We start from the raw sequence: 71,744 nt of genomic DNA, 5'->3' as shown, positions 1-71,744 counted from the left end.
AATGACTTTTTCACATTTTTTTTTTCTACACGTCTCTGTGCTCACTAACAAACTCAAAAGCTTACTAAAAAGCTTCAGTTGATGCGGATGATAATATAGATTTATACTTCAAACTGCGATTTGTGAATACAACTCCTCTCTGCTATTTCGCACATCATTTATTTGAAAATGAGCTTATGTCGCTTAAAGAATGCCATTTAAAAAAAAAAAATACAAAATCTGATATGTATTTACTGAAAAGATCTTAGGTGAGATAAACTTCCATTACACTCGAGTGCAGCACTAAAGAAGAAAATTAGATTGTGTAGATTAGATTTCCACCGAACCATTCAGTTAACACCTCCCAGACCAACACACTCCACAGATCACACTATTGACCCCTTTTTTTTTTTTCTTTTTTTTTTTGCACCTTATTCCAAATGAATTTCAATTATGAATGACGGAGGGTGTTTTTCCTACCATTGCTGCATGAGTGTGATGATCTGAATCCTTTAATCAGGTAGCTGCTGATTAAAACTCGGGTTTGCTTCCATGAACCAAAGGTTGACTGCTATAAAGCTCTGCACTTTCTCTCCTGTCTAATTACACGCATTTAGCAACCTTATTATACATAAATAAAAAATAAAATAAACTATAGTGGTTCATCTTTGGGCTCATGGAACCAGGTGTGCACCTGGAGCTCCATCTGCCTTTAACTTTCCTTCCATACTTTCCTCTTCGGTGGCCCGGAGTGTCCCGAGAGCCAAGAGAAGGGCACCATACTGACCTGGACTTGTGGAATTTCATAACTTCCTGTGTGGACAGGAAGTGCTGTGGACTGTATGTCGTATTGAAGGGCTGCGTAACGTTTATGGCCAGTCTTGCAGATGAAGGGAATGAGGACTGGAGGCTCTGTGACTCAGAATGTTTGCGTGTGTGTTCGTGTGTGTTCGTGTGTGTTCGTGTGTGTTCGTGTGTGTTCGTGTGTGTGCGTGTGTGTGCGTGTGTGTGCGCGTGCATTTGAAGGTCAGAATTTGCCTGAGAGATACCCTTGCATGTCCTCATCCCTTTCCTAAATCCACATCATTCCGCTTTTGAGCCAAAACGAGCAGCTTTCTCTCTCAGCCAGCAGGAACCGGCTCACTCGAGCAGCTCTGTAAATTAGATACCAGGATAAACTCGAATAAACTTGAACGCAGCACATTTGAGCGCATCCTCACTGCATTGCTGTCCCCTGATTTAACCGTTTCCATTTACTGAACCGCTATGTAGTAATGTTTTATGCTATAAGACCACAAAATTAATGGCGCTTGAACTCCAACACCTATTAAATCCGGACGTAAACCTTGTAGGTGGTCAGTAACTCCAGAACATACCTAATGGTTTATGAGAGCCCTTTCTCTCTGATTCAGGTTTGAAATGACTCGGGAGAGCTGTTCTTCTCACAGACACGCGAAGTTCAAAATGGCCACCACTCTCGTCTCTCCCGTCTTTCGGATGAGACGTTAAACCGAGATCCTGACTCTCTGTGGTCATTAAAAATCCCAGGACACTTCTCGTAAAGAGTAGGGGTATAACACTGGTGTCCTGGCAAAATTCCCCCATTGGCCCTTATCTATCATGTCCCCCTAATAATCTCCATCCCTGAATTGGCTACATCACCTTCTCCTCTCCACTAATAGCTGGTGTGTGGTGGGCGTTCTGGCACGCTATGGCTGCCGTCGCATCATCCAGGTGGATGCTACACACTGGTGGTGGGTGAAGGGATCCCACCCCCCATACAGTGTAAAGCACTATATAAATCTAAAGTATTATTATTATTATTATTAATAATAATAATAATAATAAACAGGATTAAAGGGATGTTAAGAAGACAAGAAAAAAAATCAAACGTACACAACTTATGACAAATATAGTCAATCATAAGCAAACCTCTGAGATGTTTGCCGTCCAAAATTTGCTTGTTTCGTTTTGCTCTAGAGCAGCGAGGCTAATGTAGCTAACGTGATGTCACTCAGACTTGCCGATGTGGTTTAGGACACAGAATTAGAGTTAGACTGTACTCGATCAAAATTAATAGAATAAAACTCTATAGCGACAGCCATGTTGGATGACCAGAATCATCTTTTTTCCCATGGTGCAATTTGCTGTTGTTTTACTACAAGCTATAACTATTATTTGCATCACTCAAGTACCAAGACATTTACTGTAAATTGGAAATTTTCTCTTATTCTAATTCAAATGTCTGGTGTTGGAGTAGAAGGTGACAGCCCAATTTTATGGCACATTAGATCAGGAAACCCGATTAGTCTCCCCTGTCCAAGAAGCTTCCACAATTGTCCTGTTTTTTTTTTTTTGTTGTTGCAGTGTGGTGATGTTGGCGACCACTACTGGCACTTCCCGTAATTACAGCTCAGGGTTTCTGCAAACCAATCTCTCTGAAATTGCTCCATCTGGGCCAGTCCACCCTCTATTTCCCCCAAGCTCTCTCTGATCTGTGTCATCAAATTCACACACACACACTAATTAGAACATTTGGAGCAAATCTCTTCTCAAAAATCAATCCCCGAACTCGCCTTCAAAACAAAAACACAAAATGTGTAGATGTGTTCCAGCCCTTCAACAGCCCTCCCCCCCCACCCCCCCAAAGTGGTGTAAAGGCCACTTAAGCAGCCAAGTGCCTGGCAAACGCTAGCACATAACTCAAAGTGCATTACAGCCCCCTGCTCGCTTTTCTGCTTTCCATGCCCTTGAGGATGAAAGGGGACTGCACTTGCTTTAGTTATGATAAGGAGCTCAGAGGAAGTGTAATTAAATGGAAGATTTGAATAATTAATGGAAGCTGTATAGATCAGGTTGAGTGGGTTGGTTTAGCAAAGAAAAAAAAAAAACAAGCTACGTATAAGCTACCTAAAAGGTTTTGTAGAAATTAATTCATTGTTTTTTGGGGGTTTTTTATTTGTTTTTTTTTTTTGGTGCCAGATTCAAGGGTCGTATTGATCAGATGTCTCAGTTTTTGCCTCGGATAATCCTACACCTGCAGTGTGATCACTGTGAAGGCAGAATCTGTGTTCTAGGGCTTGGACCAAAACTACACGGCATTCACTATGGGTCGACCGATTTTACCGATACCGAAAAAAACAATTACGGAAAACTAAGTCAGGCAATGCCTGCCCATAACAGATTAATCAACATAGCACTCAAAGTAAAATATTGCTGAACTTTGTTACAAAAATAAACAATACTGACTGCACCATGAAAATGTACTGTACTTTTTTTTTTTATTATTAAATAAATATATAAATAATAATATATATTAACTCTTAATAAATATAAAAGGAACTAAAAGATATTCATCCAAACCAAAACGTAACACTCCAAATAACAAAGAACAGTAGAGACATCCAAAATGAATCAAAAAACACTTCAAATAACACGACAAATTTTGTCAGTGATGGTTTTTTATTTCACCTCTAGAGGCCACTCTTGTACAGCATAATGACTCTTCTCAGCCGCTCACACAACGGACGCAACCGAGAAAAACTATCAGTGTGGATTTTTGCCGACAACCGATAGCTCCAGCAATCAGTTATCGGTGCCGATCGGTCGACCTCTACTATGAAGTGCACTGTTTTAATATTTAATGGGCGAACACTATCTAGAGCATTCATGAGCTGAATTTAGCTGTAGTTCGGAATTAGGTGTAACACTAACTGTTAATCTAACTAATCTGTTTAGAGCTCCAAATAGTCATATCTATACCTGTATTCAGGTTTAACTTCGAAGTGGGCGTGGCCTAAACCGTAAACACTGGGGGCGGGACCCAGAGGTAGAAATGTCAGCACTGTCAGCATGGTGTGTGAATTCTGACTCTGACAGTTCTCCATCACTCAACTACAGAGTTTTAAATCTCGCCCACACAGTTTTTACTATTTAAAAAATAAATAAATTTCATTGCTTCTAGTTCCCATAATATAAACTTGTAACCTACTTTAAGCTTCCCTGAGCACCCCAGTCACCCTGATCCCGTGACAGCACCTTTCTAGAAAACAGTCAAATAGTGCACCTCCTATTCGTATCTGTCTTCGTACGTGGTTAGGGTGCATTACCTAAACTAATATCTCTAATAGGAACAGATACTGATTGAAAGATTTAAAGGGGACACCAGACCTATGTAGTGAATGAGATGCGGTTTGGGACAAAGTGAATTAGTCATGAAAACAGCAAGAGATTTTTAATTTTTTTTTCTTTCTCACGCACCATTTTTCAGCACCGTTCACCATCATATTAGTAAGAAATGAAACTTGGAAGTAGTGGAGACGTTTGTGCAAGCATTGGGCTCCAAGTCTTAGAATGCAATGCAGCTGTACAACACAAGTGTGCTCTACGAGATGACTAGCACGAGTGCATCGATGGCAGGATTAGCGTGAAAGTTGACGCTTCGGAAGCTGATCTGATAGAGCAGCAGGTACAGGTGAGGAAGTGAGAGAGCTTGGCAGACTAAAGGACTAAAGCGGGGGGAGACTAAAGGACTAAAACCTTACATTGTGGGTAATTTAGAAAACCAAACATCTCAACGAAATACGTTTAGACTCGAAAGATCCGTTCAGAATTTCATTCTAAAATAAATCTTCTACGCCTCTGGAGATTGCTTGTTAATTCAGAATTGATTTTTCATTTAAGGTGTGTGTGGGGGGTGAAAATAAACAAACCGGTTGGTGGAGGTATTTTTATTTATTTATTTATTTTCGGTGGTCATCTTATCACCTGCCCTCGTTGACCATGATCACGAATACTACAGGACAGTCCCCAGGCCGCCTCCCAGATTAGGGTTTATGGGTAAGATCCGCTGCAGTGGATTCAAAATTGGACACTTGCATGCTCTCAGGCCGCCATGCTCCGCCCCCTTCCTCCCTGCAAGCCTTGCATCTTCCTTCCATTTCCTCCTGTGCATGTCCCTGGACTGCTTCTGCCTTCAGATTAATGTACATGCCTTGCCAGTGGACATCCTAAAGACTGTGAAAGTAATTTTCTTTTAACCTGATCACTGACCACTTGCCTGTATTGGGCTCAGATTAAGAAGTGTTAAAATGGAGCAACGGAAGCTGAATGACCAAGCGAACTCTCTAGTGGACCTCGCAAAGGTAAGAGTGACCACAAACCCCGCCTTCCCTTCCTGCCACACCTTTCTCCAATGATTCAGTTGATGTGAGATGATCTATGAGTGGGTGTTTCTCCTGCATGCTGTAGAGACTTTTTAGCTTGATAACGAAAGATGTGTGAGTCTACAGGTGTCAAATGAACAGCTCTTTATGTCTTGAGTCTCGCTCTTGGTGTGTTTAGTGTTTTAGTGTCTTGTTGGAGGTTTCTACGTCCTTTCTCTCTTGTTTTGTTCAGTCGCGTACCTTTTCATTGTTTTGTCTCTCCGTTGTCCGATACGTGATTCTAACACAGCTAGGAAGTGGGTTTTTTTTTTTTTGTTCGTTTTTTTTGTTGTTGTTTTTTAGCAAAAAGATGTGACACAACTCGCGGAGTAGCAGGCACGCTGCCCGCCTGACTCGGCAGAAATCACACGGCAAACTGGGAAAGCAGACGCTCGGAGAGCTGATGAATCAGCTCAAACACAGACCCCCTCCTTCTCGCGCTCTCCCTCATTCTCTCTGAGCTCTGACATTCAGTCGACCCCATCGGTCACGTCCCAGTTAGTCGTGTCCAGCCTCTATGCCGTGTGAGTCATTAGCTAATGTTACCCTGTCGTCTCCTTTCTCGTGCCACGCGTCCAGGAGAAATGTAAGAGGGTGACATTGAGCGAGCGAGGCAGCGAGGCGGAACTCAGACTCGTTCACGCCATCTTTTTCTTGCTGCCACGGTTGCCTCTCTCCATCAGAGGGCGACGTAGCATTAATCCTGACGGGTGATGCTGCCACCGGCAGAAGCCTTGTATAATGAAGCTTAAAATAACTCTGGCAGCTGCGCAACTTCAGACTCCTTTAGTCAGCTTTCTGCAATAAAAGCCTCCCTGATGAGCCGAGCATCCTCCTCCTCCTCCTCCTCCTCCTTTTTGTAATCGGTGCAGTTTAATTTAGTTCTTAAAGCCAAAAATGCTCTGAATGCAACTAAATGTATAAGGTAAGTAACAAAAAACCCTGCGAGAGTCCTTTGCTTTCTTAGGCAGTGGTTATGCTGTCATGATTGATGGTCCGTGACGTTAAAGACCTCAGGGAATCTTCTGACTGAACGCCGTCTCCATCCTTCCACAAATGAGAAGAATGTGGCGAATGTTGCATGGAGGTTGCGCTAGTGTTGCGAATCCCAGCTGCAGCGAAATCTGCATCCTGGTCGGATTTGGAAGTGATTAGAGAGCCTCTAGAGAAAGATCTTGGATGCGTAGATCAGGCTTCGTCACGTCTCTGTGATTATTTGATGGGCGAGGAGTAATCGACGGATCAGACTCCACTGCAGTGCGAGGTGATCGAACGAGCAGGCAGGATGTGTAGCAGAGCGTTTCTCACTGAAACTCCATTAAAGCTGCAGAAAAGTGGGCTGAAAAATGTCCTGGTTTTGCCAAGTGACAGGCCTGACTGGGGCCAACCGTTAAATCCAGTCAGCCAATCACGTGCTTCGATATGGCATCCACAGCATAATGTGGCTCACGTTAAGTAGGTTTTAATTACACAAAATAGTAGTTTGACTCATACTGCTGGAAAGAGAAGACAGCTAATTAAAGGGATCAGTTAGCTGACTGAAAGTGATCTCGGGTGAAAATATCTTGGCTCTAGAACGTTCAGAGTTCGAATCCCGGCGATCCATGACCAAGAGCCAGGAGAGTAAAATTCGCCATGCTATCTGGCTATACTCTCACTCTCCTGTCAATCACAGCGACGCTAGCGAATCTGTGAGGTCGTGTATGCGGTAGAAGGCGGATCACTCTTTCTTCCAAGCGTGTGACGCTGCCCTGTGACGCATGAGCAGAAAAGATCTAGGTGACCGGCTTCACGTGTCATGTTTACTGATCGGACGCTTGAAATCGTCTCGCTTTGTTCGCAGACGTTTGCGCTTCTTTCGAGAAACCCAAACGCATCTAGGACGGGATAGAAAAATGGCCGACGTAATAGACATTGCAAAAGGAGGTGGCAGTTTTACAAGAAGATTGACGTGTTGCGCATGTTTATTGATTTCATTTTTTTAAAATCAAGATAACAATTCCCAAATGTACATTATTGTCAAAATAACCACATAAACCCAGATCAGTCAAAATGTGAGACAGTTACCGAACATCGGTCCTTCTTTGTAGATTATTATTTTAAAATTCGATTTAATAAATAGCTTTATTTAATATATACATCAATAATTCGATTGAAAAAGTGTCACAGCATGTAGAAAAATGAAGCAGGATTTTTAAACGCATGTGTATGAAGTTTACGCTTCACATAAGTCGGGGGGGATAAACATGCGTTGTGTGAATTGTCCTTACGTTCGTGATTGGCTAATGAAATTTAACCGAAACCCCGCCCCTGTTTATGAAACGCACAGGCAGCACAGCTACGTCCGAACAATTTTATTCCGGGGTTTCGATTTCAAGACAAGACGAGGTTTGTGAGATTCGTGAATTCGTGCAGTCAGCCGTCAGAAATAGTTTCCTTTTGCGCTGTGAGTCGAAATGAAGTTCTGTTTTAAACAATCACGGACTGCTAACTGACTCGTGCTTCTGTCTCCTCTTCTTCTTCCTGCTCTCCCCGTTGCCTCAGACTCAGAACATCATGTACGACCTGATCTCGGACCTGAACGAACGCGGCGAGGACACGGAGAAGCGCATTGCCGAGCTTGAGACCAAGCTGGAGACGTTGCTGAGTAACCTGCAGGCTCTTCCGGGCCTCATCAGCCAGCTGATCAGCCAGCAGCAGCGTGACCTCCTGGAGGTGCAGCTGCAGCCGTACGAGCGCTCGCAGTCTATATCTCGACGGCGCTCTTCCTCCACGGCGCCCCCTACGTCATCAGAGAGCAGCTAGAGCCCCTCGGAGCGCAGAGACCCTTCGCCATCATATGGCCGACGTGCATCTTACTGTAAAGCCTTACGGCGTCTCGGTAACGCGTCTTCCGCATCCTGACGACGGGGTGACGCAGCTGAAATGGCGTACAGCTTTTTACTTTGTACCTCAAAGTTCTCTTTTTCTCAGTATAAAAGGCGGGGCTGTCCAGAAAACCCCTCCTCACACACTCACCAGGAGAGCAGTGTCACACAACCTCCATGGCGCAAAATAATACTGTGCCAGAATAGTGCTTCCCAATGGACGTCCTGCTCTTCCTGTCTATACGAGACTGTATAAGACTGAGTAATTCCTCAAACCAGCAGGTGTTAGACTTTTTTTTTTTTTTTTTTTTTCCTCCCATCCAGCAGTCAATAGGGGGCCGACCCCTGACCCCACCCACCCCATCCAGAGCTAACATATAAATTTACACACTGGAGGAGAATAAATATATATATTTTAGGTTAGACGCATCATTCTTCTGAAGGCGCCCCTTCCGAGCTATTCTCTCCAGGGAGCCAAATGATATCACCAAATAATGTTCTTCTTTCTCTGCCCCCCCCCCCACCCCACCCCAAACAAATGCATCCAAAGCTACACTTGCACTTCTTATGCACTTCAATGCTGACTGACTATTATAGGAATTTTATTTTGCTCTTTAGAACAAAACTAAAAACACATTTAATCGTTAGATTATGGCCAGAATGTACGACGGCGTAGTCTAAAAGCGGGATACGATAGCAACTAAACGCCCCTCCTTATATTTAAACGGGACCTCAACCTGAAACTGTGCTTATTTCCTAGATATTAGACCGCTGCTATTACTGCTGCATCATTCTCAAACTCTCAAGATGTTCTTAAAGGGATAATTTGGTGACAAATCGAATTCACTCTACTTCCTTCTCAACTGGTGTCTGATATTTACTTCTTTTAGTTTGGCACTGTCTCTCATGCGTAATCCCAGGAAGTCTTACCTCGTGCAAAATCTCATCAAAACTATTAACCCTCGAGCTGCATCTGAACACCGTAACGTTACGGAGGCGGCCATCTTGGAGGTGCGCATGCCGAATTTTCTCTATTCAGCACACCTTGGTATCATTCCGCCCCATAGACCCAAAGACCCGAAGGTGGGTTTCTACAGGAACGCCGGATGTTATACGAACGATTGTATGGTTCTACTTTGAGATTACATTTGAGAACATGTAACATTTCTGGAATGTTACTAAATCGCTTAGGAGGATCAGTGGGGGAAAAAAACAACAACCCTGAAACAATAATAAAAATGTGAGTTTCCAAATAAACGAAAACTAAAACTGCAACTATAACGTGCACCTGCAGTAAGAACGAAAGCTAAATAGAATTTCGGAGAATAGAACTTTCGTTTTTCGTATTTTAAATGTTGGTCGGTCTGACTTAAGAACAGAGGTGGAACGGAGTGGATCCATCAGTGTTCGCGAATCGTAAATGACCAGTAGATGGCAGAGCAACGATTTCGAAGCCGTGGAGCGCCAATCGCGAATTTAATACGCAGGGAAAATCCAGAGCCCAATTTAACGTTTTTGTTTTTTTTAGTATGATCACCGTGATATTAAAAACTGAAACGATACCAAAAACTAAGTACAAACGTAAAGATTTTCGAAAGATAAAAACGCAATCAAATCTATTTATGCACCATTAAAACTAACTGAAATGCAAAATGAAATAAAAATCAAATAAACTAGCAATATTTTTAAAAACTTGGATAACCCTGAGCGGGTAGCGTTGCAGGCTTCGGAGCTCCAGCTGTGGTGGAACACACTTGTTAGTGTGAATAAAAGGTTACGTATTAGCTACGTTAGCCTCGTAGCTAACAGTGCAAAACTGAAAAAAGCAAGATCAGACAGCATACATCTTGAATGATTGGTTCATTTTGGTGTAACTGGTTTGGTTTAAAAATGTTGCCGGTTTGATGTCTTACCAAACTATTCCTTTAATAGCAAAGTGCATCTCTCTCTCTTTCTCTTGCTCTCTCTCTCTCTCTCTCTCTCTCTCTCTCTATCTATCCAGCAGCCGAGAACAAGGTGTCAGCTCAGTGTTCTGTTCGTCTCCAAAATCTCAATGAAACCCACATTCACCGGATGCTATTTCTGGATGTATCACATCTGTCTAAGAGCAGCAAATAACTTTGTTTCGGAAATGCCTATTTTTATACTCGTGAGGACAAGCACACCACCTAAAATCCGTCTCTGTCGAAGAACACAACGCGAAAAACTTGAACCGTGGCCGAGAGCGTGGCTGGAACCAAAAGCTGTGAAAACTAGCGAGAGCTCGACTGACCCTTTCGACAGCTTCCTGTAGGGATCCTGGAAGACCATCCGGGCTTCTGTCTCAGTGTAGCAGTGTAATACACTAACACTACTGTGACTTTCGACGGGAGGAAAAACTCCCCCGTGGGCGTTCGCGGAGATTCACAGGTCACGTGACTGTCGCGAGCAGCCGTGGCTCACGGGACGGAGGAACAATTTCCCACGCAGATTAGGTCTAGTCTCAGACTACGAAACGGAGCGCGTCTCACGCTCGGTGCCGGAGTTTGTATTTCTGTCAGGCGTAGATGATGATAATCGGGCAAAGATCATCACTCAAGAAATTAAACGCTGTCACGCAGCAAAAATCCTAAATCTGAAGGAAATCCGTGCAATACTGTTATCAAACTGTGAAACATGAAATTGGATGAACCGATGTACGTCTTGCTGTATTTTTGTATTTTTTTTTAAGTTGAGTGCAAAAGTTTGCATCCCCTATGCACCTCTATTTTATATGTCGTGACTCCGGTATTATTCTTCACCCAGATAGACCCTTATAATACTAAGCTCAGGATTTAGCTACAAATAGTAGAATTTAAAAAATAATGACATGTAGGTGCCTCGTGTATGAAGCAGTACAACACAACAACAACAACAACAACAACAACAAAAACAACAATTGTTCGAAAAGAAAGAAGTTTTGCCCCAAACTTGATTAGAAGACATTTGTATATTACATGTGCGAGAGTTACAACTAGAGATGCACCGATATTAAATTTCTCAGCCGATACCGATAACCGATTATTCAGAGTGATATCGGCCGATACCGATACTTCTGCCTTTTATGCTTTCTTTTAAAAGAATAATAATTAATTCCACAATTCTGAAAGAAATGCAAATAAAAACTTTATTCTCTCCATTTCAACAAGTTGTTTCACGGTAACTGGTCTCGTAAACAGAACAGAACAGAATTACTCTAATTAACATTAGCACACGGACTAAATTCTCAAGATTAAAGTAAGATTATTAACTTATTGAATGTTATTAATTCATATTAACAGAATTAATTGACTGAAATTTAAAAAAAAACAAACAAAAAAAACCCTCCTGTTAGGCTTCATATTCACTCACCACAAACAAAAGCATTTCTACTTCATCATTCAACATCAAACTGGTCATATATATAATATCAGCTTTTTTTATATATTAATATATGAAATGTGCTGCTCTACAAATATTTTTTCTGTGCAATATATATACACTTTTTTTTGTCAACTCATTTAAATCTTTCAATGGTGTACTGGTGGTTAACTCAGCTTGATTTGCCCTTATCCAGAGTGACTTACATTTATATCATTCATACATCTGAGCCATTGAGGGTTAAGGGCCCGAAAGTGTTAGCTGGGTGGTGCTGGGGTTTGAACTCATGACCTTCTGAGTAGTAGTAGACCAACACCTTAAGCACTGAGCCACCACTACCCCTAGAAGCACGTTTAATGTTGTGGAACGTCCACGAGACAAGTTCGTTCCTGTTATCGCTTACGTTATAGCAAGAGTATTTCCATAATAAACGTTAAATAAAAGTCTTCTAACAAAAACAAAAATCCTCACCACAACAATTATTACGTTTTCTTTCTTAAACAGCACAGTTATTTCAAATTTATATTCATTTATTCGCGTTACAGCCGGAACTACTTTCTGAGCCGTTCCCGTTCGACAAAGCTAACTCAAACCTTCCGGCCAATCAGATCGAAGAATTGAACTGTGGTGTGGTGTAAAGAATCGTGACGTCTGTGTGTTGGTTTATTTCACGTCCTCGCCGTGTCCGTGTGTGTCTTCATATACTGTGCATAGTTATTAGAGATGAATATTTACCTCACGTTCAGAAACGGGGGGGGGTGCAAACTTTTTAAATAATATTATTGTGTGTCTTTCACTATTGATATTTTAAACAACACTGTTTGACCTTTTTGTTGCTTGTGACAACGAAGGAAATTTTCGCACTCAGCTACAAGAACAATTTGCGTCTCTTTTAATATTTTGCTTTTTTTTCCCCCTCCTTATTCGCTGTATCAGTTTACCTCACAATAAAGACTTTATATTTTCATTTGTACAAAATCAAACCGTTGAAATGATGCCAAAGTTGAACTCGGGTGGCTTAAAGGTGCGGTTTGTCACTTTTTAAAAGTCCTTTTTGACCTGTATTATTATTATTAATAATAATAATAATAATAATAATAATAATATACTTACAACAACAAAAAAACAACAAAAAACAAAAAGAAATTACGATCACACTTTGACCACGTAACGAATTTGGATGGTTTATTTGAATCAGGCTTTTATTTTCCGTATTTCTGGCCCGGAAATGAACCCAGCTCCTCCACAGCTGAAGCATACTGTAGCTTCTCAGCTCTGCTGCTTTTCTTTAAAGCTCGTAAAGCGGCATTTTTGTGTGACAGCGTGCAGAGAGAGGGTCTATGGGTAATCATAGCACACAGGGGCACAGTGACAAGCTGACATGCACAACAAAATCCTAACAATGTATCTAAAAGCGTATCTATGGTGCTGTGCGTCAAACAGACGTCAGGTAAACGCCGATCGCTCGAGAAACAAGACATCGTGACCCTTCTTCTGAGAGTTTCGTCAAGTATCTTGGAGTAATATCGTCACAAATCCATCTCAAATGCTTGTTTATCGCAGATCGTTTTAACGCAGAAACAGAAATATCGTCTCTCTTTTGAGTTTTTTTGTTTCCTGTCGATTTTGCTTGGATTCACGCGACACTGCCCCCTAGTGCACACGCTGATGTTCGCACCTTCGCTATTACAGACGTATAAACATACATGAATGCCTTGAAATTCAACTCACGAGGTTTCTGTAGTGTCACTGGAGGGGGGAGAATTAGGAGGGAGATATTTTACTTTTGTAGCTGTAATTCACCTCGCAGTCAGCAGACGGCGCTAAAGATTACAAACTGCACCTTTAAGACACGACTGAGCTTTTCAGCTTGAGCTTCAGATTCAAAAACCTTCTTAGAAACTCAGCGAATCGGGCTAAATATTAAGCAGGGTAGGTCAGGCTTAACTAATAATCCGTATCCAACACCATTTTGAGTCTGAGACTAGATCTAATCTGCACAAAGCAGCTGGGATCTGAGAGCTCTGTGTATTTTTCAGTTCTTTTAAAGAGACTCCTTTGTCTGATTCCTGGTGGTGGTCTGTTGCAAGTTGCTCGCATGTTACGGACTGTGATATTTTTTTGGATGTCCGACTCATCTGATGGCCCGAAGCTGGACGGATCAGCGCGGTACAGAGCGAGAACACGTCCGACGTACGAGATCGGTGCTGGATCCAGCAATTTCACCAACATTTGAGTGATAATAATGTATGCAAAATGATTATGAACAATAAAAAGAAACTATTTACCAAACAACCAGCACTGCTTGTGAATTATTAAGTATATCTTCTTATGAATCAATAAGGTCATATGCAGTTATATCCTACATTCATCTATACTCACTCACAACAATTTTTTTTAATGATCTTTTATTATTTAAATTACCCACACTGTAATAAGTCACCAGAAAGAAACTGTCGAAAGTGTACATGTTTGAAATGTATCAATAAATCATTAATAAAATGTCATCTATTATAATTTATAAATGAGCATTTTTAACATGACCGTATAATCACATAAGGAAATGTTTGTACATGTTTATGGTACAAAATATTATGTTCAAATATTAAGGTTTAAGTTCATATTTTGGAGAGATTGATCATCTGATGAAACCAAAAGGGGAAATAGGTTTATTAAAGTTTTTTTAAATGTGTAAAAAAAAAAAAAATTCATATAATTCAAGGTATTTAAAGGAAATTTTAAATATTGATATAAGTATATATGGAAATATGAAATTTGTTACAATTAAAAATATTTAACAGATCTGAAAGTTTACAACTGGAAGCTAAATCAACTTTTAACTGTTTTCCCTGTGGTACTATAAAGTGCTTTTGCCAATTTTGTCTACACATGATCAAATTTATTGCATAATTTCACTTTTTTGCTCCTTTTTAAGCAGCCATGATGAGTCCCTGCAGTGTGACTCCTCACCAGCAGGCGGCGACACGCGGCTCTTTACTCAACGCGCGAGACCGCTTCTTCGCGAGTAGCCGCTCCGCTCGCGCGACTGCATGACAGCGGCGTGCGGGAAAACATTAGCACTGAGCTAACAAGCGGTATAAAACTAAAGCCAGTGGGAGGGAAAACCTCAAACAGTGTATATTATTCCTTTTACGTATTGAAATACTCCTGCGGAAGGACCAACGCCGGAAAAATGAGTTTACTGGCCAAAATCGCCGAAATCGAGAACGAGGTTTGTGTGTATAGCTTGGGCAGCTCAGTAATCAGTGGGCGAATCTCAAATAGCTTCCGATTCCCTACACAAGCGCACTGAGTAGCGTGTTAAATGAATCGATGTTCCGCCATTTTTAGTGCACTAGCTCACTAGTAGGATGGTGTTTAGGATACGGCTCAGGTTTGAGCTCTAGCTGCATTGAAAACGGGGCCGCGATGTAACGTTAGCGATTCATTTTCACAGTTTAGGAAGAGCTCAGGTTTATGAATTAAAGTTACAATCAAACGGCACGTCCACCAATTTAATAGTAGTCGATTTTCTTATTTATTTTTGTTGAACGTTTGAGTCTGGCCTAGTGCAAACTTGAGTTATCTTGCTTACGTTACCAGTTCCATAGCGCTCCTAACTCATTTATACACTTATTATTATTTTTGTTGTTGTTTTTTTAAATAAGAGGTCAACTATTTACCACACGAATAAAAAAATACTATAAAATATGGTAGGGAATTAGTACATAAACCAGACAACCATGATTAAAACCAATACAGAGTAAAGGAAACGATGCCAGTGATTGAATAATGTACATGAAACTAGGGTTTGTCCAACTATCATCTCGCGATACTTCACGAAATATCGCGATATTTTTGTTAGCATTTTTTTTTAAGTACTAAATGAATAGTAGCTCTTTTTATGTTATCATTACAACCTAAATATATTTTAAACTAAACATTTAAAATTAGTGTAACCTTTTGTGGATGCTGAATAACAATATAGTGTGTAATATGTTGAATAATTATAATAATACAAGTTTAGACACACTAGTTATTTATTTTTATTTTTCCCCTACAGTTTAGAATAATAATAAAGTCATCAAAACTCTGGAGTAACACACATTGATCTATGGGAATTATGCTGTGATAAAAAAATCCAAAATAATGTAGTATTTTAGCATCTTCAAAGTAGACGCCGTTTTCGTCTAGAATTTCCAGAAATGTATTCTTGGCGTTTTTTCTCACCCGATTTCTTGAGGAATTTATATGAGATGATTTTTAAACAGTATTAAAGGAGTTCCCACCTACGCCGGACGCTTATCGGCTGGTTTTCGGGAATATTTCACTCCGAGTCGTCCGTTTATTAAAAAAAAAAAAAGATTATTTTGTAAATAAAATGTTAGTTTTCTAACGAAAGAAATGAATACGTCGTCACGATTATATTTTTGTCTACGACGCCGATTTCAAACATTTAATCACACACCTTCAGATCAAAAGGGTTTTAACATCATGAGAAACATTTCAGTCGAGTGTCCACAAACTTTTGACCGTACGTGTGTGTGTGTATATATAATATGCTTTCTAACAAACTGCTGGTGAAATAGCTTTCAAATAAAACTTTGAAATGAATAGCTTGATGAACCTTTTGTTAATCAAACTTCACTTTTAACACTCAAATTGGTTTAAACGAGGGGAAGTTGTGTTAAAAAATAAAATTGTAACACATTTAAAAATTGAACATTTATACAGTTTTATACCGATCCTACTTTTTCCCATTCTTGATAGAAAACGAATCTCGGAGCTCTGAGAATCAGCCGATACCCAACAGCTTCTGTTAGTAATCAGTTTAACTCTCGGCACGCTCGGAGGTGCGATGCAGCGCTTTAATACAAGTTACGTCCAATATCATCAAGCACGCTCGTGGTGTGTGTATATATATATAATACATCTCAGATCTGATCCGAGTTCTGGTCTTCTCGGATATTTTCAGATTGATGCACTATTTACTTAATGTTTTCATATCATCCTGGTTTACGCTTTATAGTAAAGCATGAGGGTTTTTAGAGAAGTATTAAGGCATTGTGATGTGTGTCCTGGGTTGCAGATGGCTCGTACTCAGAAGAACAAGGCCACGGCGCATCACTTGGGTCTGCTGAAAGCTCGACTCGCCAAGCTGCGCAGGGAGCTCATCACTCCTAAAGGAGGCGGCGGAGGAGGACCCGGAGAAGGTAAGTCAGACAGCGTGAATTTCAATTAAACAGCATGTTTAGCTTGGAGAAGGAATAATCATGTGCTGACACATCGACAGACAGTCAGTTATTTGTTATTTATCATGTCTTTCACCACAGAGTCTCAGTCTCAGGTGGATACGAACTATTTCATTTGTTTTGTACACTTTTCAGGCTGCAACCTTCAGGATCTTGACTGTTGAAATCTGATTGGTTCCTGAGACTTCCAGTGACTTTTTTCAACGATGTAGTTACCATATGGAGACATAAAACTTGTCTTTAAAAGTTAAATGTAAAACGTCTTTAAAAGTTATTTTTTTTAAATATTCAATGGTTTTATTATTTTTTTACTATTTTATTAGTGCCTATAAGCATGGAAGATATGCAGAACATGATTTAAAAAATGCATTAAGCTGTGGTGAAAGCAAACGTGCATTAAGTTGCTGAGAGAACTGAATCCCCGCTCCGGGAATTCTTGTGTGTTTGTGTTTGTCGGGCATTTTATAGACCCCAGACGGGCCACCGAATATAATCTTGAGTGCAGAGCTTCGTGAATATGGGTGGGAATGGTTCGAATGTCGAACTTGCATAATTGTTTGAGACCTACACTTCTGGTCAAAAGTTTGTGGACGCTCGACTGAAATGTTTCTCATGATCTTAAAAAACCTTTTGATCCGAAGGTGCGTGATTAAATATTTGAAATCGGTGTCGTAGACGAAAATATAATCGTGCCGACGTATTCATTTCTTTCATTAGAAAGCTAACTTTTTATTTACAAAAAAATCATTTTTTTTTTAAACGGACGACTCGAGCGAAATATTCCGAAAAGCAGCCGATAAGAGTCCGGCGTCGGTGGGAACTCCTTTAACACTGTTTAAAAAGCATCTCAGGGAAATTCCTCAAGAAATCGGGTGAGAAAACGCCAAGAATACATTTCTGGAAATTCTAGACAAAAAGGGCGTCCACTTTGAAGATGCTAAAATACTAAATTATTTTGATTTATTTTGGATTTTTTATCAGAGCATACTTCCCATAGATCCATCTGTGTTACTCCGGAGTTTTGATGACTTTATTATTATTCTAAAATGTGGAAAATGAATAAAAATAAAGAATGAGCGTGTCTAAACTTTTGACCGGTAGTGTATAAAGGCGTAATCTTACGTAATGCACTTTTTAAGAGTTCTGTGCGAAGCACTTGGTGCATATTTCGTCTGCCCTTGATCAAATTTAAGCTTTTGGTAAACGTCGGCAGTTCTTGTCCGTGATTAATGATGATGATGAAATGTTGTAGATTCTCTACTGGCTTATGAGACTACACATCACACTAATGCATGAGAATATTCACATTTCGGAAAGCAGTTTTGTTATCGTGTTGTATATCATTTAGATGGAGGTAGTTTTTGCCCTTATTAAATATAACCTTTTAAAACTTTCCCCATGTTTCAGGCTTTGACGTCGCAAAGACAGGAGACGCGCGTATCGGCTTTGTGGGCTTCCCCTCGGTGGGTAAGTCCACTCTGCTGAGTAACCTGGCCGGAGTGTACTCCGAAGTGGCCGCTTACGAGTTCACTACGCTCACTACGGTGCCGGGAGTCATCCGCTACAAAGGAGCCAAAATCCAGGTTCTTGGGGAAAATCAATCACAGCGCACACTGTTTTTGATTTATTTGTTTGTTTGTTTGTTTGTTTATGTTTGGCACAGACTTGCTGCATTGTACACCATTAAAGCAGGCAGTTATATCACTTTAAAATACAAATATTGTGATAAATAAATTGCAGCCCGTCATGGATGATTATCATACGATTTATCGTGATAAGAATAGTATCATGTAACTATTTATTTTAGAATAGTATAGTAAAATATTTTATTTTTCTCAAATATTAAGCTGTGTAAATATTTTAAAGTTCGATGTTGACGTCTCGTCTGCCGTCTGCGTTTCAGCTATTGGATCTCCCAGGTATCATCGAAGGAGCCAAAGACGGTAAAGGCAGAGGGCGACAAGTTATAGCAGGTAGAGAGAGCGAAATTTGTTACACACACACACACACACGTGCGCGCACGTCGTGCCATTGAGGCCTCGTTCGCGTTCGGCTCATTGTTCTTGACGTGCGTTTCAGTGGCTCGTACCTGCAACCTGATCCTGATCGTCCTGGACGTTCTGAAGCCTCTCGGACACAAGAAGCTGATCGAGCACGAGCTGGAGGGCTTCGGCATCCGCCTCAACAAGAAACCTCCCAACATCGGCTTCAAGAAGAAGGACAAAGGAGGCATCAACTTCACCTCTACTGTACGCCACACTGTCACGCACTCACTCGCTTTGACCGATCGGGTTACTCAGGCTGCGATCAATCGTACTCAAAACGTCACAACAAAATGGCGGTGCACAGTCAGCAGATTTATCAGTTCATTTTCGCATCAGTTAATACTGAAGAATTGAGTTCACGTAATATGCAGCTTTTGTGTTGGCATTGTGTAGATTTGTAACGTAATTCTGTCGATTTCGGCCTGAGGAAATGATTCATAAAGATTCAGAGACTAGCTATACAGAAATATGACCTAGCTATGGGTATCCGTGAAAGCACCAAAGCGTCGGCGAGCGGTTTATTTCGTATACAGTCTTCCTTCTGATCATAAACACCATCTCGTTCTTTAAGCTCCGAATCCAAATGATTGGGTCAAGTCAATTCACATTCTCTTAATTCACCACTAGGTGGCACTGTGGGGACATTTGTTGTATTTTTTTCATTGCTCAGGGTTGGGAACCTGTGCTCCAAGTAGATGTTTAGGTCTGGGAGGGTGTTTTTATATGCTTCCTGAGATGTGGTAAATTAATAAACATGGCTAAATATGTGTGAGAGGAAGTGGAGTGTGAGTTTCGTTTCCCGTTGCGCGCTCTCATCTGTTGTTGTGTTTGTTTTCCTCCTCACGCCGTGTCCTCGCGTCTCGCAGTGTGTGCAGAGCGAGCTGGATGGAGAAACAGTGAAGAGCATTCTGGCCGAGTATAAAATCCACAACGCTGACATAACGCTGAGGAGCGACGTGACGGCCGACGACCTCATAGATGTAGTGGAGGGAAACAGGTATGTGTTGAGGACCACAAAGGATTCTGGGTAGTGTCTGATCTGCTGTGACCTGCTATTTAGTTTCAATACAACACTGTTAAAGAAGCTGTTTATTTCATGTATTTACCTTTCTTTCTTTCTTTCTTTCTCTCTCTCTGTTTCTATCACTCTGTCTCTATCATTATCTATTTCTTTCTTTCTTTGTGTGTCTCTCTCGGTCTCTCTCTGTCTATTTCTCTGTCACTTTCTGTTCTTTCTTGTTCTCGCTTTCCTTTTCTTTCTCTCCTCTCTGTCTCTTTGTCTGTCTTTCTTTATCTCTCTTTCTTTCTTTACCATGCTCTCTCTTTCCCTCTCCCCTTCTTTCTCGCTCTTTCTGTCTCTCTTCCTTGTTTTTTCCACTCTTTCCTTCTTTCTTTCATTCTTTCTCTCTCTCTCTCTCTCCTTCTTTCGTTCTCTCTCTTTCTGTTTCTGTTTTTCTCTCGCTATCACTCCATCTCTCTCTCTTTAATGCATCACTCTCTTTCCTTCTCTCTCTCTCCCCTCCCTCTTTCTGTCTCACAATTTCTTTCTGTCTCTCTTCTTTGTCTCTTTTGCACTCCCTCTGTCCTTCTTTCTTACTCTCTTTCATGCCCTCTTTCTCTCTATATCTCGGTTTTCTCTCCTTATCACCCCGTCTATCTCTTTAATGTTCATCTCTCTCTGTCTCTCTCTCTCTCTCTCTCTTTCTCGCGCTCTCTCTCTCTCTCTCTCTCTCTCTCTCTCTCTCTCTCTGTTGCCTCTTCCTTGTTTTTTTCCTGCTCTGTCCTTGTCTTTCTCTTTCATTCATTCTTTCTCTCATTCTATCTGTCGGTTTGTTTTTCTCTCATAACTCCATCTCTCTTTAATGTATCGCTCTTTCTCTTTGCTTCTCTCTTGCTCTCTCCCTCCCCCTTCTGTCTCACTCTTTCTCTTTATCTATTTCTGTCTCACTTCTTTCTCTTTTACCCTCTCTCTGTCCTTCTTTCTTCTCTATTTAATGTTCATCATTTGTCTAATTCTTTCCTTCTCCCCCCCTTCTTTCTCTTTATCCCTTTCTGTCTCTCTTATTTGTCTCTTTTGCACTCCCTCTGTCCTTCTTTCTTACTCTTTCATCCCCTCCTTCTCTCTTTCCCTCCTTCTCTTTCTTTCTCTCTATATCTGTTTTTCTCTCCTTATCACCCCATCTCTCTCTCTCTCTCTCTCTCTCTCACAGAGTTTACATCCCCTGCATTTATGTCTTGAACAAAATCGACCAGATCTCCATCGAAGAGCTGGACATCATCTACAAAGTCCCTCACTGCGTTCCGATCTCCGCTCACCACCGCTGGAACTTTGACGACCTGCTGGAGAAGATCTGGGATTACCTGCAGCTCGTACGCATGTACGGAGATCCTAAATCACACCCGTTTACAGCAAAACACCCCCCTTTTATTGCTAGGGTTTTCTTTTTACCAGTATTGGCAGGTCTGGGTTCTACACCTTGATACATGATCAACAGTCTTACATGTAAAGCAGCTAACGATTCTCTAAGATGTGTTTTGGAGCATTTCCATGTGTCCTTCCCTGAGAAAGGGAGGTATAAAGACTCGTATAGACTCATATAGGCTCATGGTATTTACAAGACTGACCATTTAAAAAAAAAAGTGAGCCACAGAGTTCACATTTTATGATGAGAACTCGTGCTAGAAGCATGAAATACATACAGGTGCATCTCAAAAAATTTCAATATCGTGGAAAAGTTCAGTTTTTCCTGTAATTTAATTCAAAAAGTGGAAATTTCATACATTATAGATTCATTATACAAAGTGAAATATTTCAAGCATATTTTTTTATTTATTTTTTTAAAATCCTGATGATTACAGCTTACAGCTCATGGAAATCAAAAATCCAGTATCTCAAAATATTAGAATAATATAATGCGTGCTAGGATTACATTTTTTCTTCTTCTTTGTTTTTTTTGTTTTTGTTTTTTTCACCATTGATTAGGAAAGGCTTACATCTGATTACATAAATTTGAAGCGGCACTGTGTCTGTACACGGGGTAAATAATATCCAGGACTGGGCTAATTCATGTTTCTTAGATTAGAGTAGATGGCTGCGATTAAAGCTTATCTTTTGTTTTCGAACTCCTCAGCTACACCAAGCCAAAGGGTCAGCTCCCTGACTACACAGCTCCTGTGGTCCTTCCCACCGAACGAACAGCTGTCGAAGACTTCTGCCTCAAAATCCACAAAAACCTCATCAAGGAGTTTAAATAGTAAGTAACACCCCCCCCCCCCCCCCATAGAGAGTTAAAATAATTGCAACGTACTATAAAACTAGGTCTCGAGAGTACACGGTGACCTCGCAGAGTTAAACAGAAACTAGCAACTTGCTCAGTTTAAATTATTATTATTATTTTCTTTAATTAACATTTACTTTTGCTAAAAATCCACTCATCACTTTCCTACATTGTTTCTCCTGGGTTTTTTTTTTTTTTTTCTTCTGTACAATCAGTGCACTTCAGGTGGCGTGTTGTGAGGTCCCCAGTATCATCGAGGTAGCTAATCAGGAATATACAGACAAGTGACAAATGAAAGAAAACGCCTCGACTGGTCGAAACGTCACTGCAAAATCTCTCGAATGGGTTGAGGTGTGGTGACGGTAAAAGCCATAGCATATGCTTTACCTCATTCTTATACGTTTCCTAAATTTCGGGTTCGTCCCAAAAAAACGCAGGACTGGTTAATGTTCTTCAAAGAACGTCAGCCTTTATAGAAGAAATGTCTTGATTTTTAAAAGCATAGCCTCTGCTGTGGAAGGTCCCGTGTGGCGAGCGAGCGAGTGGGCGTGCGTGACGAAGGATGCAGGAGAAGCCATTATCAGGTCTCGGATCAGAGCTTTATGAATAACTTTGCATAAACTTTCCTTTCTGCAAGCTGGTAAATTTCCAGCAGTAGCGCAGGAGCTCCCTGATGTAATGGACGTGAAACACCAATCATAAATCACAGCTTTTATGGAACCTAGCCTGACTTTTCACCGTTCCTTCTTTTCAGTGCGCTGGTGTGGGGTTCCTCCGTGAAACACAACCCTCAGAAAGTGGGCAAAGACCACGTGATGGAGGACGAGGACGTCATTCAGCTGGTCAAGAAGTAAAAACGGACTCGAACACTTCTCGCACGACCGAGCTGCTCTTTACAGCGAAAAAAGACAGAGGCGGTTTTCAAAAGACCAGAAACCTCAGGAGGCTTTTCATTCCTTCCTTTTGGACGTCATCAGATTGTATATGAACGTTAATGTTGCATTTCGCCTTTCCAACGCATGTGTTGAAGCCACAGGTGGGTCGAATGCTGTTTAAAAAAGGAAAACGTATTGTATCTATAGGTTTAAATAAAAGGATTAAAACTCTGAAATGATGCTTTTCGTGTCTGTCCATGGCTGTAATTGAAAACTCTGAAATTATGACCTGTTATTGATGTTATTGATGTTAAAAATTTGTGTTTGGGGAAGATTTTCTTGATGCCCCACAGCTGCAGGGTGACTGGTTCAATCCTCATCTCTGATTAGTATCTGTGTGGAGTTTCACATGTTCTCCCGGTGTCTGCGTGGGTTTTCCTCAGGGTTCTCTGGTTTCCTCCCAAAAACATGTCAGTAGGTCCCATAGGTGGACTGGTTAAAATAAATTGTTCTGATGGTTGCATGCATGCATGGAGCCCCATCCAGAGTGTATTCCCGCCTTATGCCCAGTCTTACTGGGATAGACACTGGATCCACCACCACCCTGAGCAGAATACTTACTGAAGATGGGTGGCTGGATGGATGAATGAATGAGCGAAAGATAAAATTCCCAGTGACGTTACCAGTGTTTGGACCTAAAACCAATAAAGGTCTAGGAGATCATTTAAACGAGTACTTAATAAAAGTTTTGTAAATATATCTTATTCCAAGATGTTATGAAGCACTAAAGACTTGTATCTCTCCTTTTAATGTATCTCAAATGCAATCTGACGATACAGTAATCAAATTTAGAGCTGTTTGAAGTGCTAGTGTGGTTGAGTGTTGTGAAAAGAGCTCCATTTTAGTGGAAACAATTTTAAGAACATAGACACAGAGGCTACACCTTCTCCACTTGGACAGACATATACTGGCCATACCTCCCTCAATGACACTGAGGAGCCCAGAGGCCACACCTGTTTCACTGGGACTGACCGCTACAGAGGCCACGCTTCTTTCACTGGGACTGACAGCTACAGAGGCCACGCCTCCTTCACTCGGACTGACAGCTACAGAAGCCACGCTTCTTTCGCTGGGACTGACAGCTACAGAGGCCACGCCTCTTTCATTGGTACTGACGGGCCTTAATTCACACTAATAATTAAAAGTTGTGTGTTTTTATGGATTCAGTCAAAAAGTCTTAGTTGAATCGAGTCATTTTTGTCGATTCATCTAAGATTCGCTTGATGATTTGTTCAGTTCCACATCCAGCTTTATTCAAATTATGTGCTGACACAACAGGACTACAGCTACGTTTTTTTTTTTTCTTCATATTTTTTCATATTTTGTAATATGCCTGTAGACTATGTCCATGTTTATTAAAATAATTTCTTTACCTTGAGGCCAAAATGAACATTATATGTTGTACGCTATTTGCTTCATTGCTAAGCTGCAGTCTACAGTGATACTTTACAATTTGTCTGAGCAGGACTCGTTGGAAGAGAAAGGATTGACTCACTGACCGTCTGAAGGAAGGAGGCGGTCAGTATCGGGTGTGAATGAAAAACCTAAGAGCAGGAGATTTATGCATCATTTATGAAATCTTTTTTTTTTTTTTTTTTAAAATACACACAAATCAACGTTCTATACAAGAAGAAGGTTATCAGCAGTGACTGGATGAAATGAAGGACTCCTCATTGCATGGCATCCAACAGCTTTCGCCTGGTACACACTGTTCTCAATCTGTTCAGCCGTCTAGTAAATACTGAAATCAAGGCATGGGTTTGATTTTTGTTCATTTAAATACTTGTAAGATTTCAGATCACATGCTCTCAGCAGTTTTCCTGGTGCAGTGAAGGTATGGCATAAAGAGCGTCTCCTCCTCCTCCTCCTCCCCCTCGGCCTCCTCCTGCATCCTGCAATAAGTCACTCTGGATAACCAGATCACTTAGTGAATGAAACGCAGAGCAAACGATCGACGGCAGCACAAAGGCACAGATGTGCTTCATTATCCACTCTGTGCACAGAGATGAATGATACTGAGGCGTTCCTCATGCAGTTGTCTCGTGGGCTCATCAGCTAAAAAGCATTTCAGGCGCTTTTTCTGTCAGTTTGTAATATTTTACTTTGTTATAAAATGAAACTCAGACTGTCCATGTCATTCGGAATGGTCTTTTTCGTTTTTGCTGTCATTTGTTTGCAGCATTATTGCCTGTATGCTTCGCTGTTTCATAGTCGAGATTCAAAGCATTTCCATATAGATTTGGATATTGAGACGTGCTGCACTGACGCGAACCCCATATACGTCTTCAAAAAGATGGTAAGAACACCATCAGTGTCACATACACGCAGCGGGGTTACTGAGTTTGTCCTAAATGTAACAGAGAGACAGCGGGATAGATAGAGCTATAGAGGGATGGGGATGGATAGATAGAGCTAAATATAGAGGGATAGGGATGGATAGATAGAGCTGGTTACAGAGTGATAGGGATGAATAGATGGAGCTAGATAAAGAGTGATAGGTATTTATAGATAGAACTAAATGTAGAGGGATATGGTCGATAGATTGATAGAGAAAGAGGGATTAGATAGATAGATAGAGCTAGATATGGAGGGATAGATAGACTGATAGATAAAGAGGGATTAGATAGATAGATAGAGCTAGATATGGAGGGATAGATAGATAGAGCTAGATATGGAGGGATAGAGATATATAGATAGATAGAACTAGATAAAGAGGGATAGGGTAGATAGATCGAGAGATAAAGAGGGATTAGATAGATAGATAGAGCTAGATATGGACAGATAGATAGATAGATAGAACTAGATAAAGAGGGATAGGGTAGATAGATTGATAGATAAAGAGGGATTAGATAGATAGATAGATAGATAGATAGAACTAGATAAAGAGGGATAGGGTAGATAGATTGATAGATAAAGAGGGATTAAATAGATAGATAGATAGATAGAACTAGATAAAGAGGGATAGGGTAGATAGATCGATAGATAAAGAGGGATTAGATAGATAGATAGATAGATAGATAGATAAAGAGGGATTAAATAGATAGATAGATAGATAGATAGATAGATAGATAGAACTAGATAAAGAGGGATAGGGTAGATAGATTGATAGATAAAGAGGGATTAAATAGATAGATAGATAGATAGATAGATAGAACTAGATAAAGAGGGATAGGGTAGATAGATTGATAGATAAAGAGGGATTAAATAGATAGATAGATAGATAGATAGATAGAACTAGATAAAGAGGGATAGGGTAGATAGATCGATAGATAAAGAGGGATTAGATAGATAGATAGATAGATAGATAGATAAAGAGGGATTAAATAGATAGATAGATAGATAGATAGAACTAGATAAAGAGGGATAGGGTAGATAGATTGATAGATAAAGAGGGATTAAATAGATAGATAGATAGATAGATAGATAGATAGAACTAGATAAAGAGGGATAGGGTAGATAGATTGATAGATAAAGAGGGATTAAATAGATAGATAGATAGATAGATAGATAGAACTAGATAAAGAGGGATAGGGTAGATAGATCGATAGATAAAGAGGGATTAGATAGATAGATAGATAGATAGATAGATAAAGAGGGATTAAATAGATAGATAGGGTAGATAGATTGATAGATAAAGAGGGATTAAATAGATAGATAGATAGATAGATAGAACTAGATAAAGAGGGATAGGGTAGATAGATCGATAGATAAAGAGGGATTAAATAGATAGATAGATAGATAGATAGATAGATAGATAGAACTAGATAAAGAGGGATAGGGTAGATAGATTGATAGATAAAGAGGGATTAAATAGATAGATAGATAGATAGATAGAACTAGATAAAGAGGGATAGGGTAGATAGATTGATAGATAAAGAGGGATTAAATAGATAGATAGATAGATAGAACTAGATAAAGAGGGATAGGGTAGATAGATCGATAGATAAAGAGGGATTAGATAGATAGATAGATAGATAAAGAGGGATTAAATAGATAGATAGGGTAGATAGATTGATAGATAAAGAGGGATTAAATAGATAGATAGATAGATAGATAGAACTAGATAAAGAGGGATAGGGTAGATAGATTGATAGATAAAGAGGGATTAAATAGATAGATAGATAGATAGATAGAACTAGATAAAGAGGGATAGGGTAGATAGATTGATAGATAAAGAGGGATTAAATAGATAGATAGATAGATAGATAGAACTAGATAAAGAGGGATAGGGTAGATAGATTGATAGATAAAGAGGGATTAAATAGATAGATAGATAGATAGATAGATAGAACTAGATAAAGAGGGATAGGGTAGATAGATTGATAGATAAAGAGGGATTAAATAGATAGATAGATAGATAGAACTAGATAAAGAGGGATAGGGTAGATAGATTGGTAGATAAAGAGGGATTAAATAGATAGATAGATAGATAGATAGAACTAGATAAAGAGGGATAGGGTAGATAGATCGATAGATAAAGAGGGATTAGATAGATAGATAGAGCTAGATATGGACGGATAGATAGATAGATAGATAGATAGATATTTAGTCCTTCATCAGTTGTATAAGAATCTTTGTTGGTAATCTAAGGTTTTCATATTCGTTCTGATGGAAATGGTGCTGTATCATGCTGAAATCTTTATTACTGCTTCACTCATTACTGTAGAACACTGCAGTTAATCTCTGGATTCTTCCGGATGGACAGATGGATGAGTGAATAGCCGTGTGAGTTTGCATTTTGGTAACAGAGTTGAACAGAATACAGTGTAGTTTCCCAAAAATGATGCAACAGTCTCACCCAGTACATGAGCTCATGATGATATCTACATGATCTCAAGAATTCAACAGATCTGTCCTTGGTCTCCACGATTTTTGAAAAATGCTTTACATCTTTTACATCTTATCTTATAATTCACTCAACGCATGTAAAAACCGGTGATTGCCGTAATCCTTTTCCTCCCGAATGACTTCGAGTATTGAAACACTTCCTGAGGCCGGCTGTATTCTTATACACTTAAAGTACAGATACAGATCCAATAATCCAGGCTGCTGAGTGACATTGAGGAGCGCTACACTAATGCTAAGCTGAACGTCTTCAGCAAAAATTTGGTAAGAATATCATTAGTGTCCCATTCATCCGCTGGGGTTACTGAGTTCATCTGGAATGAAATGGAAGCAGAAAGTCGCTGGATGTATGGACAGTGTGTATAGTGTTTGTGTGTGGCAGAATGGTGTGTCTACGGGAGACTCCTTCAGATAGCAAATGCAGCACTCCTCCATCTCCACCCTCTCTCCCCCATCTGCTGCACTTTCTCCTGTAAATTATAGTAGCACTTTAGCTAATGAAAGAGTTGAAGTACAGGCACTAATAAAATCCATTAAGCGAATAAAGCACTTCCCCCTCTAACAAAATTAAGAAATCTGCCCCCCCCCCCCCACCCGTAAAAAAAAAAAAAAAAAGGACTCTATATTAATATTTATGAAATGCGGAATGGACCCCTTTACCCCTTCATTCCCCCCTCCCCCATTTAGGGGGCCCACACTTTGCCCCGCCCTGTCCAGCATCCTTTCAGTCGTCCACCTATCCCTGAAGATTTTGAGTGACCACGCCTTTTGGCGGTAGGAGGGGCAGATGACGGAGGGATGTTGGAGGAGAGCCGCCCAGGAGAGCCCGTCTTCAGTTGGGGTCGGCGATCCAAGCGGGACAACCAGCTCAGAAAAGCGTCTCCTCTTCGCTCTTCCGTACTAAGAACTGAGTTGAGAACCGTCCTCGTATTGGGTGACCTGTTGGACAATCTCGAAAGAAAGAAAGAAAGGTATGAATTCAAAAGGTCATGACCAACGATGAACGTCTAACTGGTTTTGCTTTTGTTTTCACAGAGCCGTTGTGAAAAGACGCTGGTTCCTGGAAGTTCTGTGTAGTAGGCGCAAATGTGATTGGTGGATTAGGGAGTTTAGAAGCTCTATCTATCAATCAGAGTGTGGTAGAGAAGATCTGGGTAAGACGTAGAGTTGGAATGTAGAGTTCAGATCAAGTGCTTCAAGGATGCGAAACGAGAGAAAAGCTCAAAAACGCGTCTTTGAAAGGACTAGACTAGACTCCTCACAGTAAGAACGTAAAACCGCCATTCCATCATTGGTTTCGGTTCTAATCTAATCCACTTTTCCACCTCATTGAGAGATCTTCCTTTCTCCCACCCATCTCTCAAACCATCATCCCCATCGATATGTTTGTCCTCTTCCTTTTCATCATGCTAAGTGGTCAAGTTGCCGGACCTTTAGAGTTGATTAGCGCTCCCATCTCTCCCATTCTGTCTAAAGCATCTCTAGGGAATTGACAAGTACGGGAATAACGAGATTAACCCCTAGATGGATGGCCAGACTGTAGTCCAGCTTGGTTTACGTACTCAATAGGCACTTTGTGTACAGACGTACCATCCTTTTAGGGTGATGATCTCTGTGGGACGGCACCCAAAATTGCTGTCTTTTGATTAAATGCCGTGTTTTTCTATTCCTGGCCAAAGGACCTGCATTTGGTCCTTGCAAATCAAGTCTCAATGGGCTATTTTCCATCCATCTTTGCCCTTGAATGCTTCTAAGTAAGACTACCAGACCTTTAGAGTCTCTTTATTTATTACGGTTCTCTTAACAAGACCATCATCAGTCTGGCAAACTCAATTTCTATTGACTTTTTTTTTTAAAAGGAAGAACTAGACTAATCCATCGGTAAGGTTCTGATTTGACTTCCAAAACCGCTAGGGTTTTTTTTTTTTTTATTGTTTACCTGATATTTTATAACATTTAAAAAAAAAAATTAGCTGATTCACCAGTCATGACGATAAAGGAGGTGCGAGATTTTAGGAGCGGGTGGGGTTTGACGCAGTTTTGGCGCAGAAAGGGCGGTGCCCATGTCTCGTCGCAGTGAGATTGTGACCTATGACTAATTTTTTGCAGATGTACTTAGACACACAGTTTGTTGGACACTTCCCCCTTGGTGCCACCAACGGAGACAGAGCTACACAGATCCACCACCTGTCAAGACCTCCGCGAAACTCAGCTACTACAATCTTCAGTCCAACTCCTCTTTTAGGAAACGAACAGCAAAACGTGAAGGGAACGGACATGCTGTTTAAACCGGAGACGTTCCTCGAGGAACTCCGATCCATTCATCTTTTTCTTCTTATATCCATTTTGTGAATGTTCCATGGATATACCTTCCATCTGCCATTCATGCACTGGATTCATTTAGCCATCCTCATCTGCATGATGAAACCGTACTTTATGGTGTTGACGGAGATCCGATACGAGGTTCTCTTTGGACCGGTCCACGGGGTGAAGACTCGCCTCACATCTCTGCCCAGGACGCCATTGTGCTTGATCTAACCATGCAGTTCCTCTCAGGTCCATGGTTGTGCCAAGCACTTTGGAGACTTGCGAGCGCATTCGTCTTGTTACGTCCTTCTTCATCTTCTCGGTATATGAAATCATGAAAGCTTGACCTTTTATTGTGTGTGTGTGTGTGTTCGGTTCATTATATTTAAAAGAAAAACATTCATGAGCATCTCGAGAAATAAAGCAGTCTATATTGTTGTGTTTTTTTAATCAGATCGGATCTGAACAGATCCAGTGGCACAAGGTAAAAGTGTAAAAATCTGATTTTAAGAAAATGTATATTAAAATGCTACACCACTTGTGGAGATGAGCATTACAGTCTTGGTGACCTTGGCAAAGCATCAGACATGGGTGCATCAGACATGGGTGCATCAGGAATCCTCATTATTTCAAAAGGTACATTAAACCAAGAACATTACGTAAAATATACGGTGATACAGCAACATTGTGTCATATCAAATGATTGGATGATGTGGATTTCACTTGCAATATGGCTTTATTCTCAAAGCACCATTAATAAGTGCAAGATTTCAGAACATAAAATGTGACAATTGGTTAAAATCCCTTTTTTCAACCTGTCCACCAAACATCATACACAGTTCTGAATGAATCAGCAGCGTATCCAACTAGTCTCCGCTCATATAAAGCTGCTTTTACGTGACATGATGAACGTGATATGAAGAAAGAGAGAGAGAGAGAGAGAGAAAAAAAACACCCTGACATGACTGTGATGAATGAAAGTCAGCAGGTTCATGAGAGGTGGAGCTTCTCAAGTCTCAAACTGGTCTCAGACTGCTTTAAACAACAGAGGTCATCATGTAGCTCATAAGCTCGGCTCGAAACATCTCTCTCTATAACCTTTATCGCTAATATGTTGTAGGTCCCAACCAAAATAAGTGCCATTATTATCCTGCTTGGCACAACTTGCACTTGCTCACTAACAAACCTGTAAATAAAACGAAGCATATCATTTTGGACGTGTCTTTTGGATATTAATTCTTTTTTTTTTTTTTAAAGCAGTAGATGTCTTACTGTAGGTCGTACCCTCAGCTCACGCATCTCTCTCTCTCTCTCTCTATCATGATTATATTTTAGTTCACAACCATGTCACTAGACAAGCCAAAATGATCACCAATCAGTTGCTGAATGAGTACATTTTAGTTATTTGAATACAAGATAGTACATAGATAGATATACACACACATGCACAGGTGAAATCCTGCTTTCGCATCCTTAAAGCGGTTCATCTTTTTTTTTTTTTTTTAATCAATTTAATCAAAATTTTCTCAACCAAATCTGTGCTTTATAAAGAGTTTTATCTAGCTGTTACTCATATTTATTAAATGGTGTCATTCGATATCGCTAATTCTTAAGGGAAATTATTGGACATCAGAACAACTAGTTTGGAAAAATCAAACTGGATGCCATTTTGAATCATAGACAAAATCTATCTTAATGGGCTAGTATTAAGTATGTAAGTATGCACTCACTGATACTCACTGTACTCAATGTAAATATGCATCGACTCACTCAATTTAGCAGCTAACGTTTTTATGAGCTAGCGTGAATGTGAAGGTCGTCATTTCTTAAGCTCAGACAGCTTTCCAGTCAATGACAGGATCTAAAAATAGATAATACACACTCTTAGAACTTTCTAAGCATGCTACGATCCTGGAAAATGTGCAGATAGGGCCACTGGGATCTAGTTTAGATCATAAATATTAGTATGGTGTGGTACACTCCTTACACGTATAAAAATCTAAATCTATTTCTGCCTTCATTTCTAGTTGAACACATTTTTAAAGCAGCAACTTGAGTAAAAAGTTCAAATATTCACAAGTTTCAGAATTTCTTAGTACTTTAGTGCTACACAAGTTTGTGTAAAACCTGATCCATGATTTAGGTCAAGTCTATGAGCGGGCAATCTGAACACGAGGTTCAGAGGAAGAGACGAGACTCGAGGAAAATTCGACCTTTTTTTGTACAAAGAAAGTAACGTGGCCAATAGTGACCTAGAAATAGTCCGGAATATTGAATAGGCAAGGTATTAAACATTTCCCTTCTTTGTATTAAATTTGAAAATTTTTCCGTTTATTATTATTTTTTAAATCCCAGATTCACAATGTGGTCTCACGTTTTTGGGTCCTGCTGTACACACACACACACACATTATATATGTATTATATATATATATGTGTATGTATATTATATATATATGTGTGTGTGTGTGTACATATATATATACACACATATATATATATACACATATATATATACACATATATATATATACACACATTATATATATATATTAGTTAACATTAATAAACCATAAGTAATGTTAACGCATATTATTTAAGGTTTCTTCAATTGTGTCCTTTCTACCTGTTTATTTCATCCATGACAAAAATATCCACATTAATAAGCAAAACAAAGGATAATTTATCGCATGTTTCTGTAATGTGACGTGGTTTATTATTTGAAAAAATCATCAGTTAACACAAGTGTTAGCTACTTTTTTGATGTTACTGAAGCAAAACTTCAGTATTAATATGAAGCATTACACAGATTTTAAGAAACTGAAAGAAAATCACAATGTGCTTTGTAAACTGTATGTCTAAACCTAATAATAATAATAATAATAATAAAAAAGACACCAGATGGTTATTAAGGCCAAGAAATGCTTTCAGATTTTTCTCTTCCTTCAAGTTTTTGCCCCCCTGCACCCCCACCCCCCTTCCCTTCCCCTTCGTGTACCTGCTCAGAACTGGAAGCGCACTAAAACGTAAATGACAATGACAACGACAACGTAAATATATCCAATTACACAAAACATCACTGGCAGTCAATCAATGATCAGCTCGGATGATGATTGATGGACATTGTTCTGGAGATGAAGTATAAATCAATGTGCATTAGTATTCTGCGTCAGAGCCGCTTCTTTACTGCTTTGAATAGTGATGACTTTGTGCATAAAACTGTCCGGTCTCTCCATCACAGTGGTTACAGTATTGTTGTATGAGGATTAATCAATATTTCAGAATTATAGATGCTGTAAGACCTTGAGTCAACATCGTTCTGCTTTAGGAGACACAGAACCCCGTTCAAAAGATTTCAAAGAAGAAATAAACCAGTGCTTTTCGGCCAGATCTGGATAATCAAATATCCTAAGTGAGACTGTATGATGTGGAAGCCTGAGATTTACACCCCTGCGTGGTAGTGTCTCAAACAATGTCTCAAAATGAGTCATTCACGTTTTCTACTCAAATGTGATGTCACATTGGAACAGGCCCCGCCCATGAGTGCGACAGACTCCACCTTATTAGCATAGATCCTCCCCGAGTGAGCTGAACGCAGTCCGCCACATTCTCCACGCTGGAGCAACTATTAGCGTAATAAGTGATCAGAAGAATGTCTCAGCTTCGTAAACGTCGTAAGCGTGCCCCAAAAAATAGCTAAATTCGTATACGTTTGTTCGAATAACCTTACACCAGACTGCTTTGTGAACGAGGGTCAATACAAGGCAGGATTTGCCGAAAAGTTGATTCTCAAAGATGGATCAGTACCAACTGTTCGTGATTCAGCTTCATATCCAGAACACGTAAGCATCACACTTTATATTATGAATGTTTGCAAATCACCTTCGGAATGTGCTCGTTAGCAGATTTCGCGGCTAAAAAGTTACCATTGTCTCTGATTGTATTCACAGAGACCAGAGCTATGTCGTTATTTTTATTTTTAACCTGAAAACGCTTACCGTCTGTATAATATTCATACATATAAGGACGAACCGGTATTTACGGTGTCAGTCATAATGCTTCTATTGATTTGCTGATGCCATAGTTGCAGAGGTGTAAAGGCACAGCCCTATTCTGGAAAGGGGGCGGGGACCAGCAGCTCATTTGCATTTAAAGAATGGTATAATAAATAATCCGTGGGGTATTTTGGGATGAAGCTTTACAGACACATTCTGGGGACACCCGAGACTTGTATTACATCTTGTAAAAAGGGGCATAATAGGTCCCCTTTAAAGCTACACAGAACCTATTCTGCATCACGTTTCAACTATAGCAAGGAGCACTGAAGCTGTTCTGGTGGCCCAACCCATTTTTCCTTTAATTTGTCCCACCATATATATATAAAAAGAACATGCCACTAACACGTCTCATTAAATCAATGTGATGAACACGGCAAATGTTAACAGAAATTGATGTACTGTTACTAAATGCCCAATGTAATAGAAAGGAAAAAAAAAACACATCATACAGGTGACGCTTCCTGCTTCATCAAATTCCCATCCATGTGAACATACAATCCCAATTCTGTTGGGACAGTATAGAAAATGCAAAAAAAAAAAAAAAAAAAGAAAGAGCCATTTGAAAATTGAATTCACGCTGTACTGTATTCAAAACATTATTAACACATTATTTGATGTTTTACTTTGTATATTTTCAAAAATAAATTAAACACACTCATTTCAAATTCAAAGTTGGGACAGTCGACTGTTTCCCACTGTGTAACGTCACCTTTTCTTTTAATAACAGCGTTTGGACGCTGAGTGAAGACACCAGTTGGTTAAGTTTAGCAAGTGGAATTTTCCCCCATTCATCCATTATGCATTTCTTCAGCTGTGTAACTGTACAGGGCTTCGTTGCCTTATTTTGCACTTCATAACGCACCACACATTCTCAATCAGAGACGGGTCAGGACTGCAGCAGGCCACACTAGCACCCGCACTCTCTGCTTACGCAACCATGCGCTTGTAATCCGGGCAGAATGTGGTGTGGCGTTGTCCTGCTCTGGATGGCAGCTCCATAATGTGTACATATCTTTCTGCATTAATGATGCCCTCACAGATGTGTAAGTTACCCATGCCATGGTCATTGACACGCCCACATACCATGACAGACGTTGGCTTTTGGATCTGACGCTGAGAACAGCTTCGATGGTCCTTTTCCTCTTTGGCCCGGAGAACACGACAGCTGATTTGTCCAAAAACTATCTGAAATGTCGACTCGTCGGACCACAAAACACGATTCCACTGTACTACTGTCCATCTCAGATGAGACCGAGCCCAGAGAAGTGGGCGGAGCTTCTGGACAGTGTTGATGTACGGCTTCTGCTTTGCACAGTAAAGCCTTAACTTGCATCTGTGGATGCAGCGGCGAATGGTGTCGACTGACAAAGGTTTACCAAAGTATTCCCGAGCCCATGTCAGGATCTCCATTACTGACTCATGACGGTTTTTAAGACAGTGACGTCTGAGGGATAGGAGATCACGCGCATTCAGAAGTTGTTTTCGGCCTCGCCCTTTACACACCGAGATTTGACCGGATTCCTCGAATCTTTTAATTATATTGTGCACTGTAGAAGGTGAAACGCCCAAAATCCTACCGATTTGTCTTTGGGGAATGTTGTTCTCAAAGTGTTGGCAGATCGGTGAGCCTCGACCCATCCTTGCTCATGAAGGACTAGGCCTTTTTTGGAGGCTCCTTATATACTAGGATTAGACGACTGCCTCACCTGTTTCACATCACCTTCTTATTTCAACTTCTCACATCGCTATTAGTCCTAAATTGCCCCGTCCCAACTTATTTGGAACGTGTCGCAAGCATCGATTTCAAAATAAACATTTATCGTCAAAAAACTATGCAGTCGATTAGCTAAAACATCAAGTACCTTGTCTTTATACGTTCTTTGTTTAAATACGAGTCAAAGTACATTTACAAATCATTCCTCTTCGTTTTTATTAGCATTTTCCAAACTGTCCCAACATTTTCGGAATCGGGGTTGTAGAAATTCACTTTCACACACTAGAGCAATTAACGGAGAAAGAACCGCTCACAATTTCAGTCTGGAGTTACATCAGGGCTGAAACATTGAAGAAAAATAAACAACAAAAAAAAAAAAAAAAAAAAAAAAAAAAAAACAAGAACCCCAAAACAAACATTCATAAGCTGAGCATTTTTCTCCCCAAGCACCACTGAAGAGACCCAAGAAACGCATGCAAACCTTCAGCGAAGCCTCACACACCCTTACTAACAGTCACACTGAAATCAAGTGTTGCGAATGAATCAACCGTTCGGATAAGTCGACAAATGCAAACCCATATTTATCACATGCTTTAAACAAGAGTTCATCTTATGCTTTGACTCACTAGTACAAATCTGGGGGGGGACAACAAAAAAAACCACACACGCACACAAGAAATCTACAAAACATTTTTAAAAAATCTGTAATTTTAGAAACCAAACAAAAAAAAAAAGGGCAAATTATTAAGATGGGACAATTACAAACACTCGAGTTTGTTACAAAAATGATCCATCCATCTTTCCTTTCCAAGCCGTACAAGAGAAAGAAGAAAAATAATATTAAAGAAGAAAAAAAAATAATAATTAACGAACCGAATCCAAAGCAGAATTAGAATTTTAGGACGTCTATGATTGGACAAGTTCATGTAGATTTTTCAGCTCGTGTAGATTAACACTCTTGCACATTTCATCATCGACGTGTTCTGATACACAGCACTCTTATCACACTGTTCGTGGAAGTATTACATAACACGTGCGTCACACAGTTCCTGTGGTTGGTTTTTTGGGGGTTTTTTTTTGTAAATGAGATGAATAAGCATTCCTCACCGCAAGAAAATTCAGCTTTACCGACAAATCGTGCCATTTTAAAGCGACCGTTTCTGTCACTACAAGAAAAAGAGCGATATTAAAGAGGAGAAAAAAAATACGGACTGGCCTAACTTCCATTCCAAGTCCTGAACAGACAGTGGTATGCTGATGACTGTGGAGAAATTGATCATCATGGTCCTCTAGGATCATCATGGATCTCTATACACCTCTAGGAACGCTACTGGCTAGACAGGATTCACAAAATGAACAGAAATAAAAAGTAGTAAATCTGTGTGTTGGGGGGAGGGGAGGGGAGGTGAATGACCATCAAAGTGTTCACATCATCACCACGCAGATCACTGAGAAAGCTTTAACGTTCATCTTTCTAAGGATCTCCATTCACCTCACTGTACCTGCCTTAAAATGGCATCTTCACCAAGAATATATTTACATATTAGCATGTTTTTTTAAACTATATTTCAGAATTACGGTTCATCTACACCATTAAAAAAAACATCATCATACCAGTCATGACATGGTGGAGTTCAGACTAAAGTCTGACGGGGAAAATAGAAATGTTACCTGGAAGATGAATATACACACAAACTATCAGAAAGCAGAAAAACAATGTTTTCTGTCAACCCAGTGAAGCGCAGACCTTCATACAATACACCCTCTTTAATACAGGACGTCCCACAATTCTCCACACACAGGGGGAAATGAACACCACGATTTCAATTATATATATGTATGAGATTCAAGAACGCCTTTGAACACAGAACGTACTGAAATTGTTCTCGTGGCTGGATCAGGAAGCTGTCGCAAGGTTGCGATGGACTTTAACAGGAAACATGGTGAGCACATCACATACACAACACTGTTACCAAACTTACTAACAAACTCGAAAAGACTGGAAGTGATGCGGACCGACCGAGGACGTCCACGAACGTCCGCTGACGAAGACGCGACCGACGTGGTCCTGGCGTCCCTAGTCCCGCACGTATGGAGACTTTTGGGACACCCTGTAAAGTGCGAGTGTAATATTTGTCTTTAAATCACACAAATATGAGCCTGATGCTCAGGATGTATTCGCAATCCCACCGCCGTATTTTTAAACGGATTCGCAACATCTTCACGACTATTAAACCGGAGGAAGTACGATCTCACGGCTTGAATCCTGACGCCGTGATTAAAATGGAAGAAAAATGAATCCGAGGCTGACTGATGCATCAGATTCGAGCGTGTAAACGAAATGGAGGTGGGATTTAACATACACTGAGAATTTTCGTTAAACATTCCATTAAAAAAAAAAAAAAAAACAACACTGTTTTGAGAGCATTGTCGCTTAAAACGAAGACATTGTGTCCGGAAATCTGCCAGGAAACACTTCGCTGTGCGTCGTTATCTTACATACAATATGGGTGAAGATTCATTTTTTTCCTCTCTCACGTGACTGGGAAAACTCGTTAAACGTTTTATCCCTACGTCGTTTCTCATTGGCTGGTTCACAGTGACGTCAGATCACCATCCAAAGCTCAGTTCGATCAAACGGATTAAAACCCGCACGCGGCCACACTTTAGCTTGTCCGGTTGTTCGCGCTGGTTTTGTTGCCCGATATCAAGAAACTCCCGCGAGCGTCGAATTATTTTCTCTCTCTCACCCCTTTACGGTTTACGTTTTGATTTCACGTTTAATGACGAGTTCTTATTAAACAGAAACGCTCTGTATGCTGCTTTATGGTGTGTTTTTTGATTTATTTATTTATCAGAAATCGATATCCATGTCCATTAAAGTGATCTCAGCTGTCGTTATCTGAAATCATGCACTCGTATCATTAGCGCTCCTAACTCTGGTAGTACCCTAGTACGTAGAACCGTCTTACAAGTAAACACTCCTGGGGCTGGGACGCAAATCACATGAGAGCGCCGCGTGTTCAGCAGTGATAAGCGCGCAGACGCCAAATCAAGAGAAAACAGACGCAGCTCTGGCGCAGCAGAGGAAGTGAGGACGCTGCGGTCGCGAGAACACGTCCCGCACTTCCTCATGAGGAGCTGGTTCGAAAAACGTGAGGACCAGAATGCCAGAGTGTGTGTGTGTGTGTGTGTGAGTGCTGCTGCGGTGAAGCGGAAAGTAAGAGACGTCTCGTGGAATTTTCCGAACCCAAACCTGTCCATGCAGAAAGGATTACGATTAGTCACATTTCCCCTGTAGAAGTCATCGAATATAAAAATCTTTAACAAACCTCATGGCCGTTTTTGTTACTGGAGGAATATCTCTCGAACACGCTCTGGACAATAAAAAAAACAAGGTATACGAACTCTCGCCCTCAATCGTATGGTCTCTGAACGAGGTAACGCCCGACCCCGAAACGTCGGCAGATTGTGTGAAAGGAAGTGGGATGTTTTGAAGCGCGTACGTCGTCGCGATGTTGAGCGTTCATCGAGAATGAAAACGTGTTCCTGTGAAACGGCGGCACTAAGGACGACTCGACGTGAATATTTTGTCACTTAGGAGAACACGCACCGATGTGGCTGCTAGCTTGGCGACTTTGTTAGTAGACAAGTGAGAAGTAGTTTGTGAAAATAAAACTCCCAGGAGCAAGAAACAGACAGCTGAGCGAGTGGACGGAGTTTTTTTCCCTGATTCTGACTCAGGTGTGCAAGCAAAATAATTCCAGCTGTACCAGGTTTCCTGATCTTTACACACACACACACACACACACACACACACACACAAGGATAGAAAGGTGTTTTGGCAGCAGCAGTAGCAGCGTCTCTGATTCTCACTCGCTGTCTGTAGGTCACAGTAAGAGGCAAAGCGCTCGCGCTCTCTCTCTCTCCCTCTCAACCCCCCCCCCCCCCCCCCCAGGCTCGCCACAGATTCGTTGTGAATCAAACCCGAGGTCTCTTAGGTCTTAATGAATTGCCCATCTTATCCGCTGCACATCTGGCCAGCTGTTTCCTCTCTCTCTCAGGCGTAAATACGGGAGGATCCTGCGGTGTGCGTCGTTCCTTCCTCCAGCCGCTCCGAAGAGGTCTGCTGCACCTGCTTCATCATGCCCACGTAGTCATAAACGCCAACCTCGTGGTTCTTCGCTCGCAGAGCCGCCGTGTGCAGCTTCTCCAGGAAATCAGGCATGCCTGAGACGGAATTTTTTTTTTTTTTTTTTAATAAAAGCAGACGTTAAAAATAAAAAGCAGCACAGAAACAGAAGAACGAGAGACAAAGATGCAAATAAAAGGTGGGGAGGTGGATGGAGATATCTATAGAGAGATAGATGTACTGTTAGACAAATGGATGGATATAGGACAGAGAGAGTGATAAATGAATGGGCAAGAGGAACAGACTGATACAGAGATTAACAACGGGTCAAAAACAGATGGAAGTGGAGGAGGGGAGAAATCGAGATTAATAGTAGAATAGAAATAAAATAGAGAAGAGATCGAAATAAAGAACGATTTTTTAAGCGGTTAAAAAAAAAAAAAAAAAAAAAAAAAAAAAGGAATGAAAGGAGCACAGAATGAATAAATATGAAGCCAGAGACGAGGAAAAGCAAAAACAGATCCAGGCTTATAGACAATCAGAGAGAGAGAGAGAGAGAGAGAGAGAGAGAGAGAGAGAGAGAAGAAAGAAGGAAAACAGGGTTGTTGTTTTTTTTAAGTAAAGGAAAACAATAGAAAAAAAAAAGATGGGGAAAAGTGAAAAGAGAAAAAAGGAATAAAAATCCTTTGAACGTTTTTTTTTTTTTTTTTTAATTTTTATAAAGACAAAATGAAAGAAAATACATTTAAAAAAAAAAAGAAGAAGAAAAGTGTAGCAGAAAAGCAGAAGCGTGTAGAATTAAATAATCAAATGAAGAAAATATGTCTTATGAGATCTCTACATAACACACAAACACTCACCGCTGGACACCATCCAGCTCAGACAGTAACGAGGGAAAACCGTCTGAGGATCATCGCTGTACGTCAACAGATAGTCAAATCCATTCTGAGGAAACATGAGGATCAGATCACACCACATCAGACTGGATCAGATAACACAGTCTCACACTCACTCACTCACTCACTCATACACACACACACACTAAACAGATTAATGGAGACACAGGGTGGATAGAATTAGACAAATTGGTGGATGGAAGAGATTCATACAAGAGGGAGCAGTGAACAGGTATGATGGACAGACAGACCAATAGGTAGATGTATGCATGGAGAGACAGAGGGATTGACAGCTTCTTAAACAGGTGGACGAACGAACGGGAAAACGGTGAATGCAGGACAGGCAGACGAGTGAAGGGATGGAGAAAAGGATGGATGGATGCAGGACAGAGCGACAGACAGCCAGACGGATGGATGGATGGATGGATGGATACAGGACACACGGACGGATGGATGCAGGACAGAGCGACAGACAGCCAGAGGGATGGATGGATGAACAGGTGGATATTACAAAGGAAAATTTGTGATAAGAGACATAAATTGACAGACTGATATGACAAAGAATCGTACAGATGGATGGATACTGTACTGCTGGACAAACGGATACATGGATGGATGGATGGAGGGACAGCAAAATGCATAGATGGATGAAAGGAAAGACAGATCAATTGATAGATATGATGGACGATGGAGGGAGAAGATATATAAGACAATCGCAGACAGATGGACTGATAGAAAGACAAGTGAATAATAGCTGGCACACAGAGAGAGATGATGGAGGGATGAAAGGATTGAGAGAGACACACACACACACACACACACACACACACACACACACGGTTCTCTCACCTCATCGAAGGATTTGTGGGGTCGGATGACCATCCTGGAGCAATACGAGTGAACTCTAACAAACTCCTGCGTCTCGGGAACGCCAGGATGTTCCACAGCTCTGACACACACACACACACCTCAATAGTTATGTTTCCGTCCAAGTTGAGAAATTTAACTTGTGCAAAAAATTGGAATATCAGATAAAAACATTTACGAATAAAAGCATCGGCTCCATCGAACGTGTTCAAGGGAACAAAATCGTCACTTCCGGCGAAACTGCCGCATCTCGCTCGCCGCCGTTTTTACCTTTCAGACCCAATTATCCATATTTTTTCATGCACATCGAGGAATTCGGTAAATGCGTTTCCGTCATAGTTTATGCGCATGTCTTCTTCGAATACAAAAAAAAAAAAAAAAACACATACGTTTCTTTGTATGCATTTTGGAGATTTTATTCGTGTTTCCATCCAGCGATTTTTAATGCAAAAAAAAAAAAAAAAAAAAAAAAGTCACGTAAAAATACGTAGATGGAAATACGTGAAAACGCTCACCTGGACACCAGGACCATCAGGTTGTTCTCGACGTCCACTTCGTAGCGGCGCACGTACACGTAGTCTCGGGAGTACATCGGGTACTGTGCCGATGAAACAGCAGAAAAACAAGAACTTTCAGACACTCGAGGTGCACAGGATTACCCATAATGCACTGTGATGCATGGGATTGGTCTGATTCACACACATCATACAAATCCCTACCTAACTACACCACTACGGCAGGTGAGAGGAATGTGTGTGTAAGATAAGCCTTACTAATACAATTAGACTGCACGACTGATAAGCCGATTACATAGTCTTACACGACGACTCTGTCGAATTCTCGATTCTGATTGGTCGAAAAATGGTGCTTTATTTATTTATTTATTCATGCATGCATTTCAACAGCAGCTCGGACATTAGTGCGGGTCTATATTAACGCGCACCGCACAGACGGATAAAACGCAAGTCTGATCGTTGATACGGTGACGTTTTCTGTAAGGAGACGTTTATTTATTTGTAACCTTTACAGAAGGAGTCTCCAGTTTCGGCGCTTCAGGACAGAGGAGTGTACTCTCTGCGTTTTTTTCCCCCCTGTAGCAAGACAACCGGCATTGGGTTTTGTCTTTACACGACAACAACGTACTAAAAACGGAAAAGTTTTTCCAACGACGACGTATTACGCTGTATTACACGTGCCAGGCCAGTAGTGGGCGATGTCACTTTGTAAAGAAACACTACGCGCCTGCGCACATAAGCGTTCACGTCAACGTGTCTGCCATATCGATCCGCCCCATAAATGCCGAGACGTCCCTAATGTAATATAATGTAACGTACATGAAATGTACATCAAGCTTTTTTTCATTGTTGAAATAGATTTGTGTGTCTTCGACCCCATCTTTTAGCTTTTCTTGTGCTCCAGGTCAGAATTCTGTCAACAGAACTCGTTCACTTTTAAATACTTGGGGGGGAAATAGTGCAAAATAGTGAGCCACTGGAAGTCCGTCTACTTTCTATATTTTATTAGCAATAAAAGGATACACATACAACAAACAATATAATTATAATACCTAAACATTATTAAAAAGAAACGTTGTGCGCTGCATTAAAACAGTGAAATACATTCTAACAGCTATACCAGGTCATTCTTTTAAACCCATGAAGCTGTGTTTAAATAACACACAAAGAGGTTTCTTGTCTTACAGGGAAATGTGTTGCCCAGTGAACGACCTCTGACCCCGTGTTCAGGTCCCGGTCCAGCACTTCCAGTTTGATCACCAGTGCGTCCCACTTCTTCCTGTATTCGGTGTCCAACTAGAGCACAGGCAAACACAAGAGTGTCTAAACTTAACTCACACCTGCTTGAGGCAAGCATGCGCACATGCACGCACATGCACACGCGCATGCAAATGCAAATGTCACGACCGTAAACAAAAAGGCAGATCAACATGTTCAGACAGTGTTTGGTTTATAATCGTGGGATTTTATTCATCAAAGAGCAGAGTACCTGAACATTGAAGAACTGTCTGGGAGTAACATCAGTGTAGGAACCAAATACTAGAACAGAAGAAGTGGTAAGGAGAACGTTCAGTGTGGATTTCAGCTTCAGGTTATTTCATTAACGACGACACGGCCGTTACCGGCGCTCACCTCGGTACTCGAACAGGTGGCTTCCTTCAACTGGTCTCCTCCACACTTTAAAGGTCTTCTTCTCCATCACCATTTCCCAGCCACCCTCAGCCTGCGCACTGGCCTTCCCCGCAGCGGCCTTCTGCTTTACAGCATCCAGAGCCTGGAGCTCCCACGCACACCTAACACACACACACCTCAGTGTCACAAAACCCAAACACCAGGTAAGTCAGAAGAGAGGAAGGGACATAAAACAGGAGAGGAAAAGGACAAAAAGAAGGAAGAACCCAAAAAGGAAAAAAGGGAAAGAAAGAAAGGAAGGACAAGGAAGGGATGGAAGGAAGGTATGTAAAAAAAGGAGGGAAGAAGAAGGAAAGAGGGGAAGGAAGAGAAAAATCATGAAGGAAGGAAGAAAAACTAAGATGAACAGAAAGGGGGAAACAAAAGGAAGGAAGGAAGGAAGGAAGGACGGAATGATCGGGGGAAGAAGGGAGGAAAAAAAGGAAGGAAGGAAGGATGAAAAAGGGAGGGAGGAAGGAAGGAAGGAAGGAAAAAGAAATGATGGAAGGAAGAAAGGACGCAACAAAGGGAGGGAGGAAGGAAGGAAGATGGAGGAGGTATAAAGGAAGGAAGAAAAAAGATATGGAAAAATGAGAGCAGGAGGAGGTAGGGAGGAAAGGAAGAAAGGATCCTAATAATATTGTAAAAAGAAAGCGAGAGAAACAGGAAAGGAGGACAGGATAAAAAGCCATACACTGATAAGAATAAGGCAGGAGATCTCCACCTAGCTGTAGAAACTCGTACGGCTTTAATACTAACCTCTTCATCTCATCGTCTTTGATCTTCTCGTCCTCCCACATGAACACCCCGGCGAGGGCAGCCAGCAGTTTGCCAGTCGGGGCTTGCTTGTTCTGCAGCCGGCGCCAAATGTTGCCCACCAGCGTCCACCTGCTCCTCTCCGAGTACAGGTTGGAGTAGAGCTCTGCGACCTGCAACGCTCGCCTCAGTCTCTGTCCGGTCACAAAGCTGCAGTGGTCAGCCAGGATGGACAGAAGCCCTTCTCGCTTCTTCTTTCCAGGGATGCTCTCACCACATCCTCTTCCTGCTTTCTGGAGCCATGTGTAGAGAGACTCGAGCCATGCAGCAGCTTCAGACCTGCCATGTCCTGCTCCACTGCTGTGTCTTAGAGCAGGCGTGCAATGCAGACGAGCAGCACGCGCGCTCATGCTGCACAGGGGGGCACACTGGACGGATTTGAACATGTCTGGTGCACGTGTGTGTGTATGTGTAATTTAAGATGTCTTTTCAATGAGTAGCAGGGATCACAAAGCTTTGAAGATTTCCTCAGATTGGACAGATTCCCATGCAGGATTAGGACAGCTAGCATGCAATGTCACGCCGTCCACATGTATAAACAACTTACAGGAGTGTAAACAACCACGTGACCTGCATGCAACGACAGATTAAATTCTAAATAACAGTTGTACTATTCATAAGTATCTTCTATTCATCCGGAATTAATGCAGAATCCGGATTAAAAATCTTACAAGAGGTGTGAACAGTTTGACATTAGCTAACTAGCTAGCTTCTGAACACCACAAAAGCCCAAAGAGGAAGTGCTTTAAAGAAGCAAAACTGTCTGCATCGCGTAATATTTTTCATACAATGTTTACGTTCTGTTAATATTTTAGAATTCACTTAATTATTTCTCCTCACCGTTTTTTTTTTTTTAAACTACTTTTTAATCCTGACTCTGCATTCCTGCCGTCCTCATGCTCTCAGGGGCAGCGCACGTCTCCAAGTGCGTCCATATTGTCACACCCACACGTTGTTATGAAGATTCTGATTGGTCCGCTCGAGTGTCCTTCAATATTACGCAGCGTGCGTAAGTTTAGGTACCGCCTATACGTTGTTTCGACGAGTCTGATTGGTTGTTTCAGCTCATGGTTACGATTACCGGAAGTGTGCGGAGCTTATCTGGACTAGCATGCTCAATTATCCGTATTTAAGTCAGTTTTAAAGACTGTAAAGCTTCGCTAAAAGTCTCCCCCCCCCCAAAAAAAGAATCATAGATATTAATTATTGCAAAAGTGAATTAAAACAATGAATTGAATGAATAAAAACAAGCTTTTAGATTAACAACAAACTTCTTACTGGTGCAACTGACATGTGAAGGTTAAAGGGTCAAATACATCTTGACCTGCTTACATAAAAATACCCAATGTTATCTTTTTCAGGTGACATTAAGTGCTAAAGTGACATTATAAGACAAGGGCATATTGTTCTTATGTTGAAATGTATGGTTCTCCAGACTCTAGTGCAAAAAATAAAATATGAGGAACTACAAAATTTTCAAAATATTCCTTCATAAGTGCTTTTTTTTGGATCCAGTGCCTATCCCAGGAACACGGGGTGTGACGTGGGAACACACTCTGGATTGGATGCCAGTCCATAAGAGAGCATCATGCACACACACACACACACACACACATATTGAAACACTCATTCACACCTAGGGCAATTGAAAGTCACTAATTCATCTACTGACATGTTTTGTTAAATGGGACAAAACCAGAGAACTTGGAGGAAAGGAGTCTAGTCAAGGAGACTCAAGACAGAGTTTTACAAGTCAGACCCGAGCTCAAGGGCGAACCAGGGACCCTGAAGTAGTGAGGCATTGCCACCGTGCTGCCCATTAAATGAATTGTAGGACATATTCGCTTTTTAAAAATTTGCCTCTTTAGTGCTGCACTGGTGTAGCTAACAAATAATATATGCCTATACCTGCAAGTTTAGCATTGTGTAAATTGCATGTTTAGAATTACAATCTCTCCTTAAAATACAGTCTCAATAATGGCATATGTACATAAACGGTTTCATAAAACTGTCTGTGTTTATAGACAGAAAGCAAGACAGAAAGAAAGAAAGTTAGAACTAACTTACAATTCTGCTTTTAAACTTTAAGCCATGTCTCTTACCCGGGTCTGATTCTGGTGCAGAAGGACACCAAACTATGTGCAGAAAATAATTTGGCTTCAAGATGTGCTACGATCAATTTTTATAGATCTGTTTGAGATCTGGTTGAGACACTGAATTCAACACAGCCATCTGAATGCAAATGTCTAATGATTTACAGATGGGTGACAATTTAAAGGAACTCCTGGCCCTGGCTGTTTTGGCTCCATTCGTCCTCTAAGGTGAACCATCCCTGCAAATCAGTGCTGCAGTTTTTCGGGCTGATGAAACATTTCTATCCTACTTCTATGGGAGTGGTCTCTCTTCAAGGCTGACCCCATCGCCATCCACAGGCCAAGGTGGCTCACTGAATGGCATGATGAGGATGAAAATGATTTATATCATATACTATGGCTTTCATAGTTAGCCAGTTGAACACCTATGGGAGATTTTGGAGCGACATGTTAGACAGCGCTCTACACCACCGTTTTCATCTCCAGTACTACACCACCGTGTTCATCTCTCCAGTACAGATACAGAGAATTTTGCAATCTAAGCCGAATCACACTGAAGCTGGTCTGGCAGCTTGTGGTGGCCCAACTCTAATACACTTTCCCATTAATTTGTCACCTGTGTATAGTTTGCACAGTGATAAACTGGTAGCTACTGGCTTCTTTACTTGTTATCTACATGAACTTCAAGACAGCCATGTCTTGTTTACAGTTGGGAAACAGTGTGTAGATTTAATAGTTTCTTTAAAATGATCATAAAAATTTTAGATTTTAAACACACCTTTTCTCCAAACACTTTTCCCTTTCTTCTTTCTAGTCCTTTTAGTAGTTTTTGGGCATGTACAGTACTGTGAAAAAGTATTTGCCCCATCCTGATTTCTTCCGGTTTGCTTGTTGTCCCGAAAAGCTGAAAAGACTCACGCAGCCCAGCCAGGAGACGCCAAGTTGTCATGGAAATTAGACAACACTCACAGACTCGTCCTCTGAAGGTAAAAAAAAAAAAGTTTATTGCAGAAAGCGCTCTGAAGCACTTGTGCTGAACCACTACTATATATATATGAAACGCAGAGCATGACACACTTCTGTGTACCCATAAGAAGCAGTTTGAGGCAGTTCAAACAGGCTTTGTTTTAGGGTCTTAGAAGATGTGCAGATGGACCTTGAACAGAAGAACATGTTTGTGTCTCTGTAAGCAGATGAACATTCTGTACTGATCTCAGTGACATGACATGTCCTTCTTAGGCGTCCCTCATATTAACATGAACAGAAACAAGATTATTACAAAGTAAAAATGAATAATTTCCCTCACACACTAAAGCTATATTTTAAACTGACCACCAGGGGGCGACTTTTCTCCTTTCTATTTGGTGGTTTACTAAACAGTTGAGCTCTTAAGTCCTTCTCTAACTCACTATTTAAGCTGGACCTGTATTTAGAAGTGTAATAGAGCAGGAAACTCAGCACTCTGGACATTTGGGTTCTCTCAGATCTGGTCTAGAATGTAATATTACCTATATTCTACCTAATCTTACCCTGAACCTGTAATGAGAATTACAGAATTCATGAATTAATCTGTTAATTTGTACTTTAGTCACATGACCTAATAAATAATCACACCTGGTATCTCTAATTTCTCTGTACTGCATGTGCATGGTGTATACAGGGAAACTATTCTGGTACATTTTGTACAGCTTATCACAGAGTACAGCAGGAATGTACACCCCATGCATAGTGATACACACACACTGCACACACACACACACACACACACACACATTAGATAACCTTATGTGAGACCTGAAATTTCGAGAGCGTTCCAGAGAACTGAATCCTCATTTTTTTGGTTAATGTTTGATATTCGATGGCAGTATAAATCATGGTGTAAATGGTGTTAATAATAACACTGATGAGTTAATGCAGGTTCACACTGCTTTATAAAGTCCAGTGGAAAATGTTCTCATTGAGTCATGGTAATTGTTAACTGCTGAGTCTTAAGCCTTTTTTTTTTTTTTTTTTTTTTTGCTTGTTTAAAGGCCACATCCTGTTTCTGCAAGAAATGATTCAGAATCAGAATACAGTTTAATATTATACTAATACATACAAACAAAAAAAAAGTAAAAAAAAAAAATTATAAAATAAAATAAAAAGATTTACCATTTATGAGTCCAATGAAACCCTCTGATCAGAAAGAAACACATGACAAACTTACATTAATGACATTTTCCATGATATCACTGTTTAATGAACTTAATGTAACAACTTATGTAACGTACATAACAATACAGCGTTCCTTAATTGTGGGTAGGGGTTCGTAAAAGAAAGGGTGTAATGGGGAAAATAGCAGTAATAATTTGCAGAAATTATTTAAATGTAATTCAAATTAGTTGTATGATTTATATGCATTTTGTACATCAATAATTAACCATTTCTGAGTTATATAATTGACCGTATTTTGTTCTCATAGAGCATATTCATGATAGAGACATGCTGTGACACGGAAAAATAGACAAGTTTATAAAAAGAAAACAACAACAACATGTAGGGTGTTACATCAGATGTATTGTATTGTTGCACTCTCTAATATATATATATATATATATATATATATATATATATATATATATATATATGTATGTATGTATATATATATATATATATATATATATATATATATATATATATATATATATACATACATATACTGACACCTGAGACTCTTTCCATAAATGTTACATAAACATCTCCTTACAGAAAATTTCAACACAGCGATGATTATTCTTTTTGTTACATAGAAATTATATGATATATTATTATATTATATAGACTATTCGTTAATATAAACATATATAGAGCTGGAACTACTCTCAGAGCTGCTGTTGTAGAAAATGAATTAACAGCTTCTGACCAATCAGATATGAGAATTCAACAGTGGTGCAGTATATATATGTAATATACAGTATGTATAAAATTATAGAATTAAATACTCATTTTATAGCATCAGATTATACACTTTACGTTCTTTCCCACACTGTTTTTCATTGAAAGGAGGTACTGTACCCAAACGAAATATTTTGAGATCCATGATAATAACACATACAGTGAACTCTGCTCATCCCCCATTGTTAGTTCCCATGAAAGAAGTAAAAGCTCACCCATATCTTAAATCCCAGTTTAAGTCCTCAGCTACCCCATAAGCAATAATTTACTGTAAACGACATATTTTGTGTATCTTTTATAAAAATCCACTATAGTTTACTATGGATTAACTGTGGTACTGTGTGATAATCATGGTTATTATTCTCTGAACTATACTACTACAATAATACTGTGGTACTTATTTAAAATTATGTTATATTATTTCAATTCCACTACCATATGTAGCCATATGGGTCTGACCTTGAACTGAATTTGCTGGGACGCTTACTTCAGGGAAGACTGGCAACTGTCTTGAAGGCTTTGCCTTCGTAAACTATCCTTCTCACTATAGAATGGTGACTTTCAAATAGCTTGGAGATGGCCTTATAACCCTTCCCAGATTGAAGAGCAGAAACAATAGCTTGATATTGGTCAATATTTGATATGGAGGAAGGAACCGCAGTTTAGTTTTCTTCCAACTTACCATGCTCAAGGCTAAGTAAGGAATAAATCATGATGGGACATGCTGTTGTAGGAAAATAATCAACGACTCGAAGTTAATAGTACCACCCTGAAGTTGATTATTTTCCTATAAAAAGGATGTGCTGTTGCAGCAGTTTTACCAATTGTTATATTTATATAAGAACAACGTCATACAAAAATCAATTTATATTAACATTTATCGTTGTGGAACATTCCTCTTATCACCTGTTATAGCAGCTAACAGAAGTTCCTTCACCAGCAACTCTTGGAGTTATAAGACAAACAAAAAAAAAGTTCATTCACGAGAAACCTCAAAACACAAAGTCCTCCATCCTGAAGATTTTCCTGTGCGAAAACTTAAGGTTACATCTGAACCTCTGACTGTGTTCTACAGAAGATTTCACCATGTCAACTATTACACATGGTTTTTAAAAGTGTTAAATGTGTATGTTTCTGTAGAAATGATAATGTATTGGAATGTGTGTATTAATATAAACATCGCAGCTGGAACTGCTGTCATAGTTGCTGTAATAGACAATTAATCAACACCATCTGTCCAATCAGAATTAACTGATATAAGCAACTTTTATTTGTAGTATAGTAAAAAGGACCATGGCTGTCACACATTTCGACATTTAAATTTTTTTTTTTACAATTTAGTCCATTTCAGTTGTGAGGCAACACAGAGTAACCACAATAATAGTGAAACTATGACAGTCAGACTATAGTAACCACTAAATGACCATGGTTTACAAAGAGTGGTTTCCTTTTGTGCCAAAAAACAATGGATCATTTTCGTAATGGTTGTTTTCAATAATGAGTTTGAGACAGAGATTGAGACAGACAATATATAAAAAAAGCATTCTTGTGAGATTATGTTTGTAAGTGAGCGAAACTGTTTACTGAGAGTGTTACTTATAAATTCTACTGTGTAGTCTGAAGCTATTCAGAGTTACTAATGTGTACTGTCTGGGGCTATTTTTGCTTTAACATGGAGAAACTGATGGCGAGGTTTTAGCAGACCAGCCGATGTGGGGAGAGCATGTGCATGGATAGGAAGGTCGAAAGGGAGGGACAAAGTCTGGCGTCTCTTGGCTGACCGGAAACTGGACTGGACCGTGTGTACAGGAGGGATCAACCATCCTGTGACTCGGCTTATAGTTTAACAGTGCTTCTCAGAGACACTGTGGTCCTTCATGAGGTGTTTCTTTTTTTTGTATTGGTTTGTAGTAAACCAGCTTTAGTATTACAGCTGATGTAGGAAGAACACGTATCCTGATGGAAAGGCTGAGTGGCACAGAAAAATGCTGGTACAGGAAAGATCAACTGTGACTCGGTTTAGAGTTTAACAGTATTTTTGGGTGAAAAACATAATCATTAATAACTGGTCCTCAGTATTTCTAAGGTATTTCTGGGTATTTCAATAAAAGCATGTGCGTCATCTATTTAAAAAGTGTATAAATGATAAATTATTCCCTGAATTTGTGGGGAAATTGAATATGAATTATATGAAATATCAATAACTTCACATCACTTCCCCAAGTGTGCTAGGTTTGAAAAGGATTACAGTGATAGATAGATAGATAGATAGATAGATAGATAGATTATTTTGTGGGATGAAATAATATAATTAAATACATTCTGGATTTAAAAAGTACAATTAAAGACAAAGTAATTCGAAGTATTTAGAGATAACTGCGTAGAGCATTTCGGAGCTTAGCTAGTTTGGAACCAGTTTAGTCCAGTGCGGCTGCGGGTTTTTTCTTCTTCTCCATATTAGGAAAATGGGGCGGGTTTTCAGGCGTGAGCGTGACATCAGTCAAAGGAAAGAAAGACTTCCGCCTTCGTGAAGCGCGTGGAAGAGAGACCTTATAAGAACACAGCTGAGCGGTCTTCCTATTAAATCGGAATTTTTTTTTGTTTAAATTTTAGACTGATTTCAGCAGTTTAAAAGTAATTGATCGGTATAGAGTTTATTTTTGTATTTCCGACTTTGGGTTATAGGCGTGAAGCCGAATTTATTCCGTGTAGTTTTTAAATTTATTTGCTTAATTTTGAAATCCGTAGCGCGCGCACACTAAACGTTAGGCGCGCGCGCTGTTTGCAGGAAGGGGAAAAAGAAGAGAAGCTTACGATCATCAGTCTTTTAACGTGGTAAGATCCATTTTGTCTAAAATGATATGTTATTGTTTTGTCTACTTCAACCGAAATAGTATTTAGATTTAATTCGTGATACTGAATGATTTTTAAATGGGTTGTTCTTGGCGCGAGCTAGGCTAATCCGGACTAGCTAACCGCGCCTACGTACTTGTAGAAAACTCAAACGTGTCTTGGTTCATTGACATGACATTAATTTGGTGATGTTAATAATATATATTTTTAATTTATTATGTCGCAGTTTGTGCGACGGTGTGTTTCGAGGTGAGTCTGTCTGTTCCAAATTGTTTCCTTTTAGCGGGAGTCAATGTCACACGTGTAGAAAGTGAATGCCGGTCCCGTCTTATATAAATAACATCAAAGTAGATATCTTTTTTAAATCGTTTAAATTATTAAAATATTGCGTTTTAATCTTTAACAATGCGATTTCCTACGGGGAAAATGTTATTTATCTGCTATTCGTACCAAAACGTCAGGAATTAAGGTGCAAGTCTGAGCTACCAAGTCATTGTTTCGACGTATGGTCGCGAACGAGTCGACACTTTGAGCCGACTCTCGTAGGTGAACATCGCGAACATATCCAGCAAGTTGTTTTCAAAACAAATACCATACGAGCACACACGCTCATCGATATGCTCAAACAAAAAAAATCTATCAGGCAAGTAACTGGTACCACTGTTGGCGAACGCATTGCATCTTTTAGATTAACGAGTCGATTCTTTCGGGTTGGATGATTCAATTGATCCGACTCGATGAAAAAGGGGCTGGAATTCCCATCACCGATTCATTGTGCGCTTAAAAGATAACGAGCCGAACACTGCAGAAACGATGTCCATATTACCCTAATACGATTAGAAGTTACTTTAAATGGTTTTTCCAGTGGAGAGGAAAAGGAAATTAGATGTTTAAAAGCCAAACTAGCCGTTGTTAAAAGAATGGCGTTAGTACTGAGCCGGTCTCGTGCGCCGTAAATTAGCCGCAGTTAGCTCTGTAGTAAACAGCTATTATAATCTGGATTATCGAGCGTCGACATGGTGTCATGTATGCTGCTGCTTGCTTTCCTTATCCATATAAGTGACAATTAAAAATGTTATCTTTTAGAAATAGTAAATGGGGAATTAAAAAAAAAGCAGAAGAAGGTGGGGTGGGCGGTTGGTGACGTCAGCTGCATTAGCCGACCAGCTTGCATTAAGCGGAAGGGAACAGGAGGACATGGCTGTTAGCCAGTATTGAGCTGCAGCTTTTATCATTTGAGAAATAAATATAGCAACGACTGAGACCACCTCCACCCTGTTAGGCTGCAATGTAGTGATAACGTTTCAGTTGTTGCGATGCATAACCTCTAGGAATGGGATTTCCTAGCAGTGTCTCAAGTTCATGATTGTATCTTAGAATTTAGGTCATGTTTATTCCCATGGATTTAAACCTTTTTGTAGGCTTGTGATTTTAAGGACTGATCAGTTTCACAGATGAGTCCATGTATAATCACGAATATAAGTCTAGACCTACTGGTGGTTCCTTCCCAGTCCCGATCCCAATATAAAGGACACGGGGTTCTCCAGGTCCAAGGTTTCATCCAGAAACCCATCCTGTAAAGCTTGGGTGAAATTTCTGGCCATTTTAACTGAACCCTTAATTGCTAGCATTATGAATTAGGATCAAGTTCTTAGTGTCAATAGACCAGGCACAAGTTAATCATACACCATTTAAAACCTCACATAAAACATCCTGTCTTGTCTCTCTCTCTCTTTTTTTATTTTGCTTTATAGATGTACTTTGACAGCTTTTCATTTTGTCCTGTAGCTTCTTTATTGATTTTGTTTGTTTTTGTTTATAGATATGGGCTGGGTCGTCGAGTGTCTTTTGTCTTTGTCAGGCTTTCGGCTGCATGTGTTTAATCTCAAATGTGTTAATTAAAAAGGGAGCTCTGGGGTCTGGGTGATGGAATGACATGGTGAACATGGCGATAAAATGCGAGTGTCGGATATTGTCAAGGTTTAGAACCACCACTGATACCTGCGCTTAAAGTGCCAGTTTTATTCAGATCTTTTCTTTTTCAGCAACACTGCTGGTGATTCCTGTTTCTTAAATTCCATGGATTTGAATACCGTTTAGAAAAGAGTTTTTAAGCGTGTCGTAGTGTCACGTTTTCACCTTGTTAATTTTCCAGCTGAACTACACTACAGGACAAAGTTTTACACGTTATTTCTTAGTAGAAGTAAACACGGGGCGTTGCATGGCGAGAAATCCATGTGTTGTGGAAAAACGTGTCTCGCTCGCGCTCTCTCTCTCTCTCTCTCTCTCGCTCTCGCGGCATATGGCGAGTCTGTGTCCGAGTCTGATCTCCGCCCACACGGACATTACCTGCGTCTTCCAGGCCAAACCAGAGACTTTACTTCGGGTCCGTTGCGGTCATGACGCATGTTTGCCATGTGTCTAAGCCCTTGCTTAGTCTACACTCTGTCTGTTATGGCTGGATTCAGACGAAAGCGGTTTTTAAAATATCCCGAATAAACTAGAGGTTGTTTTCGAGTACCGGTCGGGAATGAAAAGTTTTATTGTTGAACGGTGTAGGAAGCAGGCGTGAGTAGGCTCTAAATGCTCATAATCACTTTTAACTCCATGTATCCTGGCGTTGTGTAAAGGCTTTTTTTTTTTTTTCTTTTCATTTTCTTTTATCCTTCAGACTTCTTTTCTATTCATTTGTCTGCTAGGAGTTATTTCTAGAGATTTCTAGCTCAGGGACTTGCTGGTTGAAATCTGAGCTGCCATTTGCTGCTTTTTGACTGGTCGCGTCTGGGTGAGGCAAGGAATACTTGACCTCTTGCGTCGGTTGCACCAGTGAAAGAAATTCAGCACATCCTGAAATAGGCAGGCGATGACCGATTACCAAGCTTGGTTTTAACTTTTATTACAATTTGACGTGCTGAAATGATTCAAATCATCGTAAGACATGACGTATCGTAACTTCATTAGCTAGCTCACTGACGAGGCAGATTCGTGCTCGGTAGCATTTTGTATAATAACGTTAGCTAGTTGAGTGATTTAATACAGGTTAAGGGAAACGTATTTGTTCTTTATCCGCTTTTTAGCGAAGTTTCTAGTCCACAGTTTCGATGTGCATTAAAATGAAACAAATGTAAAGTGTAGGTTTCTTTTTGTTTGTTCTCGTTTGCCGTCATTGTTGTTTGTTGGGCTGCCAAGTCAACTGTAAATAAATAAAATAAAAGCGAATAGTCTGGACACGATATCTGCTTGTTCTGGGTGCCCAAGCTACTTTTGAGTGTATGTTTCAAACTTTCACGTTCGTTCTTCATTCGTTTTCCTCGGTAAGGAAGGGAGGATCATGATCTGAATCTGAACTCCAAAATTGTCCAGGATGTTTTACTTTAGAAGAAACCGTCCAGATCGATATCCTGCCTCGTTAAATGGGACATGCTTTATCCGCAGAACACGAACCCTGACGCTGCGTATCTACGGGCCACTCAGGAGGTTGTGATGATGATGATGACTTCTGTAAAGTGTCTAAGGCTGTTGCAGGAATACTGTAACAGAGCTGATCACTGAAAAGTAGAAGCGCGGGAACGTTATCGCAGTGAAACGCCGTGTTTTTCGCAGTAACGCCGTGTTGTGGTGTCTGATGAGACAATTTATCACGTCGAGTTTGTCCTGCGTACGACAGGAGGAAGTAGTGCATGAAAACTGCAGAATGAGAGTAAACATGTATCCTCTGTTTTTGTGATGTTTGTTCAAGATCGTTAATAATAGCTGTGTACGCCATCATAATCACATGTCAAGTACACATGACACTGATGCATTGATCACTAGTATTAATAAGCACTGCATGGCTTTTTTTTTTAAAATCTGTAAACTGTTATGTAACACTGGGAAGCATTCCCTGATTGTTTTTTCTCCTCTTTCTTTCTTTTTCAGGAATGAGCTTCCATTCATCCCTCCTGTCCGTTGCACAATGGATGTCCGTTCCGTCTGCCTAATCGGCCAAACTAAAACGCATTGTAGCAGCACTAGTATATTCAGAGGATAGCAATAGCCCCCTCACGCCACCCTCTCCCTCGGCGTTACGCACCAGTTTACAACTTGCAGCAGTGCAGATTCTCTCACTAGTGTCTGGATTTGCTCTAAATTGCTGTATTAGCAGAGGGCGGTTTGGGGAATATCCGAAAAAACAAACACGAAAAAAAAAATCTTTAGAAACACTAGTACCTCAGTTATTTAAACAATTCTAGCTTGCTGCTTATTAAAACAAGGGCCTCTATTATTCAGTTTATTTTGTTATTTACCCTGTAAGATTGTGACGCTGTTTTAAACTTGAAAGAGAAGAATCGAAAAGCTATTGCACACGATGGTGTCGACAACGTTAGCTACGGTAACACTGATGAGCACCGTCGTGGCGCTAGCCGCGCAGGGCCCGCTAACCGACTACTTGTGGCTCCTGATCGTCGGTTTCATCATAGCCTTCATCTTGGCCTTTTCCGTGGGCGCTAACGACGTCGCCAACTCGTTCGGCACGGCCGTGGGCTCCGGCGTGGTCACCCTGAGGGTCGCGTGCATCCTTGCTACCGTGTTCGAGACCCTGGGATCGGTGCTACTTGGAGCCAAAGTCAGCGAGACGATACGGAAAGGGATCATCGATGTGAACATGTACAACGGCTCGGAGCACGTTCTCATGGCCGGCTCGGTCAGCGCTATGTTTGGTAAGTGGCCTGCTTGTTAAATGTTGATATCTGGTTGAGCAAAAAAAAAAAAAACAAACCCAAAAACATATCTTGCATATTTTACAATGATGCTTTTTCAACGGTATGACTTTTTTCCCCTCTTTTTCTTTAAATCTCCAGGCTCTGCTGTGTGGCAGTTGGTGGCTTCTTTCCTCAAACTGCCCATTTCTGGGACGCACTGCATCGTGGGAGCTACTATCGGCTATTCACTGGTGGCGAAAGGCCAACAGGGAGTCCGATGGCTTGAGCTTCTGCGAATCGGTGAGTCCGTCTAAATCAGAACACCCACTACTTTATTTCTCTGATTAACTGTACTCTGCCCTATATTCATGTTCTGTTCTTTTTTTCTTTTTTTTTTTCCTCCTTTCTTACAGTTGCGTCTTGGTTCCTCTCCCCGCTCCTCTCTGGCTTGATGTCTGCTGTTCTCTTCTACTTTGTCCGCATGTTTATCTTGCAGAAGGTAAGAACCGGAAACCTCTCCCCGCTCGCTCTCCCTGTGCGAGTCGTGTCGAAGGTTGAATTAATGTAATGTCCAAGGCGAGGCGCCACGGCGAGCACGTCCTAGACCAAACGGACGTCTCTTTCTTCTTCTTTTTGTGCAGGTTGTACTGACGCTTGCGTCTGAAGCCGGCTGATTATGTGCGATTATACAGATAAGGCTGCACTTTGTATTAAGTGCGAGTGATTTTATTCTCTCTCTCTCTCTCTCTTTCTCTCTCGTTGTTTTCGTGTTTGTAGAAGGATCCGGTTCCCAACGGACTCAGGGCGTTGCCTGTCTTCTATGCTGTCACTATGGGAATCAACCTGTTCTCCATCATGTTTACAGGCGCACCGAGTGAGTATCATTCTCCTGTCACATCCATCTTTCTTTATGACTAAACTCGAGGACTAACAGGCAGTGACGCAACATTATACGTGTACGTCGTTAAGATCATTAACCGGGGGAAGCTTGATGGACATGATCTTGCTGTCTTTCTGTTTTTTTTTTTTTCTTTTTTTTTTTTTCATTCCTCATCTCTGTATCAGGATTTCTGTCCTTTTTGAACACAGAGGAAAGAAAAAAAATCAATGGAGTACACTTGTCGTCCATCGAACTGAATCTTCACCATAGTAGCTTCCCTTTCTTTTTTTGCTGTGCATACTTTTTTATGCATGACATTTTTTGGAAATCTTATTAAATGAGCACTTTTTTTTTTTGCTCCTTTTTGTTTTCTTCTACCTGCAGGGATCAACAATGCAAGAAATCAGCTGGCCTGGGCCGTATATGATGGCTACAGGCCAGAGTATGACAAGATACACAGATAGGAGTGCATACCGTGTATGCACACTTATTGGGCACAGGAAGGTGCATCATACGCACGTACACCACCAGGCCCAACTTCTCTCACACACACACGCTCTCTGATTTAAATCAGTCAGCCTGCACAAGGATATAGAAAGTCTTTTGTATGTTAAATGAGAATGAATTAATATTTGTTGAGGAAAAGCTAGTCGAAGCAGGTCACTGTGTCGGAGCTTAACATCTAAAAGAAGAGGACGACCAATCAAAATCTTTCAAACGCATGTACATTTGATGTGATGCGGTTTGAAATGAGAAGACTGAAGACGGACTGGTTTAAAAAAAAAAGTGTCAGTCCTGGACACGTCCTCTTGCTTTGTGATCTCTCTAATTTCATCTCATTTTAACTAGACAGTTAGTCCCCCCCTCACACACACACACACACAAATATACATATATATATTACACACACATACATACAGTTGGACAAGGATTCCTGCTCTGGTCTCGACCCGTGTAGTCTCCTGTAATGGAACCAGATTAGCTCCTGAGCTTTGTCCGAGTTTTGCCAACTTCAACATGTCCTCTGCTTCTGGGTTCGCTTCAGGAGCAATATACCTTCCTTCATGAGAACATGCCCTCTAGGCGCAGTTTATTTGGGTTCAGCCTGGACTCAAGTTTGGTGCAATTTTATAAATAAAAAAAAAAATCAAATTACGCATCAAAGCATTGGCTAGATTAGGGTTGAGCCTGAGTTTTATAGGGAACATGAGCTTTAATAAGGAGCAAAGGGGACACACCTGATTCCTTTAGGCGCTAAACGACTGCCACATCCGTTCCACTATACAGGCTTTTCATCTAAATTCAACAGACCGAACACAAACACGAGATATGTACAAAACACATCCCATGGCTTGCTAAGACTTAAAAGCCCTGCCATCGTTTCCACCACTCTAATGTGTTGTGTCAAGGCCCTGCAGGCTGAGGAATGAGGAATGTTCTCGAAGCTTAATGCAAATGACATGGTTAGGAGAGCAGCAGCTGCTTATGAGGCATGCTGCACGCCATGAGTCGTCGTTTCACTGCCGTCGGTGAGCTTGAAGTGGTCGTCTAGTTCAAGCTTATAAAAATGCAGTCGGTAGTAAAGGGAAATCACTTCCTCGTCTCGTTTCTCAACACATTCCGCCCACTCCTGGCTTTTATTTTAAAACTCGTTCACTGTTATAAAGCCCCTGCTGGAATCTGCCTCACTGCTGTTGGTAAATTTGATGGGAATCCTAACTGAAATAACCCCCTCAGCCCTGCAAGCCCGGATTCGACAGCCATAGTTCTGCATGGAAAGTTCTCCCCACGCGCACCATCCTTTCTTTTGTTATGCAAAATCGTAAACGATCCCGTAGAGGGCCACGAATCGAGTCTGGGCGGCTCACGTGGCTCTTCAGCTTGTTTGTGCTTCACGTGAATATGGTAACCTGGCTCGTTCGCTCACAGCCTGACTCGACCTGTTTGCATGTTTTCGTTTGTGAGAGCCCTCTTGGATTTCACTCGACCGCTAGCCTTTTGAGAAAACATTTAGCTTTCATACTTCGCCCGTGTAACATCAGCGTGACCTGGGACTGTAAAGTAAACTGAAAAGAGGTGACTGACCTCGTGTTCAGTTAGAATGGTTTAGTGTCACCTAATCTGGTGACCGTGTTCTAGATGACTGGCAAGGCAATTATAAAACCGTACAAGATGCAGTATTGCACAACGTAATATTTAACTTGTATAACCTTGGGAACTGCAGTACAAATTAAAAGCCAACATGATTCCATGGTTACCAAGGAATCATAAAGGGGGGGGGGGGGGGTTATAAGGCTTGCTTAAGAGTCACACAGAAAAGTTACTCTTTGTTCTCTGAATTTAATCGGCTGATTAGTGTCCTGTGTCTTCTACATTGTATGTAATGTCTTGTAGTTTCCAAATTGCCTCTCACATGACTTCCAGCTGCGACGTAGCTAAATTTACAGGTCATTTGATCGCACGGTTTATTTGTAAAACGACTCCACTTGCTGCCGTTCTTCTTGTCGCGTTTAACAAGGCATTATGGGTAATACACATGGGTCCTTTTGTCAAAGAAGGAACACCTTCTAAAGCTTACGAAGTTGAGGGGAATAGTCCTTGCCATACAGGGTTTCAGTACAACGTTTTAACATCGAATGCACGGCTTCCAGTCAGTTTTAGTAGTTTATTTAAAATAAAAAATATATGTCTGAAGTTTCTCGATGATATTATGTTCAGTTCAATTCAGTTTTATTTGTATAGCGCTTTTAACAGTGGACATGGTCCCGAAGCAGCTTTACAGAAATGTATACATTCAGGATGGATTTTAAATCTGTCCCTAATGAGGAAGCCAGATGGGATGGTGGCGAGGGAAAGCTCCCTGAGGCGATATGAGGAAGAAACCTCGAGAGGAACCGGACTCGAAAGGGAACCCCTCCTCACGTTGTCCCATTGCTCAGCGATAATTACATAAGTGGTAGATTTCACAATTTTTAACGTTAAGAGAATAGAGTACAGCTATGTGTTGGGAAGTTCTTGTGGCTTCTGATGTTTGACAAGTAGAGCAGCATTCCTTTCAATCTCAACATTTACAATGAAATATCCAGAAGGTACATTACAAAATGACTCGCTTCACTCCAAAACCCTGTTTTGAAAAAAAGAAAAACCCCCATCTCGTCAGATTTCACGTGTTTTCCATTCCGATATGACTGGTTATAAACGGTCATCAATGTGAAATGGACTTAAAACAGGCATGACTCTGAAACCTTGTTAGATCTCTTTTTATCTCTTATGGAACGTTTCTTCCGATTTAACGAGGAACCATGGGATGGTCGGATTTTAAATTGTTTTGCTTGACGAGATTTACAACTTCCTGTTGATAAACCCATAGAGAAATGCCTACTGTGTAATAGACTTCTAGATAAGATTTGCTTATCTTTTTAAAAAAATAAATGTCCACGCCTGGTTTTATAGTAAATACATCTTCTGTAACACAACAAACACTTTTATACAAGATTATACCTTCCCACAAAGCTAAAATGACCATCCCTTTCTCCCGACTGAATAATAAATAGTCATCAGACAGTCACGGCAATAAAGAGTGGCGCTCCAGCGTCTCTGAAAGCAGCTCTTGTTATTGTGTAATAGAAGCCGTGGTTTATTTGGGGATTTTTAGTTTGTGAAAGTGGTATTTAAGTCGAGCTGCACTTTATCCCACAGTGTGGTTGTGGCGTTGAGGCGTCTCTTGTTTTTGTAATAGCTCGTTCTCATGTGATGACCGTACATACCTTCTTGTTGTTGTTTTCCTTTTTTTTCTACTTCTTCTTTTTTTTTTTTTTTTTTTTTATAAATTTATTTTCCCCCAGTACACTCTAAACATTACCCCCCCACCCCCAGAGAAAACAAATGGCCCTCGTTCCCAAAGTCTCAAATTTTAGCTTATAATATTTATTTTTGGTCAGCTGATGCCGTCCCGCCCTCCTCCCACCGTTCTCACACACCTGTTAAGAATTTTCCATGAGGCAATGAGTCATGCCTGGCTAAGAAAGAAAGAAAGAAAGAAAGAAAAAGAGAGGCATTCTACCTTTACCCTAAAAAAATAAATAAATAAACACCACCCCCCACAGGCAGTCCTTTCTCTTCGCCTGGTGTAAGTGGAGCACGTCGCAGCAGCGTGCTCCAGGAGCACGTGAGTCAGCGCAGGGAGGCGGGAGCCACAGGCTCGCTTCAACCGGTCTCGTCTAGAACATTTCCACACGCGTTCACCTCTCCACCCCTCCCCGCTTGTCCTCTTTCATTCTGAATTTTTTTTTTTTCCTTTCCCTTTCTGACCATACCTTTTGCTGCCTTTTTATTTTATCATTATAATTTTATTTTTTTTAGTCCCCACACTGCAGAGTTTAGTCTAACAGGCTCCTTCTGTGCCAGTGTTCGTCTTCTGAGTATCGCAGTATGCTGGTCACGTTTGTTTTCTGCAGTCTTGGCACCGAAGTGACTTGGCTCAAATAGTGGGGACGCTTTCATTTATTTAAAAATTAAATAAATATTCAGGTAGCAGGTGCTTTTTATACTGATAAAAGCCTCAATCGAAGATGCAGTTGCAATCTCTAACATTAGCATTGGTCTTTTAACCTGCCTGTACCGGTTCCTTTTTAATTCGGCGTTCATCCCCGAGTATGACATTTGGGTATCTCTGCCGATCTAGTCTTACTTTCTGTCCTGATCAGGAGACGCATGGTGAGCTGTAACCCTGCAGAAGCGTTTTTAGCAAGACGTCCTCGGTGTAGATCTTTTTAACAGCGGTGTGCCACTGTGGAATTTTGCTGATGTTCGTGTTTGGCCGTCTCCTTGGTGGTTGCACGAGCCAGACAGATGCTTGCACTTCATACCTAACTGACATTTTTGCCGCCGGGTTGCAGATGACGCTGGTGGCTTTTACAGTAATTTGAACTCGCTATCTAGTTTTTAATCGTCTTCTGTTTTTAAAAAAAAAAATAAAAAATTAATAATGGCACCGGTGTCATCGGATTCCTAAATATGTCCCTGTCCTTCCGTTACTCACCCTGACCCCCTACCCCGCCCCCAATTGTGTGTGGTTTTTGTTTTTGTTTTTTTTGCTTGTTCCCTGGTACTAACAGTCAGGATTATATAATTAAATCCCACCCTTGAATGATACCTTTTGAGAAATCTGTTCCGGTAGCACGTGCTGCCTTTTTGTCTCAAAACCACCTTTCGTCTCTCTCTGTCCATTTCCCCCTTGTCCCTTTCTTCTGTCCCCTCTCTCTCTCTCTCTTCCACTGACGCTGGACGTGCAGTGCTGGGATTTGATAAACTGCCCTGGTGGGGAGCCCTTCTCATCTCTCTCGGATGTGCCATCCTCATTGGACTCATCGTCTGGTTTGCCGTTTGCCCCTTCCTCAAGAAGAAGATCGAACGTGAGTAAAGTTGCGAGATATTTCTCTGAAGATTGTATTCGGTGGTGGTGACGACGTAGTTTGCTTCAAACTAGAATACGAGGTGTTAATTATTCCAGCCCACACGGTTTTCTTGACTACAGAATAATCGAGGCCGAGCAGCATTTACAAGCATTACAGGCCATTTTTTTTAATTCCGTAATTGTAGAACTCGCTTATTTATTAACTTGAGTGTTCTCACCATAGACATAACCTTTGTCCTACTTGAGCCAAATATTACCACGTTGCTGTTGTGTATGCTGTTGCATGATGTGTTTTATGATTAAACCGTTCTTGATAAACTCTTAATCACTTCAATGATTTTAAATTATTTAACGCGTTTCCGATCCGCACTGACGTGGCCTCTGGCTGTCTGGACGTGTTCACGTGACTTAACCGGCCACTGACGTATCCTTTTCAATCACGTAAGCTCTGAAAACCCTAGAGCTATTGCTTTAGGATGTTGAAAACACTATTGTTGCTCTGCCGTTCTGTTGGACAGCTTGCGTAAGGACCGGGTCAGCGATGTCACTGGGTCAGAGTCATCCAGTAATTGGTCTTTGCCTAGTGGATTAGAGTAACCGTTCTTCGCCGTTGACGTGTCTGCAGGCTAAAGCGGCGCGTTAAACCGTTTGACCACGTCGATCATGCGCCTCTGGGATGTTCGACTGGAGTTAACGTCAGCCTGTTTGACCGGCCTTGATTATCGGTTAAAGCAACACGACAAGCAAACACTGACTCGAGAACGGATTCCAGCACAGGATTAGAGTCTAACACAAAGGACGAAGGGCTATTTTAAAATCTGTTTAGTTTTAATACCTACATTAGTGTAATACTCCTTGGTAAAGTCTGATCTTAACTTTAGTAATAAAACAAAATGCGGAAAAATTATCTAATTGGTTAATACTAATGAATGGACTGACAAATACAGGAGGAATTGGGAACAGTGTGCAGTTTTCTGTGCACGTTTCCTACTTCTATATAATGGAGGGAGTTTGGCTTAAGAAGTCCGTAGGGGGAATAAAAATAAAGTGTGTGTGTGTGTGTGTGAATCTCTGCGTGTTTGATCAGGAATGTGTGATCATCTTTCCCTCTTTCCTCCTCTCTGTAGGTGAGCTCAAGTCTTCCAGCCCCTCAGAGAGCCCCCTAATGGAGAAGAGGGAGATGACGGAGACGCACGGTCCCATCCTCAAATCTGTTCCTCTGGAGACCACGCCTACCCCGTCCCCCAGCGCACCTCCAATGCCAGCTCCTTGTGAAGAACGCAGGGTCACCTTTGACATCGGAGACTCGGACGACGCCGAACCTAAAGAGGGCGAAATCGGCAACGGGAGCGGTGAGTTTTGAGGAAGGGGACACGACGATAAAATCCGTACAAATAATTGGATTTTACAGGCCTAAGTCTGCCAACATAAAGTAGAGGGCTGTATTCGAAATACAGATGACCTGACAATAAAAGGGAGTGATGTGCGATTGGGTCAGAGTGCTGTCGTACAGTTTGATCTTTAATGTACCAAATTATTTTATTAGGGTTAAATGATCTAAATCTGGCTTTAAAATAAACAGACAGAACTAATATTTAGTCTTTTTCCTTTTTTCTTTCTAGCACCCAAATCAGTGCACGTTCAATTCAGCAACGGCCCCACCCACGCCCCCAGCAACGGCTACAGTCAGTACCACACTGTCCACAAAGACTCGGGTCTCTACAAGGACCTGCTGCACAAGCTGCACCTGGCCAAAGTGGGCGACTGCATGGGCGAGGGCGGAGACCGGCCCATCCGCCGCAACAACAGCTACACCTCCTACACCATGGCCATCATCGGCCTCCACGGCGAGTTCAAGCCCCGAGACTCTGATTTCCGCGCATCTGTGGACGGAGACAAGGTGCTGGAGCGCAAGAGGGTCCGCATGGACAGCTACACAAGCTACTGCAACGCCGTGGCCGAGCACGGCACCCCCGAAGACGGCCTCGGAGACGGAGAAGTGAACCTGGAGATGCCCGAGGAGGACCGAGGAAGCAACAGCAGCTCCATAGAGGAGGACAGGGCCGACGCGGATAAACCGGAAGTTTCCACACTGTTCCAGTTCCTGCAGATTCTCACCGCCTGCTTTGGCTCCTTCGCTCACGGTGGAAATGATGTCAGGTATGAGAGCCTCGGGTCTAACGTGCTGAATGCAAATCAGCATTTCTCTTTTTTCCGGATTTATCTGGTCGGTTTTGTTTTTTTGATTGTTTGGAGTCGTACAACAGCATGAGTGACTCATCGTTCTTCTTAGGCAGTTGTGTAATTCCTAAAAAAATTTAGTTGATCGTGAAAATGAAAATTAAATGGGACCCGGTGCTTTCACTTTGTGTAAAACGTTTGATGTCGCACTTCATTGAAACTTATTTTTTAGTAAAATGGTGAACTTTGAGTTAGTTTTTATTTATTTATTATTTATTTTAATTTATACACTTTTTCTTGTTGCTCAAGCTCATGTTTTCCACTGTAAACAAAAGTGTTTTTAATTGTGTTCCAGTCTCATAATGTCATCAGGATGGTCAAGAAATACCCGCGTGTTTGCACTGAAAACCTTCCTTCAGGATCATGTACTTAAACCTGTTCTCTCTCTCTCCTCGTGCAGTAATGCTATCGGTCCGTTGGTGGCGCTGTGGCTGGTTTATCAGAGTGGTTCTGTGGAGTCCACTGCGCCGACCCCTCTCTGGCTGCTGCTGTATGGCGGAGTGGGCATCTGCATCGGGCTGTGGGTTTGGGGCCGCAGAGTCATCCAGACCATGGGCAAAGACCTCACTCCAATCACCCCCTCCAGGTGTGTGTGTGTGTGTGTGTGTGTGTGTGTGTGTGTGTGTGTGTGTGTGTGTGTGTGTGTGTGTGTGTGTGTGTGTGTGTGTGTGTACTTCTGTGTACTGTTGATCATTTACACACTACTGCTTTTAGCTGCTACAGTTCTTTAAATTTTGCCCTGTTTTCTTTTTTGCTTGCTTTCTTTTTCTTTCCTGCTTTTTGTTTCTGGTGAAATTTTTTTTTTTCTTTAGACTTTTTTTCCTTCTAGCTTTCTGTGCTATTTTCTTTTTTCTTTCCCCCCTCTTTCTATTTCTATCCTTTTTTTTCTTTCTATTTCTATCCTTTTTTTTCTTTCTTAATTTATTTTTTGCTCTTTATTTTTTTATAAACACATTTTTCTGCTCCCCTTTCTTTCTTCCTTGTTTTTTTCCCCTTCCTTGTTTTAATTTTCATGCTTATCTTTATTCTTTCACACTCCTATTTTTTTTTTGGTCTCGTTATTTACTTCTTTTCTGCGCTTTGTTACATTCTGAACGGTCTGCTCTTTTTTTTTTTCCCCTCTCCTAATGCACTTTTCAGTGATTATCGTGACACGGTGACGTGGTGAACGTCTCCCCACTAGTAGTGTTTTTACTCCACTCTGTGCTGTTCTGAGCTCAGTCTTGTTGTCATTACAGCGGGTTCAGCATCGAGCTGGCTTCAGCAGTCACTGTGGTCGTCGCCTCCAACATCGGCCTGCCCATCTCCACCACCCACTGCAAGGTGAGCGAGTGAGACGCGTGTGTATACACACACACACACACACACACTATGCAAACATGACCTGATGCAAAGCAGGCCAATGGCACAGGTCCATTTGAATGGGGTGGAGAAGTCCAGACTGCAGTGTGGGAGGATAACTACAGGGTGCACACTGGAAGTGTGTGTGTTTCACCCAGTCAGCTTTGTGGTAGTGCCGTCTGTAGAAAACCTTCCTATAACACCTATTTTGTCGTTTACATTTTCTTATCTTTTCTTATAACTAATATACAACGCCCTTTCTATTTTAAAAAGTATTTTTTTTTGTTCACACACCAAAGCAGATTAAGCCGCTGCTTGTGATGTGGTGTTTCGATTTAATTCAGGTTTATACAAATAGACCACTACGCAGTATAATAAAAGCACGAGTCATTCACATGGTGACGCGCGAAGGATAAGGTTGCACCAGTCCTTCTTCACCTCCGATTTTAATATTACTGGAGGTGAAGGGACTACTTGTGTTTTAAATGGAAGTTTACTTGTGTCTATGGTAGAGATGGCACGATACCACGTTTTTCATTTTCCGGTACAGGTACCTTCAGGCTCATCCGATATCGATCTAGATCCGATGCACCGTGAGATTCTCATTAGAGCGCCATCTCCGAAATGAGTTGTTGAACGTTTGTAGGGTTTATATGGAATTAGATGAACCGATTCAATGTTGGAATCGATCCCAAAAGGGTCAAGGTCGGACGTCTGAAATGGGTTTTTCTTCAATAGCTTCCTTCCTGTTTTGAAGTGTGTTTGAAGATGATGTCAGTCATATGAATTACTAAGAAGAAGGACTAGGCGTCTGAGCTTAAAAACAGTGGGGAAATACATGGCTAAGCTGCAGATTTTCCACAAAAATCACACTGCTAATATTAGTGTACATGTAAATATTCAGGGTTTTTTTTTTTTTTTCTTCCTTCAATATCTGATCTACTATTTATTTATTTATATCTTTGTTTTTTTAAAATTAATTTATTTTCATTTTTGTCTATCAGATCTGTACCATAGTTACAATTCGGATGATAACCATGGAATAAATATTGCTTTTAGTCTACTGTCTATTAAAAAAAAAAAAAGCTTGGATTTGTTACATTAGATTGGATAAATCTAAAAATCAGACTGAAGGACGTTTGGATAATCTCATTTGACCAAAAAATAGCCACAGGATGTATTTGAACCTTATATTGAGTCTAATTACCTCTCTCTCTCTCTCTCTCTCTCTCTCTCTCTCTCTCTCTCCCCCTCTCTCTCAGGTGGGTTCTGTGGTAGCCGTGGGTTGGTTGCGTTCCCGGAAAGCTGTGGATTGGCGTCTTTTCCGCAACATCTTCATGGCCTGGTTCGTGACCGTGCCCATCTCCGGTCTCATCAGCGCCGCCATCATGGCTCTCTTCACCTACGTCATTTTATAAAGCCTCCGACCCTCAGAGCCTGCTGTAGTGTAGCTTCCGCCGTTCGCAGCTAAGAACGCAAGAGAGCTGGCTGTCCTACCTTCTCTCACCGCCTCGCTAAACTCATAGCTCCAATTTCCATCTTTAATGGGGCTGAGGAATATCATTTAGTTTCGTTTTTTCTAACTAAGGCTTGTGTTTCTTAGCTTGCGGCATGCGTTGACAATTCATCCATGCGCTCTCTCTCTGTGTGTGTGTGTGTGTGTGTGTGCGTGCGTGTGTGTACGCGTGCACACATGCCTACCAGGGTTCACATGCCAAGGGAGCATGGGGGGGGGGGAAATATTTTCTTCATATTTTTTCATTTCCTTTTTCATTTTCTAAATAGATGAATTGTTGCCATGTATACATACATACTCGTTTTTTTATTTGTTTTTTTTTGTAAATAGGTGACCAAAAGAATTTTTTTTAAGAAAATGTAATTATGTACATATATAACTATTAAAAAAAATTCTCCTCCAGTTGATGGTGGGGGGTGAAAAAGAACAAATTGCAGTGCAGTATTATTAGCCTTCCTCTCACACCTCGTCACGAATCATTCCCTGAGACAGCGCTCTGAATAGAGCAGTATTTAGATGTAAACGAGGTCACCGGTCTGTTTGGATTTTCTTTCCATTCCTTATAATGATCTGTCGAGTATCTGTGAGAAGTGCTCGTGCAGGTCCTGACACGTCCCTCGCTAACATTTCACGTACGACGAATCACCCATACCGAGCGTTATGATAATTTTTGAAAAAATTGTTGTTTTTTTTTTTAAGTTTCAGAGTCATTGTTGGTTTTCAGCCAAATGCCGACTCGTGTAGATATACATATATATATTTTTTTTCCTCATTCCTCCGGTTTACTTAATCGATTCTCATACGTTGGATCTAGAAATGCACTGATCTCCCCCCGGCCCCCTTTTTCCTTTTTTCCATTCGAAAAATAATACAGTGCTGGAAAATATGAGCTTGTAATATAATATCCGTCTTGCACTAAATTACGTCATCTGTACTGTCCCATCACAGATCGGATTTTATCTGTTACTTTGCAGCAGAGATGAAAGGATTGGACGTTGGAGTAGTTTCTTTTGTAAAATGTAAAAACATCTTGTCCACGTTGATGTTTAAACGTCGCATTACTGTTTCACTGGAATTTACGTGATTATTATTATTATTATTTTTCTTTACATCGTCCCACCTTTCAATACAATCTGTTAGGTGATGAAATAATTGCGAAAGCTGTTGGATCAGTTCGGATCTCGAAACGGAAGTAGCGATCTGAGCCGGGCTTTGCGGTGGGGAGGAAGAAGATAGAAAATCAGTCAACAGTAGTCACGTGAAGGAAAATGAGGAAAAAGTGTGCTTTCTAAAATACCACATCGTGATCAGATTCCTAATTAATTCCACCGAAGTAAATGAGACCGTTACGCCCCGTCTAGCTTGAAGGTTTTATTATATTTAAACTCTGTGAAACTCCGAAACAGAGCAGCGTGTGCGAGTAAGCCCTCTCTCCGTCTGGTCAGATTAATGAAACGTCCTCCAAACGTTTCCAGTCTCCGTATGGTTGTTGAGCGCTTCGTGTTGCCGTGCGGCGCTCTCGTGGAGCGCTGATGAAGTGTAACCAGGCTGCCAGAGGCGTCGCACATGACCGGTCTGATTTAAAGCAGACTTTTCAGAATGACCTCGACGTGCAGAGGGAGACTCTGACGTACACTTCATTTTATTTCATACCGATATCGCTCAGAATGAATGCGGGACCACGGAACACACGCTAGCCGTGAGGCATCGCGTCGATGTCGTAACTAGAGCTGAGGCGATGCGAGGGATATCATCTTTACGTAGTATTAAACAGAAGGTGAAATTAGCCCCGCCTTATTCCATGACATAGTTTGCTTTGATTAACCAGCGATATTCATTTCTACCCCTCAGGATTGCTCGGATTCAGACTCTCGCACGAAACACACAATAAAACTAGCAGCAGTACTGAAACGTCGACTTTAAATGAATATTTAAATTCCATTGAAGTGTTTTTGGCTCTGCTCTAGTCATAACTATTTATGTAAATGAGACCGAGAGGAAAAAGGGGCGTTTCCTGTTAATCAGGATTTTGGTTAACACTTGGTGATGGTAGTTTCAGGACCAGTGTGTAAACACTCATCGAAAGTAAAACATGGAAATAGTTCAACTTCTTTTTCTTTTTTTTTATTATTATTATTATTCATGCTGCAAACACGACATTAACATTCTCCTGTAAAACTTGATAGCATCCAATCAGGCGGTGCAGCGCTTCTTGTTAGCATCACATGCTAATCCTGCTAAGCTTCAGCTTGAATGTTTAAACCTTTTTAGAAATCAGATGACTGCTGTTCTTTGCTAAAGTTGTGTGTGTGTGTGTGTGTGTGTGTATACAGCAGGCCAGGATTAGTTATGAGAAGCTGCTTTTTAAAGGAATAGTCACGCCACACAAAGTGATTAGCATGCTGAAGTTCGCAACATGCTAATCAACGAGATGTTTGACATTTTTGGTGTGGTTTTTTTCTTTTAAACAGGGGTGTTTAGGCATTCTGATGAAACAAGGAGCTCCAGCTGGAGTTTTTCCTTATTATTATTATTATTATTATTGCTGTTATTAGCACCCCCTGTTGGATTGATGGTGGCTGTGCAGTTACTGCTGTAAATCCTGCGTTAGTGAGCGAGTGGCGATTTCGCTGCTGTTCGTTTTGACCTTTTTAGATTTGCTGTAGTTGCCTTAATCTGATTTCTTTTTAAATTAATTTTTTATTTTTTTTAGGTACCAAAGAAACTATTGGTGTGTAATATTGTAAACATATACTCTTTTTGTCATTGACACACACACACAAAAAAATGAGATTGGGGAGGGGGAAAATAAACAAGTTTTTTTGGGGGACATTTGCCTCGTTGACTTTATTGATATTTCTGCCTGCTTCTTTTGCCTGTAATTTGAAAAGGTGAATGTGAAGTCACTTACCCCAAGACCTTTCCTTATATAGACCTATTTATAATCCGGCTGTTTAATTATCAGGCACGTTTTAAGTGAATATGTACCATGATATTTATTTACTGGAGGCATTGGAGCTTTTCAATCCT

The 71,744-nt window shown here is 40.8% G+C and overlaps 4 protein-coding genes across 6 annotated transcripts in view; 3 read left to right on the top strand and 1 right to left on the bottom strand.

Moving 5' to 3' along the window:
- Positions 1-8,523, top strand: part of kcnn2 (potassium calcium-activated channel subfamily N member 2) — a 51,268-nt gene extending 42,745 nt beyond the window's left edge. The window contains exons 8-9 of one of the 2 annotated variants that reach the window (XM_053645294.1): positions 5,054-5,123; positions 7,728-8,523. In XM_053645294.1, coding sequence (XP_053501269.1) covers positions 5,054-5,123; positions 7,728-7,988 — 331 coding nt within the window. In that variant the 3' untranslated portion in view covers positions 7,989-8,523. The remainder of the gene's footprint in view (positions 1-5,053; positions 5,124-7,727) is intronic. The other variant, XM_053645293.1, reaches the window with a different exon arrangement.
- A 5,942-nt stretch (positions 8,524-14,465) lies between these two features.
- On the top strand, positions 14,466-23,145 carry drg1 (developmentally regulated GTP binding protein 1). Its single transcript, XM_053645296.1, has 9 exons — positions 14,466-14,660; positions 16,518-16,641; positions 18,088-18,263; positions 18,584-18,653; positions 18,760-18,929; positions 19,592-19,722; positions 20,936-21,103; positions 21,857-21,979; positions 22,758-23,145. Exons 1-9 carry the CDS (start codon positions 14,622-14,624, stop codon positions 22,855-22,857), a joined length of 1,101 nt encoding a protein of 366 aa, XP_053501271.1. The 5' UTR covers positions 14,466-14,621; the 3' UTR covers positions 22,858-23,145.
- Positions 23,146-36,052: 12,907 nt separating this feature from the next.
- stard7 (StAR-related lipid transfer (START) domain containing 7) lies at positions 36,053-46,654 on the bottom strand. The gene is made up of 8 exons (XM_053645295.1): positions 44,702-46,654; positions 43,904-44,064; positions 43,761-43,810; positions 43,457-43,567; positions 42,272-42,354; positions 41,739-41,838; positions 40,854-40,938; positions 36,053-40,091 (listed from the first exon to the last, which is right to left on the bottom strand). The coding sequence occupies exons 1-8, from the start codon at positions 45,142-45,144 to the stop codon at positions 39,922-39,924; spliced, it is 1,203 nt and encodes a 400-aa protein (XP_053501270.1). The 5' UTR covers positions 45,145-46,654; the 3' UTR covers positions 36,053-39,921.
- A 5,583-nt stretch (positions 46,655-52,237) lies between these two features.
- Positions 52,238-71,544, top strand: slc20a1b (solute carrier family 20 member 1b). 2 transcript variants are annotated; one of them, XM_053645291.1, is made up of 11 exons: positions 52,238-52,617; positions 56,557-57,338; positions 57,480-57,620; positions 57,734-57,819; positions 58,098-58,194; positions 63,495-63,614; positions 64,744-64,968; positions 65,239-65,776; positions 66,258-66,443; positions 67,096-67,180; positions 68,461-71,544. In XM_053645291.1, the coding sequence occupies exons 2-11, from the start codon at positions 56,987-56,989 to the stop codon at positions 68,614-68,616; spliced, it is 1,986 nt and encodes a 661-aa protein (XP_053501266.1). In that variant the 5' UTR covers positions 52,238-52,617; positions 56,557-56,986; the 3' UTR covers positions 68,617-71,544. The 2 variants fall into 2 exon arrangements, with proteins under 2 accessions (XP_053501266.1, XP_053501265.1); XM_053645290.1 differs by having other exon boundaries at positions 52,242-52,620.
- Positions 71,545-71,744: the final 200 nt, after the last annotated feature.

This window comes from Ictalurus furcatus, chromosome 16 (genome assembly GCF_023375685.1).
Source record: "Ictalurus furcatus strain D&B chromosome 16, Billie_1.0, whole genome shotgun sequence".
Taxonomy (NCBI): domain Eukaryota; kingdom Metazoa; phylum Chordata; class Actinopteri; order Siluriformes; family Ictaluridae; genus Ictalurus; species Ictalurus furcatus.
The sequence above is the reverse complement of the archived record's forward strand: the minus strand, read 5'-3'. Positions and strand labels throughout refer to the sequence as shown.

Excerpts from the sequence above, each read along its gene's own strand:
- drg1 (XM_053645296.1), top strand. The coding sequence starts at position 14,622 with ATGAGTTTACTGGCCAAAATCGCCGAAATCGAGAACGAG. Across the intron at positions 14,661-16,517 it reads TCGCCGAAATCGAGAACGAG|ATGGCTCGTACTCAGAAGAA; the intron begins GTTTGTGTGTAT and ends CCTGGGTTGCAG. Across the intron at positions 18,930-19,591 it reads GCATCAACTTCACCTCTACT|TGTGTGCAGAGCGAGCTGGA; the intron begins GTACGCCACACT and ends CGCGTCTCGCAG.
- slc20a1b (XM_053645291.1), top strand. The coding sequence starts at position 56,987 with ATGGTGTCGACAACGTTAGCTACGGTAACACTGATGAGCACCGTCGTG. Across the intron at positions 57,339-57,479 it reads CTCGGTCAGCGCTATGTTTG|GCTCTGCTGTGTGGCAGTTG; the intron begins GTAAGTGGCCTG and ends TTAAATCTCCAG. Across the intron at positions 67,181-68,460 it reads TCTCCACCACCCACTGCAAG|GTGGGTTCTGTGGTAGCCGT; the intron begins GTGAGCGAGTGA and ends CCTCTCTCTCAG.
- stard7 (XM_053645295.1), bottom strand. The coding sequence starts at position 45,144 with ATGTTCAAATCCGTCCAGTGTGCCCCCCTGTGCAGCATGAGCGCGCGT. Across the intron at positions 43,568-43,760 it reads GACAGTTCTTCAATGTTCAG|TTGGACACCGAATACAGGAA; the intron begins GTACTCTGCTCT and ends CCTGTGCTCTAG. Across the intron at positions 41,839-42,271 it reads CTGATGGTCCTGGTGTCCAG|AGCTGTGGAACATCCTGGCG; the intron begins GTGAGCGTTTTC and ends TGTGTGTGTCAG.